Raw genomic sequence first — 72,089 nt, 5'->3', positions numbered from 1 at the left:
TGTTATGTTACGTCTATTTATTGTGCGCGCAGCGACTCCAGCCAAGGAGCGTCCCGGCGCAAAGACAAGGTAGCTCGTAACACAACGGGAAGTAAAAAGAGGCAAGTTCTCTACTTCTCTCTGCTTTGTTAATTTCTTTCTCTGTTCTCCTATGCGCTTCTTTACACCACAACTCTATGGCATCTTTCTGGGACTGTCTAGCTTTCTTTTTCCACAGTGCTTCCTCTACTCTCATAATGCATTCAGCATCCCATGTCCCTGAGACAGGCCATCTATATTTCTCTTCCAGATCCTTCGTGTAATCTACCCATAAGTCTAAAAACAGTATGGCATCTAGCCCGTGCTTCTGGTACATAAAATGGCCAGGGGTGTCCCTAGGCGGGACGGGAACTGACTCTTCCAGTATCCCTTTCCTGGTCCCTATCTGACGTAATTTCGAAAACAGTGGCATGGTGTAACTAACTTGAACGAAAACACAATAAACACAAGAATAGACTGAAAACAATCATTCATACTACGACATTTAAAACATTAAAAACAGATACATCCTAACTAGTACATAGAAAAAACACAATCCTGAAAAACAGTTTACTTTATGCACTGCAAAACAGTACAACTATACCGGTCTCGTAAAGAGACACGTCTTTACCGCATCCACCTAAATGGACACGTCTTTACCGGGTCTGTGTACCCAGACCCGTCTTTACCGGGCTCAAAATAAATGAACCCGTCTCTATGCGTTCCCATTAATGGTACTCACCGGGAAGCAAAACTGAAGGCCTCGGAAACTCGACACTGGACTGGACTGCTGCTACTGCTTCTGCTGCGCATGCGCCTCGGAACAGGTGGGCCTCGAGATACCTCGGACCTTGCTCTCTCAGCTTGGGCTCTGGTCGGGATGGTCCGCAATCCTCACCGCCTCGTGTGGATGCCTGGTCGCAGTCTCCGTCTCCTCCGTGGGCCTGAGTTAGGTTGCATAATTTTCAAGGCTCTTCACGGAAAAAGCCCCAGATTCATCAACCAACTTATCATCAAACATATCCCGACCCGCGAGCTTCGGTCCGCCCACCTATCCCTTCTCAAGGTGCCGACCTTTAAAAAGAAAAGACTTGGCGGATCCAGCTTTGCACACCTCGCCCCAAAGACTTGGAACTCTCTGCCCTTGTCCATCAGGAGCAGCTCTAAGCTGATTGAGTTCAGACGTGCATTAAAGACCTGGCTATTTCAACAAGCGTACTGCTAGAACTCCACATCATCCGAATCCTCTTCTCTGTTTCCTCAGCGCCATGAAACCCCTGGGTGTCCGTGCGCTTAACAAATTCCGCATAGAAATAGAAATAGAAATAGAGGGAGTAGGCAGAAAGTCCCGCTGTCGTGTACACTTGAAGTCCGTCACGGCTGTAGAAGGGGTCAGGGGGCTGGACCTACATCTCCAGCGCGTGGGGAAGGGGACTGGTCCCTATTCGGGCGCCAGATTAATGTGGTAAATAATTAATTACCCTGTCATAATTTTTATACATTAATAAGGATCATGCATATAATGAGAGGCAGAGTCCGTGGTGTCCGATTCAGAAGGGCTTTAATGCAATAGCTCGAGCTATCGGAGAATCGGGTTCCATCACCACTAAGGTTCAGGAAGGGTCGTCATCTAAAGCTTTATTCACATAACACATTATATATAGTTAAAACATACATTGCATTGGATAGAGAAGGCGGAGCGCTCCAGGCGGAGCAAGTGAAAGAGAGAGATAAGAGCACATGGGCGTGAAAATAGGCGTACACGTGGGTGTTCACATGATGAGTCATAGGTGGGTGGATGCATAGAGGGGGTCTGCATGGTCAGCAGGAACCTTTACCCTACTTGTGCGCGCAAAACTGGTCATGACGTGGAATTGACGTGTAATTGGGGAGAGCTGGGGGGAGCTGACTTTCGTGCTAGTAGGAGAGTCTGGGATGTCAGAACGACCTGCACCTTTGGCATATCTGATATCTTGTGTTTGGAGGATGTTTTATCTGACTTAAAGGTCGCTCGAGCAAAGGCTGCTCATCACTAAATACTAGTGTGTGCATATATTTCTTCGTGCATTGCGTGGGGGCCATAGGCCTTCTATGGAAACGGGTTCAGTAAATCACTTGAATGGAGACAGAAAGGCTAGGCCCTATCTTCTGCAGGCGGAATATGTTTACCCTTTTCTTTAGGCAGGAATGTGTTTCTGTGGAGCAGAGCAGATAACTGCAGGCAAAATACTGTCTTGGCAGGCCGAGCTGGGCACCTCTCGTCTGAGCAGGAAGTAAGTGAGAGGTCAGGGATACATAACTATTCTGCAGTTTTCAGAGTATCAATAGGCTTGGAGCCTGAATTCGGGTCCTGGCTCGGCTGAGCCACAAAAACGAGTTCATTTCGACTTTTTTACACGTGCACCATGTAATTGCATTGGCAACATAGGCCTTAGTGTAGAATTAACGTTTCTTTCATGAAGGGCTTGGTAACTGACATGCTAACATTGGACGGAAATGCAGAGGCATTATTATTACAGGCATGAGAAGGGAATTGCATGGTGACATGGATATACACAGGGTACATGTACATACATAGGGTGCATGTAGGGGACACACTGGCCACGTAAAATTTCTATTTCCTCAACCTACCTGGTGGACCTGGAGTCCCCCCGGAACCCTCTCCGTGTCCTCCATGCCAACCGACTTAAGCCACACTTTGTACGCTCTGAACTCAGCCTCCTGATGGCTACCGACAGTGGGGCTGAAGAGGACTCCGAGCCCCTCCCCGACCTCCTGAGGAACCTCGAAAAAGACGGCTCCGTGGAAGGAGTCCACCTCTCCGATGCCTTGTCCCCAGCGCAACGCCAAGACTGCCAAGACTTGCTACAACAATTTGCCGACCTATTCTCCCTCATCCCTGGGGTCACCCCCTGGTGCCTCAACGATGTCGACACCGGAGATAGCCCCCCTATCTGGCACAGGGCGTACAGGGTACCTGATCGAGTACGCGCCTGCATCCAGTCGGAGGTATCCAAGATGCTGGCTCTAGGAGTGATTGAGCCCTCCGACAGTCCCTGGGCCAGCCTAGTCGAGCTGGTCCCCAAGGCCGCCGCCCCTGGTGTCGCCCCAGAGCTCAGGTTTTGTGTAGACTACCGGGGTCTGAACGCCGTCACCAGGACAGACGCTCACCCCATTCCCCGAGCGAATGAACTGATCGACCGCATGGGGGCCGCCCGCTACCTGAGCATCTTTGATTTGACAGCGGGCTATTGGCAGATCGGGCTCACCCCCAGTGCCCAGGAGCGATCCGCCTTCTCCACCCCGGATGGCCACTACCACTTCAAAGTGATGCCTTTCGGAATGAAAAACGCACCCGCCACTTCCCAGAGGCTCGTAAACAAAGTCTTGGCGGGACTGGAGGAGTTCAGCGCCGCCTATCTGGACGATATTGCCGTGTACAGCCGCCAATGGGCACCCCACCTCCAACACCTCCAGGAGGTCCTGAACGCCCTCCGGCGGGCAGGGCTAACAATCAAGGCCAGCAAGTGCCAAATCGGCCAAGGGTCCGTGACCTACCTGGGGCACCAGGTGGGAAGTGGCCTGGTGGCCCCCCTCCAACTCAAGATCGCCGCCATTCAGGCTTGGGAGCCCCCGGTAACCCAAACAGAGGTCCGAGCCTTCCTGGGGCTCACCGGATACTACCGGCGCTTCGTAAAAGACTATGGCAGCATTGTGGGGCCTCTCACAGAACTCACGTCCAAAAAGAACCCCCAGAAAGTACACTGGACTCCGGAGTGTCAGGCTGCCTTTGAGAAACTCAAATCCGCCATGTGCACCGCCCCCGTGCTCCAAGCCCCCGATTACAGCCGGGAATTCTTAGTACAGACGGATGCCTCCGATCATGGCGTTGGGGCCGTCCTCTCCCAACTCAACACCGAGGGAGTTGACCAGCCAGTGGCCTTAATCAGCCGACGCCTGCTGGCCCGAGAACAGCGCTGGAGCACCATATAGCGAGAGGCCTTCACCGTGGTGTGGGCCCTCAAGAAGCTCAGGCCCTATCTCTTCGGTACCCACTTCCGGGTACAAACAGACCACCGACCTCTGCAATGGTTGATGCAGATGCGGGGAGAGAATCTGAAGCTGTTACGTTGGTCCATCTCCCTGCAAGGGATGGACTTCACTGTAGAGCATCGCCCAGGCCAAGACCACGCCAACGCAGACGGCCTGTCCCGCTTCTTCCGCCTCGGCGAGGAGATTACCCAAGAGGATGGGTGACTCTCCCTGCCTTCAGCTGGGGGGGACGCATGTTGGACAGGCCTTGTGGCATGCCCGACCCCTCCCCGCATGGCGGGTCACGGACCCCTGCTACCCCTGTTCCCCGGACAAGAACCACACCTGCAGCCCGCCGGGTCAACACCCAGCTTCCCCGACGGAACATTGGCTCATGATTATAACATTCTCGGCTGGCCCGGGTCCCTTCCCAAACCCCCGTTTCCGGCCCAGCCGCCATCTTGGACCCTCCACGACCAGGCCTCGTGGCCTCGGGTCGACCTCGGCCTCAGGCCCAGCCAAGCCCCGACATCGAGGCACCACCATCCACCCAGGGGGTAAAGAGACCACTTGGTGGGTCAATGGGAGCAGGAGTGTCGATGGCTCCCCTCCGCCAGGTTTCGATCGCCCTCAGCCTCCCTGGGCGCTGGCTCCACCCCCCTGCTGGGTGTCTGGACTCCCTCATCCCGGACCCCCCGACCTCCAAGTGCGAGGGTCCGGACATCAAAGGGCGCCAGACCTATAACTGGGGAAGCTCTAGAGCAGGAAAGCAGTTGTATCCTGGAGTCGAGAGACGAACTCATCCTTGGAGGCTTGCTGGCGCTGCCGCGGCTCCTCTTCGTGAACCCTCTTGAAGGCCTGCTGGCGCTGCCGCGGCTCATCCTCTTTGGGAACCATCTTGAAGGCCTGCTGGCGCTGCCGCGGCTCATCCTCTTCGTGAACTATCTTGAAGGCCTGCTGGCGCTGCCGCGGCTCATCCTCTTCGTGAACCATCTTGAAGGCCTGCTGGCGCTGCCGCGGGTCATCCTCTTCGTGAACCATCTTGAAGGCCTGCTGGCGCTGCCGCGGCCCCTCCTTGCGAACCCTCCAGCTCGAGGATTGTGAGCTCCACACCCGCTACCGATGTACCGGACCGGTACTGAGACTGTCCCGCTACCCCCTTCCTCAAAGAGACAAGAATTGACGGGATCCTCGTATCCTGGTCCTGCTGTATCATCAAGTTACCCTGCCTAAGAATACTGATAAAAGTGTACATAACCTATCTTGGTGTGGTGTCCATCTGTGGGGGGGGAAGTTGCTCGTACGATTACAGGAGAGGGCCCTCGCCAGGATGCCTCTCCCCCTTGCTCGGCCGACCCTCCGGGTCCCCGTCTAACACCAAGGTTTCAGATTGCCATGTGTGACATTTTAATAATTTTATTTTAATTGTGAGTGACATTTCAACGAATATGAGTGACACTTTTTCGCGAGCAAAAATCATGCAATGAAACATATAAATATCAGAAATTACACCTATTCCAGCAACAAGAAACTCTAAGAAGTAATTGAAGTAAAGTGCACTAACTTAGGGTGCAAAAAGCGACAGCGAACTGCTCTGCCAATCAATGCACCCATGCTGAGTGTTGGCCTGAGTAAAAGCATCCATGAAAACTAAAAATAAGCCAAACTTAAGCAAATGCTCGACTTATGATATGTGAATATAGAGAAGAGCCAGTGTGGAAATCAGCATTTTCAGGACAATGTCGGCAACTTAGCCGCCCATTATACCATCCCTAATACAAACAAAGTTATCCTCCAAACAAAGTGATAGTCAGCAAACTTTTCATAAACAACAAAGTGTTAAAACAATCCTTTTAAACATGCGGCAGAGTTAATCTAGAAACACGTGACTGCAAGCTGAGCCAAGAAATAAAAGAAACACGTCACTCTCTGCAGTTATACTCTGCTGATTCACTATGTTTACTACGTGAAAATGAGACCGAGCACAATGCAAAGAAAAAGTGATAATCACAACAATTGTAGAAAGCCCAAACTGCAGCGATTGCTGCCTAAATTAACAATAAATTATAACCTTAAATCTGATGATGCAGATCCCTCACAATCTCAATTCAAAATATAATGATGAAAAGACTTTGGTAGCGCGTCAGACACAAATGTTTAAATGCACCCTTTTGTTGAAAACAAAAGGAAAAAGAAAAATGAAACAATGCCCCATGCATAATTATTCACCGTTTGCTGTTGTATAAAGTTGACTCCTGCTTATGCACAGAATACAACTCGATTTTTCCAGGAGGCATCTGATGTTTCGTAATATGTAACTGCTAGTTCAGCTGCTCAGGGTGCTACATAACCAGGTTGGACAGAATAAGAATGAATGATGGTCAAAGGTCGAATACGCACATTTTTTCCCCAAATTCTTTTCTTACATGCTCGAAGGCACGAATTTCAGGAACGAGACCCCAGCATACCGCCGGCGGGCCAGAGACCGGCCGCCCGCCTCCGAGGAGGCCGACTGCCCTGCATGCAGTAATCACCATACATGCCAACCTTTCAGAAGAGCAAAGAGGGAGATTTTAAAAACAAAATCGGGAGAATGGGTCCTTGAATCGGGTTGCTGTCATGTATGGGCTTTGGAAGTGTGCTGCTGCAGGATTGGACATGTGAAACGCAAATGCACGTTTTTTTCTTACCTTCCAGAAGTATGGAGCGCAATGGCAGGCAGAGAGAGGGTGATGCAAGTGTTGTACACTGGCCTGGCAGGTTGCTGGCAGTGCATTCTCCCCCCCCTTCCCTCCCCAACGCTCCACCCCCCTGTGTGACAGCCCAGGCTGAAACAGGCTTTTCATGCGCACACACACAGCCGCCCAGACCAGACATGCCAACCCTCCCGATTCAGGCGTGAGACTACCGATTTCAAGGTTAGTCTCCCGCCTCCCGATTCCTGCAAGCAAAAACCCGAATCCTCGGGGGTTTTAGCTGACAGGGTTTGGTATTGTGTAAGGTGCTAATTCTTCCAGCAATATTCAGAGTGGCGCTGCAGGGGCTCTAGAAGGGGTGAAAAACCAACAAAGCGTCATTAACAAGGCAATGGTCTTTTAAAGACGTGTGAAGTACTGGGGCGGCTGTGTGTGCGCGGGGAAGCTGTTACAGCCCGGGCTGCCACACCGGAGGTGGAGGAGGAGTGCATGCACACTGCCAGCAACCTGCCAGGCCAGTGCACAACACTTGCATCACCTTCTCTCTGCCTGCCATTGCGCTCCGTGCATCTGAAAGGTAAAAAAAACACGTGCATTTACGTTTCAAATGTCCGATCCTGCAGCAGCCACTTCCAAAGCCCATACATGCCGTTACCACGATTCAATGTCCCATTCTCCCGATATTTTTTTTAATTCTCCCACTTTGCTCTTCTGAAATGTTGGCATGTATGCCAGACACCCTCTCCCTCCTCCCCCCTCCAGTACTTCACAGGTCTTTAAAAGACCATTCCCTTATTAATGAAGCTTTGTTAGGAAGGATGCTAATTGGGATGAATTGTTATCTGTCAAACTGCTTCACCCGAGTACCTTTTCCCTTTACTTTACAAGTGACTCTTCAACTTTCCTTTGTTCAACATAGAACTGACCTCTAATCTGGGATGTTAAGGACATGAGAAAGGACATAACAATACTTTATATCCAGTCACTTAACTTGTCTTTTAAACTTGCTCTCTCTGGTTTCAAAATGTAGAATATTGAACTGTTTTCATTAGAAACGGTAATCTCCTTTCATATAGCTCATACTACCAAGATGGCGTCGTTTGCCGGACTGCAGTTTTTCTTCCATCTCTGAGCAAAGAGCTAGTTAGGTATTGTAATATCCGAATAGGTGAACATTTTGAACGTTACTATACACTGCTTATGATTTAAATCAATAATCTTAATATATAGGATGATAATTTATTCAAATTGAGAATAGATCGCAAGTTTTTTTAAAACACTGATAAAACTACGTAGCGCTTACAATTGGCTATATGTAGAATAATATTAGGGATCACGCTATAGTTGGTGTCCTGAAATATTCTTTCGATATAAAAAGTTAAGGAAAAATACCGGTTTAGGTGAGTCCGTTCACAGTTTCTGATTAAGAATGAGTATATAAGTCCCAATCTAAGATGGCGCCGATGCTAGACGTCACTTGAAGCACGTGCTGGACGTAGGAACCTAGACTCGTGCTGACGGTAAGCTTGGAGGATATGCTATTTGGATATTATAGCACAGCCCCGGTTAATATGCACTAATAACTTGGCAACATGAGCAGTGTTGGTAACGGTCTTACTTTGTTCGCCTTTCTTAGGTCCGTATACAGGACAAAATTAACATCGAGCCGTAAATAGAACCGCTCACCCCCTCAAGGAAAAGTGATACGATCGCTCTTTAGCTTAAGGTCATTTCTGAAGAAAATTATTTTTAGGATGCGACTAAACTTGTTGTGAACATATTCATTTCTGCTTTTCAGAATTTAATATACTATACTGGTCGGGCACATTTACAGTTTAAACAAGCATTGGAAATGCAATAGGTCTCGCATTAGGAAAGTTTGAGCGATTGGTATTGTAAATGACCCTTTTTTTTATTTATGTGTTGGTTTTGAAAATAGCAAAAGTAATAGCTTTGTCAGTTACAATGTCAATAGTTTTAACTTTTGCAAATGTGACACCTATAGCATTTGTAATGCAATGTGTGTTGTCTTTACGTGACTTAGATGTATTGATATTGCAAATAACAATGGCTTTTAATTTTGTAAATAATTAATACTTAAATAAAATTTATTGTAATTTATAATGGCAATAGCTTAAACGTTTGTAAATTAATTTTGTGAAGATTATGTTTAGTGTATTTTATTGTGACGAAAATCCAAGAACATTGCATTTGCACCTGGTGGTGGATGTGGTGGTGGTGGGTGTGGTGGATGTGGTGGTGCATGTGGTGGATGTGGTGGTGGATGTCATGGTGGATGTGGAGGTGATGGTGGATGTGGTGGATGTGGTGGTGGTGGATGCGGTGGATGTGGTGGTGCATGTGGTGGATGTGGTGGTGGATGTCATGGTGGATGTGGAGGTGATGGTGGATGTGGTGTATGTGGTGGTGGATGCGGTGGTGGTGGTGGATGTGGTGGTGGATGTGGTGGATGTCATGGTGGATGTGGAGGTGATGGTGGATGTGGTGGTGGATGTGGTGGTGGATGTGGTGGTGGATGATGTGGTGGGTGTGGTGGATGTGGGGGTGGTGGATGTGGATGTGGGTGTGGTGGATGTGGGTGTGGTGGATGTGGCGGTGGATGTGGAGGTGATGGTGGATGTGGTGGTGGATGCGGTGGATGTGGTGGCGGTGGATGTGGTGGATACAGTGGTGGTGGATGCGGTGGTGGTGGTGGTGGATGGGGTGGTGGATGTGGCGGTGGATGTCATGGCTTTTAATTTTGTAAATAATGAATACTTAAATAAAATTTATTGTAATTTATAATGGCAATAGCTTAAACGTTTGTAAATTAATTTTGTGAAGATTATGTTCAGTGTATTTTATTGTGACGAAAATCCAAGAACATTGCATTTGCACCTGGTGGTGGATGTGGTGGTGGATGTGGTGGTGGATGCGGTGGTGGTGGATGTGGCGGTGGATGTCATGGTGGATGTGGAGGTGATGGTGGTGGTGGATGTGGTGGTGGATGTGGTGGTGGTGGATGCGGTGGATGTGGCGGTGGATGTCATGGTGGATGTGGAGGTGATGGTGGATGTGGTGGTGGATGTGGTGGTGGATGTGGTGGTGGATGCGGTGGTGGATGCGGTGGTGGTGGTGGATGCGGTGGATGTGGTGGTGCATGTGGTGGATGTGGTGGTGGATGTCATGGTGGATGTGGAGGTGATGGGGGATGTGGTGGTGGATGTCATGGTGGATGTGGAGGTGATGGTGGATGTGGTGGTGGATGCAGTGGTGGTTGTGGTGGATGTGGTGGTGGGTGTGGTGGATGTGGTGGTGGATGTGGTGGTGGTGGGTGTGGTGGTGGATGTCATGGTGGAGGTGGTGGTGGATGTGGTGGATGTGGTGGTGGATGTGGTGGTGGATGTGGTGGTGATGTTGGATGTGGTGGTGGATGCGGTGGTGGTTGCGGTGGATGTGGCTGATCGCGGTCCCACACGTTAGTGGGGTTGCTCCTGTGTCGCCATTTTCCTGCGCTGGAGCCGGCCAGCGGGAGGGAGCCTCTCAGATCTCCTTCGTTGCTGCAGTGTTCTTCATGAGTTTAGTCTTGGCTGTGGGGGACCTTCCGATGTCTTTAAATGTCCATGTTACCCCGATTGCTCGGTGTCTAGTCGCGGGATTCGGTATTTTCATTCCCAGTTTGGTGGAGCTTCTGTCTTGATTGTTATAGTTCCGTTTTTATTAAGATCATGAGACTGATCTTGGATAAAATCGCTCGTGATTATATAGCATAAGATAGATTGTTATCATATTAGCAGTTCGTTTTCCTATCATTGTATGCTAATAAGTGACTACTAGTATAAACTGTATAAGGAATATGTTATATACAGTTATTCATGATATAGGATTCTTACTTTGCCCCTGCCTTATATATATAAAACTTTGATTACATTTTCAGAGTCTTTTATTTTGCTCTCTAAATTTATGGCATATTAGCTATAGATTTAATCTAGGTATAGCCTTTAAATTAATTTTTAATAACCGAGAATAATCACCATTAATGGAGCTATAGCTGATTCATCTTATTCTTTCGTAGGAATTTTATATATGATCGGCCATCTGATGGTTGAATTTTACTCCATTTTGATAACAATCCGGTAATTTAGTCAACTTGGAAAGTTGAATCTCATATAGGTTTAAATCTGAGTAAGAGTCACTAGGGGGGCCAACCTTTAATTCACTCACCTCTTATACTTTTCACATTTTAAATTCAACTCAGTGGCACGTTGTACACTGCTGAGATTCACTTTTTCCTGGCACCCTATCTCTGGGCTCTAATTATAAAAAATTTCAGTTATTTCTTTTTCTATTTCGGGAAATTGGTGTATGTCTTTGGGTGCATTATCCTTTTCTCTATTAATTCACAGTTCTGTTATCTCTACTTATAGGTTCACCATGTAGGTTCTTCTTTTTCTAATTTTAAATTAGATTATGATTGCGAAATCTCCCCTTTCTTTCATGTGAATTAAGGATGCATTCTGCTTACTTTTAGCTCTGACGAAGTCATTGGCTGAGGAGCCAGACGAAACACGAGTTGGCAAAGTCTGTTGGTTATCTGTAATGTTGAAGAAACCCTTATGATTTGTACCCATGGATTGGATTTAATTAAGAAATTGGATTGGAAAAAATAAAAAGAAGATATGGATTCCACAACTTTTGGAAAAGATTGTTATTGATCTGGACATTTGATACTTATTACTGTTGCTCAGGTTGAGAATTTGTACTTGTAAATTAAGATAGAAACTTCTATTTATTATTACAACCTATGGTAGCGGTTGTATCTTTTCCTTTGAGCAGTAACTAATTGAAGATATACAAAAAAGCTAAACATTTCTAACTGTTTTGCGCATCTGTTCCCTACTACCAATTCTTTGTGGAGACTGTCGCTTCCAGTTGTCACCTTTCTGTAAATATTCCTTAGTCCTTCACATCAGTGTTTAGAAGATGCTCATCTGAAGTGTAGCTATAAATACTTTTTTACAGCAGCAACCAAGTGTGTGACCCTGCACTTGAACTGTCTGACTCTTAAAAACATTCACTCCTGTGACATCTGAAATCCCAGGTCTTTACAGGTATAAATGCTTGTTTGCGTGAAATGTATTCACTGCTGGAGCCTGGAGGCGGCGGTTCCGTCCGCGGCCACCAGAGGGCGCTCCTCGCCTGCTGATGAAACCTACTGAGCTACACATTGTATGAAAGGGAGAAGGGCTTCCATTCATTGCAGTTCTTGTTGTCTTTCGTTATGTGCTGCTGTGCTTGAGGGTGTCGAGTGTGTCGGTGAAGGTGGTGATCCAGTCATTGTTGTTCTTGATGTCTTCTGTTATGTTGCCGCCTTGCTTGAGGGGGTCCAGGGTGTCGGTGCAGGTGGTGATCCATTCATTGAAGTTCTTGTTGTCTTCCTTTAGGTTGCTGCTGTGCTTGAGGGGGTCCAGGGTGTCGGTGCAGGTGGTGATCCATTCATTGCAGTTCTTGATGTCTTCCATTAGGTTGCCGCTGTGCTTGAGTCAGGCTATGGTGTCGGTGCAAGTGGTGATCCATTCATTGAAGTTCTTGATGTCTAACGTTAGGTTGCTCCTATGCTTGAGGGGTCCAGGGTGTTGGTGCATGTGGTGATGCATTCACTGCAGTTCTTGATGTCTTCAGTTAGGTTCCTGCTGTGCTTGAGGGGTCCAGGGTGTCTCTGTAGGTGGTGATACATTCATTACAGTACTTGATGTCTTCCGTTAGGTTGCTGCTATGCGTAACGGGGTCCATGGTGTCGGTCCAAGTGGTAATCCATTTATTAAAGTTCTTGATGTCTTCTGTTAGGTTGCTGCTGTTATGCCTGGGGTGTCCATGATATTGGTGCAGGTGGGGATCAATCCATGTCAGTTCTTGATGTCTTACGTTATGTTGCTGCCTTGCTTGAGGAGGTCCAGGGTGTCGGTGCAGGTGGTGATCCATCCATTGCAGTTCTTGATGTCTTCCGTTAAGCTAATGTGCTTGGAGGTTCCAGGGTGTCGGTGCAGGTGGTGATCCATTCATTGCAGTTCTTGAAGTCTTCTGTTATGTTGCTGCTGTCGTGAGGGGGTTCAGGGTGTCGGTGCTGGTGGTGATTTATTCATTGCAGTTCTTGATGTCTTCCGTTAGGTTGCTGCTGTGCTTGTGGGGGTCCACGGTGTTGGTGCTGGTGGTGATCCATTTATTGCAGTTCTTGATGTCTTCCGTTAAGGTTGCTGCTGTGCTTGTGGGGGTCCACGGTGTTGGTGCTGGTGGTGATCCATTCATTGCAGTTCTTGAGGTCTTCCGTTAAGGTTGCTGCTGTGCTTGAGGGGGTCCAGGGGGTCAGTGCATGTGGTGATCCATTCATTTAAGTTCCTGATAACTTCTGTTAGGTTGCTGCTGATATACTTGAGGGGTCCTGGGTGTCGGTGGAAGTTGTGATCTATTCATTGCAGTTCTTGATGTCTTCCGATAGGTTGCTGCTGTGCTTGAGGGGGTCCAGGGTGTTGGTGCAGGTGGTGATCCAGTCATTGTTGTTCTTGATGTCTTACGTTAGGTTGCTGCTGTGCGTGAGGGGGTCCAGGGTGTTGGTGGTGATCCATTCATTGCAGTTCTTGATGTCTTCTGTTAGGTTCCTGTTGATATGCTTGGGGGAGTCCAGGGTGTTTGTGCCAGTGGTGATCCATTCATTGCAGTTCTTGATGTCTTCCGTTAGGTTGCTGCTGTGCTTGTGGGGGTCCACTGTGTTGATGCTGGTGGTGATCCATTCATTGCAGTTCTTGATGTCTTCCGTTAAGGTTGCTGCTGTGCTTGTGGGGGTCCACGGTGTTGGTGTTGGTGGTGATCCATTCATTGCAGTTCTTGATATCTTCCGTTAGGTTCCTGCTATGCGTGAGGCGGTGTCGGTGCAAGTGGTGATCCATTCATTTAAGTTCTTAATGTCTTACGTTAGGTTGCTGGTATGCTTGAGGGGGTCCAGAGAGTCGCTGCAGGTGGTGATCCATTCATTACAGTACTTGATGTCTTCAGTTAGGTTCCTGCTGTGCTTGAGGGGTCCAGGGTGTCTCTGTAGGTGGTGATACATTCATTACAGTACTTGATGTCTTCCGTTAGATTGCTGCTATGCATAACGGGGTCCATGGTGTCGGTGCAAGTGGTAATCCATTTATTGAATTTCTTGATGTCTTACGTTAGGTTGCTGCTGTGCTTGAGGGGGTCAGTGCAGGTGGTGATCCATTCATTTAAGTTCTTAACTTCTGTTAGGTTGCTGCTGATATACTTGAGGGGTCCTGGGTGTCAGTGGAAGTTGTGATCTATTCATTGCAGTTCTTCATGTCTTCCGATAGGTTGCTGCTCTGCTTGAGGGGGTCCACGGTGTTGGTGCTGGTGGTGATCCATTCATTGCAGTTCTTGATGTCTTCCGTTAGTTTGCTGCTGTGCTTGAGGGGTCCAGGGTGTTGGTGCAGGTGGTGATCCATTCATTGCAGTTCTTGATGTCTTCCGTTAAGGTTGCTGCTGTGCTTGAGGGGGTCCACGGTGTTGGTGCTGGTGGTGATCCATTCATTTCAATTCTTGATGTCTTCTGTTAGGTTGCTGTTGATATGCTTGAGGTGTCCTGGGTATCGGTGCAAGTTGTGATCTATTCATTGCAGTTCTTGATGTCTTCCGAATGGTTGCTGCTGTGGTTGAGGGGGTCCAGGGTGTCGGTGCAGGTGGTGATCCATTCATTGCAGTTCTTGATGTCTTACGTTAGGTTACTGATGTGCGTGAGGGGGTCCAGGGTGTCGGTGCAAGTGGTGATCCATTCATTGCAGTTCTTGATGTCTTCCGTTAGGTTGCTGCTATGCATGAGCGGGTCTAGGGTTTCGCTGCAGGTGGTGATCCATCGATCGCAGTACTTGATGTCTTCTGTTGGGTTCCTGTTGATATGCTTGGGGGGTCCATGGTGTTTGTGCCAGTGGTGATCTATTCATTGCAGTACTTGATGTCTTCCGTTAGGTTCCTGCTGTGCTTGAGGGGTCCAGGGTGTCTCTTTAGGTGGTGATACATTCATTACAGTACTTGATGTCTTCCGTTAGGTTGCTGCTATGCGTAACGGGGTCCATGGTGTCGGTGCAAGTGGTAATCCATTTATTGAAGTTCTTGATGTCTTCTGTTAGGTTGCTGCTGTCGTGAGGGGGTCCAGGGTGTCGGTGCAGGTGGTGATCCGTTCATTGCAGTTCTTGATGTCTTCGGTTAGGTTGCTGCTGATATGCTTGGGGGGATCCAGGGTGTTGGTGCAGGTGGTGATCCATTCATTGCAGTTCTTGATGTCTTCCGTTACGTTGCTGCTGTACGCGAGGGAGCCCAGGGGGTCGGTGCAGGTGGTGATCCATTCTTTGCTGTTCATGATGTCTTCCATTAGGTTGCTGCTGTGCTTGAGGGGGTCCAGTGTGTTGATCCAGGTGGTGATCCATTCATTGACGTTCTTGATATCTTCGGTTAGGTTGCTGCTGTCCGTGAGGGGGTACAGGGTGTCGGTGCAGGTGGTGATCCATTCATTGCAGTTCTTGATGTCTTCCATTAGGTTGCTGCTGGTATGCTTAAGGTGGCCAGGGTGTTTCTGCAGGTGCTGATCCATTCATTGAAGTTCTTGATGTCTTCCATTAGGTTTCTGTGCTTGAGGGTGTCCAGGGTGTTGGTGCGGGTGGTGATCCAGTCATTTTTGTTCTTGATGCCTTCGGTTAGGTTGATGCTGTGCTTGAGGGGATCCATGGAGTCAGTGCAGGTGGTGATCCATTCATTGAAGTTCTTGATGTCTTCCTTTAGGTTGCTGCTGTGCGTGAGGGGGTCCAGGTGTCGGTTTAGGTGGTGATCCATTCATTGGAGTACTTGATGTCTTCTGTTTGGTTGCTGGCATGCTTGAGGGGGTCCAGTGTGTCGATACAGGTAGTGATCCATTCATTGCCGTTCTTGATGCCTTCGGTTAGGTTGATGCTGTGCTTGAGGGGATCCATGGAGTCAGTGCAGGTGGTGATCCATTCATTGCAGTTCTTCATGTCTTCTGTTTGGTTGCTGCTGTGCATTAGGGTGTTGGTGCAGGTGGTGATCCATTCATTGCCGTTCTTGATGCCTTCTGTTAGGTTGCTGGTATGCTTGAGGGGGCCAGTGTGTTGCTGCAGGTGGTGATCCATTCATTGCAGTGCTTGATGTCTTCCGTTACGTTGCTGCTGATAATCTTGGGGGGGTCCAGGGTGTCGGTGCAAGTGGTGATCCATTCATTGCAGTTCTTGACGTCTTCCGTTAGGCTGCTGGTGTGCTTGAGGGGGTCCAGGGTGTCGGTGCAGGTGGTGATCCATTCATTGCAGTTCTTGACGTCTTCCGTTAGGTTGTTACTGTGCTTGAGGGGGTCCACGGTGTCAGTGCAGGTGGTGATCCATTAATTGCAGTTCTTCATGTCTACCATTTAGGTTACTGCTGTTCTTGAGGAGGTCCAGGATGTCGGTGCAGGTGGTGATCCATTCATTGCAGTTCTTGATGTCTTCTGTTAGGTTGCTGCTGTGCGTGAGGGGGTCCAGGATGTCCGTGCAGGTGGTGATCCAGTCATTGTTGTTCGTTTTTTTTTTTTATTTATTTTTTTTAAATATATTTTTATTGCAGAATTATAAACCACAGGATACAATTAATCAGCCAGTTCACTCGTGATATCCCCCCGTCCAATAGGAAATCCCAGTCGTACACAGCCATTCAGCCCGCATCCCGGAGGCCGGGCGGCATATTACTTCGTTCAATAGGAAAACATCACGGTGCACGTCCCATAGGGACCATGGTTGAAATATCGTTTTGCGTATCTGCTTTTACCCCCCCACCCACAACATCACTCCCGTCAGCCATCCCAGTGACAATCAGTGGTACCGCCCTTGTCGGGACCTGCCCTAGGCGCTATGGGTTATCACACCTGGCCGCTCTCCCCAGCCATTCCACACTCCACACAGTACCCACCGTCCTAGTAGATCCAAGGTGCCCTAACGAGCAACCATCTAATGGCTTCCGGCCCACCCCAAACTCCCGTTAACCAGCCCCCCCAAAGCCCCCCCTCCCCTGGCAACTGCTAAGGTGTGTGCCTCGTCCTGTCGAATTGGATGGATCCACTACAGTGCGTGGTACAATACTTCTGTGTTCGCCCCGCGGTGTCCATCGGCTTAGTTCTCACCATCCTCATCCTCTACCAAAGAATCACGCAAAGCCTGTACCACTAACTCCCATGCACGCGCCGCATCCAATGCCTTCTCATTCCCCATCTTGATAGCCTGCTTCATCCGGAGCACACTCTCGCAGTCAGACCAACGCAGCAGTTCATTCTTCCATCTACGCAGTGAGGGTCCCCCCCTGGACTTCCAATGCCACGATATTTCCCTCTGCGCCAATATCAGACCCAGGTCTATGAATTTGCTTGTCACCTTGGTGTGTTTAGTATGCGGGAACCAGAGCAGCAGGCACGCCGCCATATCGAATCCCACCTCCCTGTCAGTCACTTCATTCAGGAGTTCCCCTACCTCCGCCCAATAGGTCCCCAGGTGTGAGCACCCCCAAAACAAATGGTCCATGTCCGCTCCCAGAGACGAACACCGTGGGCATCGGGCATCCGGGACCTGAAAGTACCGCTGTAATCTCTCAGGAGTTAAGTAAGCCCTATGAAGCACATAGAAATGTACCTGCTGAAAGCGCGCATTTCTCGTGCCCTTCCACGTGCGCCGCAGGATGTGGCCCCATGCCGTATCCGGTATGGGTCGGCCTACGCTCACCTCCCATTTAGCCTTGAGCCCTTGGAGTGGTTCCAGTCCCTCATTCAGCATCCTATTATGGAGCCACGTCACAGCTTTGAACGTACCAGCCGCCATCACCACATATTGGCACGCCATAGTCGTTGTGGGTTCCATGAGCCCCCCTTTCCAGTGCTTCTGTATGGCAGCCACCACTGCCGCGTGTAGTAGGAAACCCCCATCAGGCAGCCCGAACTGGTCCCGGAGCACTTCGAACGGCGCCAAGGCCCCGTCTATATACAAGTCACCCACTACCTGCAGTCCCGCCTCTTCCCAATCCAGCAACGGGGACCAATCTCCCCCGTGCGGCAAAGCCGTCAGCATTCCGATCGGGATCTCCGGTGCATAAGGCCTCCGAAGGCTCCTCTGCCAGCACAGCCGGAGCGTCCGCTCTTCCATGGTGAGGGCCCGTAACTCGAGCCTCTGTTGCATGACGATGTAGGACAGCACGTGGCGTTGTATCCCCCGGTCCCGGTCCTCCTCTGGACCCCGAAACACCCGAGCTACGTTCTGTGTAAGGACCTGCAACTGCGCCGCAAGATAATACAGCTCGAGGTCGGGCACAGCCATGCCCCCTTCTAGCTTGGGGCGAAGTAGCGTGCTCAGGGCCACTCTACGGCGGCCATGCCCCCATAGGAAGCCAATTATCATTGACCGCAGGTCTCTAAATACCCCCTGGGGAATCCAGACAGGCAACGTTCGGAAATAATAGAGGAAGCGGGGGAGCGCCACCATTTTCAACAGTGCAATCCTACCCAGAACCGTCAGCGGGAGGGTCGACCAGAAAGACAAGCTGCCCCGCAGTGCCCGGACACAGCGACCAATGTTGCCCTCCAATAGGTCCGCAGTCGCGTGGTAGATGCGAACACCCAAATAGGTGATGCAAGAGGGCTCCCATACCACACCCAAGTCGCCGCCAGGGACTGGCGAGCCCGCCCGCAGCGGGAACACACAAGTCTTCGCCCAATTGACCTTAAGGCCCGACAGCCGGCCGAACTCAGACAACAGCTCCATCGCTCCGACCAACGCCCCCGAGGTGTCAGCCAGGTACAGGAGCAAGTCATCCGCATATAGCGATATATAGTGCCACTGCCCGCCGCTGACTATCCCCTCGTACCTGTCACCTGACCTCGCATGGACCGCCAAGGGTTCCATCGCCAGAGCAAACAATAGGGGGGAGAGAGAGCATCCCTGTCTTGTGCCCCTGCCCACCGGGTATGCCGCAGACACCAGGCCGCCCAAACGCACTCTCGCCGTCGCCGAGGTATATAAGACCCTCGTCCACCTTCGGAACCCCTCGCTCATGCCAAACCTCTCTAACACTCCATCCAGGAAAGACCATTCCAAACTATCAAAGGCCTTCTCGATGTCCACAGACAGGACCGCCGGATCTCCCTCCCCGTCCAAGATGGCGTCCATTATTCCCACCAGGCGGCGGATGTTCAGCGCCGTGCTCCTCGTGGGTATAAACCCGGCCTGGTCTTTGTGTACCAGGCCCGTCATATGTGGGGCCAGCCTGGTGGCTAGGATTCGGCTCAAGATCTTATAATCTACCGTCAGCATGGACAGCGGGCGATAAGACCTCACATCCGCGGCATCCCGGCCAGGCTTTAGGAGCGGTACAATCAAGGCCTCCCGCATGGACCCAGGCAATGCCCCCGCCTCGAAAGCTTCCGTATATACCACCAGCAGCCTGGGAGCCAAGCTGTCCACATACTGTTGGTAAAATTCAATCGGCAGTCCGTCCACCCCGGGCGTCTTGTTGCGGGCCATATGTTTGATGGCCACCCGTATTTCCGTGAGCGTGATCGGGCCACCCAGCCCCTTCGCGTCCTCCTCGTCCAGGACCGGAAGCTGCCTCTCCCCCAGGTATTCCGCGATGTCCTGAACCCCCACTCCCAGCTGACTCTGATATAACTCCTCATAATACCCCCTAAAACGTTCCAACACCGCAGCCTGGGAGTACACCATTTCTCCCTGCGCATTATTAATGCTGAGGATCGGGCAGCCCCTAAGTTCCGGGTTAGCTAGTCTGGCCAAGAGGGTACCCACCTTGTCCCTTTCTGCATGTGCCCTGAGGATATACTGCCTGTAGTCATAACACCTTAAACGTTCCGTCTCGGTGGCAACCACTTCCTTCGCTTCCAATAACTGGGCCTGTAAATCTGGCCTAGCCGGCCTGCGGCGCTCCAAGTCCCTCAAAGTTTCTTCCGCTTTCATTAGGTCGTTCAACACAGTCGTGCGAGCATTCGAGAACCTACCCAAGCACACCCCTCTCACCACCAGTCATTGTTGTTCTTAATGTCTTCCGTTTGTTTGCTGCTGTGCTTGAGGGGTCCAGGGTGTCGGTGCAGGTGGTGATCCATTCATTGCAGTTCTTGATGTCTTCCGTTAGGTTTATGCTGTGCTTGAGAGGGTCCAGGGTGTCGGTGCAGGTGGTGATCTATTCATTGCAGTTCTCGATGTCTTCTGTTAGGTTGCTGCTGTGGTTGAGGGGGTTCAGGGTGTCTGTGCACGTGGTCATCCATTCATTGACATTCTTGATGTCTTCTGTTAGGTTGCTGCTGTGCTTGAGGGGTCCATGGTGTCAGTGCAGCTGGTGATCCATTCATTGCAGTTCTTGATGTCTTACGTTAGGTTGCTGCTGTGCGTGAGGGGGTCCAGAGAGTCGCTGCAGGTGATGATCCATTGATTGCAGTACTTTATGTCTTCCGTTAGGTTGCTGCTGATATACTTGAGGGGTCCAGGGTGTCGGTGGAAGTTGTGATCTATTCATTGCAGTTCTTCATGTTTTCCGTTAGGTTTCTGCTGTGCTTGAGGGGTCCAGGGTGTCGGTGCAGGTGGTGATCTATTCATTGCAGTTCTTGATGTCTTCCGTTAGGTTGCTGCTGCGCTTGAGGGGGTCCAGGGTGTTGGTGCAGGTGGTGATCCATTCATTGCAGTTCTTGATGTCTTCCGTTAGGTTGCTGCTGTGCTTGAGTAGGTCCAGGGTGTTGGTGCGGGTGGTGATCCAGTCATTGTTGTTCTTGTTGTCTCTTCTGTTGGGTTGCTGCTGTGCTTGAGGGGGTTCAGGGTGTCAGTGCAGGTGGTGATCCATTCATTGCAGTTCTTCATATCTTCTGTTAGGTTGCTGCTGTGCTTGAGGGGGTTCAGGGTGTCAGTGTAGGTGGTGATCTATTCATTGCAGTTCTTGATGTCTTCCGTTAGGTTGTTCCTGTGCGTGAGGGGGTCCAGGTGTCGGTTTAGGTGGTGATTCATTCATTGGAGTACTAGATGTCTTCCATTAGGTTGCTGCTGTGCTTGAGGGGGTCCAGGGTGTTGGTGCGGGTGGTGATCCAGTCATTGTTGTTCTTGATGTCTCTTCTGTTTGGTTGCTGCTGTGCTTGAGAGGGTCCAGGGTGTCGGTGCAGGTGGTGATCCATTCATTGCAGTTCTTCATGTCTACCATTAGGTTACTGCTGTTCTTGAGGAGGTCCAGGAAGTCGCTGCAGGTGGTGATCCAGTCATTGTTGTTCTTAATGTCTTCCGTTTTTTTGCTGCTGTGCTTGAGGGGTCCATGGTGTCAGTGCAGCTGGTGATCCATACATTGCAGTTCTTGTTGTCTTTCGTTATGTGCTGCTGTGCTTGAGGGTGTCGGTGAAGGTGGTGATCCAGTCATTGTTGTTCTTGATGTCTTCTGTTAGGTTGCTGCTGTGTTTGAGGGGGTCCAGGGTGTTGGTGCAGGTGGTGATCCATTCATTGCAGTTCTTGATGTCTTCTGGTATTGTTGCTGCTGTGCTTGAGGGGGTCCAGGGTGTTGGTGCAGGTGGAGATCCATTCATTGCAGTTCTTCATGTCTTCCGTTAGGTTGCTGCTATGCGTGAGCGGGTCTAGGGTTTCGCTGCAGGTGATGATCCATTGATTGCAGTACTTGATGTCTTCCGTTAAGGTTGCTGCTGATATACTTGAGGGGTCCTGGGTGTCGGTGGAAGTTGTGATCTATTCATTGCAGTTCTTGATGTCTTACGTTAGGTTGCTGCTGTGCTTGAGGGGGGTCCACGGTGTTGGTGCTGGTGGTGATCCATTCATTTCAATTCTTGATGTCTTCTGTTAGGTTGCTGTTGATATGCTTGAGGGGTCCTGGGTATCGGTGCAAGTTGTGATCTATTCATTGCAGTTCTTGATGTCTTACGTTAGGTTGCTGCTGTGCGTGAGGAGGTCCAGGGTGTTGGTGGTGGTCCATTCATTGCAGTTCTTGATGTCTTCTGTTAGGTTCCTGTTGATATGCTTGGGGGGGTCCAGGGTGTTTGTGCCAGTGGTGATCTATTCATTGCAGTTCTTGATGTCTTCCGTTAGGTTGCTGCTATGCTTGAGGGGTCCAGGGTGTCGGTGCAAGTGGTAATCCATTTATTAAAGTTCTTGATGTCTTCTGTTAGGTTGCTGCTGTGCTTGAGGGGTCCAGGGTGTTGGTGCAAGTGGTAATCCATTTATTAAAGTTCTTGATGTCTTCTGTTAGGTTGCTGCTGTGCTTGAGGGGTCCAGGGTGTCGGTGCAGGTGGTGGTCCATTCATTGAAGTTCTTGATGTCTTCCGTTAGGTTGCCGCTGTTATGCCTGGGGTATCCATGATATTGGTGCAGGTGGGAATCAATCCATGTCAGTTCTTGATGTCTTACGTTATGTTGCTGCCTTGCTTGAGGAGGTCCAGGGTGTCGGTGCAGGTGGTGATCCATCCATTGCAGTTCTTGATGTCTTCCATTAGGCTAATGTGCTTGGAGGTTCCAGGGTGTCGGTGCAGGTGGTGATCCATTCATTGCAGTTCCTGATGTCTTCCGTTAGGTTGCTGGTATATTTGAGCAGGTCCAGGGTGTTGGTGCAGGTCCAGGGTGTTGGTGCAGGTGGTGATCTATTCCTTGCAGTTCTTGATGTCTTCCGTTAGGTTGCTGCTGTGCTATAGGGGGTCCAGGGTGTCGGTGCAGGTGGTGATCCATTCATTGCAGTTCTTGATGTCTTCTGTTAGGTTGTTGCTGTCGTGAGGGGGTCCAGGGTGTCGGTGCTGGTGGGTATTTATTCATTGCAGTTCTTGATGTCTTCCGATAGGTTGCTGCTCTGCTTGAGGGGGTCCACGGTGTTGGTGCTGGTGGTGATCCATTCATTGCAGTTCTTGATGTCTTCCGTTAAGGTTGCTGCTGTGCTTGTGGGGGTCCACGGTGTTGGTGCTGGTGGTGATCCATTCATTGCAGTTCTTGGTGTCTTCCGAATTGTTGCTGCTGTGGTTGAGGGGGTCCAGGGTGTCGGTGCAGGTGGTGATCCATTCATTGCAGTTCTTGATGTCTTTCGCTAGGTCGCTGCTGTGCGTGAGGGGGTCCAGGGTGTCGGTGCAGGTGGAGATCCATTCATTGCAGTTCTTGATGTCTTCCGTTGGTTGCTGCTATGCGTGAGCGGGTCTAGGGTTTCGCTGCAGGTGGTGATCCATTCATTGCAGTTCTTCATGTCTTTCAATAGGTTGCTGCTATGCATGAGCGGGTCTAGAGTTTCACTGCAAGTGGTGATCCATCGATCGCAGTACTTGATGTCTTCTGTTAGGTTGCTGCTATGCGTAACTGGGTCCATGGTGTCAGTGCAAGTGGTAATCCATTTATAGAAGTTCTTGATGTCTTCTGTTAGGTTGCTGCTGTCGTGAGGGGGTCCAGGGTGTCGGTGCAGGTGGTGATCCGTTCATTGCAGTTCTTGATGTCTTCTGTTGGGTTGCTGCTGATATGCTTGGGGGGATCCAGGGTGTTGGTGCAGGTGGTGATCCATTCATTGCAGTTCTTGATGTCTTCTGTTGGGTTGCTGCTGATATGCTTGGGGGGATCCAGGGTGTTGGTGCAGGTGGTGATCCATTCATTGCGGTTCTTGATGTCTTCCGTTAGGTTTCTGCTGATATCCTTGGGGGTTCCAGGGTGTTGGTGCAGGTGGTGATCCCTTCATTGTTGTTTTGATGTCTTCTGTTAGGTTTCTGCTGATATCCTTGGGGGTTCCAGGGTGTTGGTGCAGGTGGTGATCCATTTATTGACGTTCTTGATATCTTCTGTTATGTTGCTACTGTCCGTGAGGGGGTACAGGGGGTCGGTGCAGGTGGTGATCCATTCATTCATTTCAGCGCCAAGACACCCTAGGGTATATGCTGCGCTTTATAAATGCCAATAAATAAATAAATACATTGCAGTTCTTGATGTCTTCCATTAGGTTGCTGCTGTGCGTGAGGGGGTCCAGGTGTCGGTTTAGGTGGTGATTCATTCATTGGAGTACTAGATGTCTTCTGTTAGGTTGCTGCTGTGCTTGAAGGGGTCCAGGGTGTAGGTGCGGGTGGTGATCCAGTCATTGTTGTTCTTGATGTCTCTTCTGTTTGGTTGCTGCTGTGCATGAGGGGGTCTAGGGGGTCGGTGCAGGTGGTTATCCATTCATTGCCGGTCTTGATGCCTTCTGTTAGGTTGCTGGTATGCTTGAGGGTGTCAGTGTGTTGCTGCAGGTGGTGATCCATTCATTGCAGTTCTTCATGTCTACCATTTAGGTTACTGCTGTTCTTGAGGAGGTCCAGGGTGTCGGTGCAGGTGGTGATCCATTCATTGCAGTTCTTCATGTCTACCATTTAGGTTACTGCTGTTCTTGAGGAGGTCCAGGGTGTCGGTGCAGGTGGTGATCCATTCATTGCAGTTCTTCATGTCTACCATTTAGGTTACTGCTGTTCTTGAGGAGGTCCAGGATGTTGGTGCGGGTGGTGATCCATTCATTGAAGCTCCTAATGTCTTACGTTAGGTTGGTGGTATGCTGGAGGGGGTCCAGAGAGTCGCTGCAGGTGGTGATCCATTCATTGCAGTTCTTGAGGTCTTATGTTAGGTTGCTGCTGTGCGTGAGAGGGTCCAGGATGTCCGTGCAGGTGGTGATCCAGTCATTGTTGTTCTTAATGTCTTCCGTTTGTTTGCTGCTGTGCTTGAGGGGTCCATGGTGTCAGTGCAGCTGGTGATCCATACATTGCAGTTCTTGTTGTCTTTCGTTATGTGCCGCTGTGCTTGAGGGTGTCGGTGAAGGTGGTGATCCAGTCATTGTTGTTCTTGATAAATTCTGTTAGGTTGCTGCTGATATACTTGTGGGGTCCAGGGTGTCGGTGGAAGTTGTGATCTATTCATTGCAGTTCTTCATGTCTTACAATAGGTTGCTGCTGTGGTTGAGGGGGTCCAGGGTGTTGGTGCTGGTGGTGATCCATTCATTGCAGTTCTTGATGTCTTCCGTTAAGGTTGCTGCTGTGCTTGTGGGGGTCCACGGTGTTGGTGCTGGTGGTGATCCATTTATTGCAGTTCTTGATGTCTTCCGTTAAGGTTGCTGCTGTGCTTGTGGGGGTCCATGGTGTTGGTGCTGGTGGTGATCCATTCATTGCAGTTCTTAATGTCTTCCGTTAAGGTTGCTGCTGTGGTTGAGGGGGTCCAGGGTGTCGGTGCAGGTGGTGATCCATTCATTGCAGATCTTGATGTATTCCGTTAGGTTGCAGTGTGTGAGGGTGTCCAGAGTGTCGGTGGTGATCCATTCATTGCAGTTCTTGATGTCTTACGTTAGGTTGGTGCTGTGCTTGAGGGGGTCCAGGGTGTTGGTGGTGATCCATTCATTGCAGTTCTTTATGTCTTCTGTTAGGTTGCTGTTGATATGCTTAGGGGGGTCCAGGGTGTTTGTGCCAGTGGTGATCTATTCATTGCAGTTCTTGATGTCTTCTGTTAGGTTGCTGCTATGCTTGGGGGGTCCAGGGTGTCCGTGCATGTGGTGATCCATTCATTACAGTTCTTGATGTCTTCCGTTAGGTTGCTGCTATGCGTAACGGGGTCCATGGTGTCGGTGCAAGTGGTAATCCATTTATTGAAGTTCTTGATGTCTTCCGTTAGGTTGCTGCTGTGCTTGAGGGGGTCAAGGGTGTCGGTGCAGGTGGTGATCCATTGATTGCAGTACTTGATGTCGTCCGTTAAGGTTGCTACTGTGCTTGTGGGGGTCCACGGTGTTGGTGCTGGTGGTGATCCATTCATTGCAGTTCTTGATATCTTCTGTTAGGTTGCTGCTGTCCGTGAGGGGGTACAGGGTGTCGGTGCAGGTGGTGATCCATTCATTGCAGTTCTTGATGTCTTCCATTAGGTTTCTGTGCTTGAGGGTGTCCAGGGTGTCGGTGCAGGTGGTGATCCCTTCATTGCAGTTCTTGATGTCTTCCATTAGGTTGCTGCTGTGCTTGAGGGGGTCCAGGGTGTCGGTGCAGGTGGTGATCCATTCATTGTTGTTTTGATGTCTTCTGTTAGGTTTCTGCTGATATCCTTGGGGGTTCCAGGGTGTTGGTGCAGGTGGTGATCCATTTATTGACGTTCTTGATATCTTCTGTTAGGTTGCTGCTGTACGTGAGGGGGTACAGGGGGTCGGTACAGGTGGTGATCCATTGATTGACGTTCTTGATATCTTCGGTTAGGTTGCTGCTGTCCGTGAGGGGGTACAGGGTGTCGGTGCAGGTGGTGATCCATTCATTGCAGTTCTTGATGTCTTCCATTAGGTTGCTGCTGGTATTCTTGAGGTGGCCAGGGTGTTTCTGCAGGTGCTGATCCATTCATTGAAGTTCTTGATGTCTTCCATTAGGTTTCTGTGCTTGAGGGTGTCCAGGGTGTCGGTGCAGGTGGTGATCCCTTCATTGCAGTTCTTGATGTCTTCCATTAGGTTTCTGTGCTTGAGGTTGTCCAGGGTGTCGGTGCAGGTGGTGATCCCTTCATTGCAGTTCTTGATGTCTTCCATTAGGTTGCTGCTGTGCTTGAGGGGGTCCAGGGTGTCGGTGCAGGTGGTGATCCATTCATTGTTGTTTTGATGTCTTCTGTTAGGTTTCTGCTGATATCCTTGGGGGTTCCAGGGTGACGGTGCAGGTGGTGATCCATTAATTGCAGTTCTTGATGTCTTCCATTAGGTTGCTGCTATTATGCTTGAGGGGGTTTACGGTGTCGGTGCAGGTGGTGATCCAGTCATTGTTGTTCTTGATGTCTTTTCTGGTAGGTTGCTGCTGTGCTTGAGTGGGTCCAGGGTGTTGGTGCGGGTGGTGATCCAGTCATTGTTGTTCTTGATGGCTCTTCCGTTAGGTTGCTGCTGTGCTTGAGTGGGTCGAGGGTGTTGGTGCGGGTGTTGATCCATTCATTGCAGTTCTTGATGTCTCTTCTGTTAGGTTGCTGCTGTGCTTGAGGGGGTCCAGGGTGTTGGTGCGGGTGGTGATCTAGTCACTGCAGTTCTTGATGTCTTCTCTTAGGTTGCTGCTGTGCATGAGGGGGTCCAGGGGGTCGGTGCAGGTGGTGATCCATTAATTGCAGTTCTTCATGTCTACCATTAGGTTACTGCTGTTCTTGAGGGGGTCCAGGGTGTCGGTACATGTGGTGATCCGGTCATTGTTGTTCTTAATGTCTTCCGTTTGTTTGCTGCTGTGCTTGAGGGGTCCATGGTGTCAGTGCAGCTGGTGATCCATTCATTGCAGTTCTTGTTGTCTTTCGTTAAGGTTGCTGCTGTGCTTGAGGGGGTCCAGGGTGTTGGTGCAGGTGGTGATCCAGTCATTGTTGTTCTTGATGTCTTACGTTAGGTTGCTGCTGTGCGTGAGGGGGTCCAGGGTGTTGGTGCAGGTGGTGATCCATTCATTGCAGTTCTTGATGTCTTCTGTTAGGTTCCTGTTGATATGCTTGGGGGAGTCCAGGGGGTCGGTGCAGGTGGTGATCCATTCATTGTTGTTCTTGATGTCTACCATTAGGTTACTGCTGTTCTTGAGGAGGTCCAGGATGTCGGTGCAGGTGGTGATCCTTTCATTGCAGTTCTTGATGTCTTTCGTTAGGTTGCTGCTGTGCTTGAGGGGGTCCAGGGTGTCGGTGCAGGTGGTGATCCAGTCATTGTTGTTCTTGATGTCTACCATTAGGTTACTGCTGTTCTTGAGGAGGTCCAGGATGTCGGTGCAGGTGGTGATCCTTTCATTGCAGTTCTTGATGTCTTTCGTTAGGTTGCTGCTGTGCTTGAGGGGGTCCAGGGTGTCGGTACATGTGGTGATCCACTAATTGTTGTTCTTGATGTCTTCTGTTAGGTTGCTGCTGTGCTTGAGGGGGTCCAGGGTGTCGGTGTAGGTGGTGATCCAGTCACTGCAGTTCTTGATGTGTTCCGTTAGGTTGCTGCTGTGTTTGAGGGGGTCCAGGGTGTTCGTCCTGCTTATGATTTATTCATTGCAGTTCTTGATGTCTTCCGTTAGGTTGCTGCTGTGCTTGTGGGGGTCCACGATGTTGGTGCTGGTGGTGATCCATTCATTGCAGTTATTGATGTCTTCTGTTAGGTTCCTGTTGATCTGCTTGGGGGAGTCCAGGGTGTTTGTGCCTGTGGTGATCTATTCATTGCAGTTCTTGATGTCTTACGTTAGGTTGCTGTTGTGCGTGAGGGGGGTCCAGGCTGTTGGTGGTGATCTATTCATTGCAGTTCTTGATGACTTCTGTTAGGTTGCTGCTGGAATGCTTGAGGGGGTCTAGGGTGTTGGTGCAGGTGGTGATCCATTCATTGCAGTTCTTGATGTCTTCCGTTACATTGCTGCTGTACGTGAGGGAGTCCAGGGGGTCGATGCAGGTCGTGATCCATTCGTTGCTGTTCATGATGACTTCCGTTAGGTTGCTGTGTGTGAGGGGGTCCAGAGTGTCGGTGCAGGTGGTGATCCATTCATTGCAGTTCTTCATGTCTTCCGTTAGGTTGCTGCTATGCATGAGCGGGTCTAGGGTTTCGCTGCAAGTGGTGATCCATTGATTGCAGTACTTGATGTCTTCTGTTAGGTTCCTGTTGATATGCTTGGGGGGGGGGAGGGGGTCCAGGGTGTTTGTGCCGGTGGTGATCTATTCATTGCAGTTCTTGATGTCTACCATTAGGTTGCTGCTGATATGCTTGGAGGTTCCAGTGTGTTGGTGCGGGTGGTGATCCAGTCATTGTTGTTCTTGATGTCTCTTCTGTTAGGTTGCTGCTGTGCTTGAGTGCGTCCAGGGTGTTTGTGCGGGTGTTGATCCATTCATTGCAGTTCTTGATGTCTCTTCTGTTAGGTTGCTGCTGTGCTTGAGGGGGTCCAGGTTGTTGATGCAGGTGGTGATCCAGTCACAGCAGTTCTTGATGTCTCTTCCGTTAGGTTGCTGCTGGGCTTGAGGGGGTTCAGGGCGTCAGTGCAGGTGGTGATCCATTCATTGTAGTTTTTGATGTCTTCCATTAGGTTGCTGCTGGTATGCTTGAGGGATCCAGGGTGTCGGTGCAGGTGGTGATTCATTCATTGCAGTGCTTGATATCTTCCGTTACGTTGCTGCTGATATTCTTGGGGGATCCAGGGTGACGGTGCAAGTGGTAATCCATTTATTGCAGTTCTTGATGTCTTCCATTAGGTTGCTGCTGATATGCTTGGAGGTTCCAGGGTGTCGGTGCAGGTGGTGATCCATTCATTGAAGTTTTTGATGTCTTGTGTTAGGTTGCTGCTGATATGCTTGGGTGGTTCAGAGTGTTGGTGCTGGTGGTGATCTATACATTGTTTTTTTAAATTTATTTTAATATTTGTTTTTATTGTGATAAGTATACAGCGGACTCGGTCCGGAAGTCCTAAGTACGAATCAGGAAAACACAGCCATTCAGCCCACATCCCGGGGGTTGGGCGGCAACATGGTAATGGACTAAGAAGCTCCGCAGTCATGTCGACTGAACATGCAGGCCATATCAGCAGCAAGGTGAGTGTATCTCATCACATTTTAACATTTTTATCGGTAAAAAACTTTAATTTAGCATGATAACATTGAAACAGTCCCCCCCCCAAACTTGGCATCATTAGTGAAACATGTGTGTACAGTTCGTTCAGCCCGTTAGGGCCCACCCGGCCACAGGCATTATAAGTATAAACAAAATCTTTGTGCAACAAAGCAAATCACAATTACAACAGGGATAGTACGTGCGTTACCAGCAGGGCACTACTCCAGGACTATCCCCCCCATCCCCACTCCCGCCACCATCTCCCTCGGATTTCGACTCTTCCGGGGTAAACAGTTCAGCGCTGGTGGCGTCTGAGTCACTGCAGGACGACCCCACGGCACACATCATCCTCCATGCAAGCAGGTCCTCCTGCAGCTTCTCATTACTACGTGTGTGCTGCATGCGTGTGTTCGAGGCATATGGGCTGCAGATGGTACATTATGAATAGATCGCCATCTGTTGTTGGGCTCGAATGATTGCACTTGTTTTTCTCTTGGAGAGTCTTTTGTATCTTGGTGACTCCTCCTTTGGTTGTTAGTGCGCATGGGCATTGGCTCCATCCTTAGATTGTTTTTTTCCGCCATCGGGTTCGGATGAGGATCGAAGCGCTCCAGATCGACTTCGGAAAGAAGTGAACTTTCGGCGCGTATTCCCTTTCCAATTCGACGGTATTGTTATCGAACGCGATTTCATTTCCATTTCGATGCGTTTCGATTCCGACATCAAAGAAAAACTTTGATCTACGTCGACGAACAGGAGGCCTTTTCTCGACGTGGTCAAGCCCGGAGTCAATGGAAAGGACTCCATTTAAGAAATGTCCAACGTGTGGTGCTAAGTTCCCACACAAGGACCTACACGAGGTGTGCAACCTCTGCCTGTCGCCTGAACACGAATCCAGGGACTGCGAAGCCTGTGCAGCATTCTCTTCCAAGTCGACGATTAGAAACCGTCGAGCTCGAAGACACGAGGTTTCCAGAATGCAGTCGGAGGCGATCCCGGAGCTGATCGAAGACCAGAACCTCGAAGAATAAGAGGATCATGAAGAACAGTCGGGGTCGGAAGGGGACGAGTCGGAGGTCGAGGAATTCGACGTTCAACAAACCGTGAGTGACGACGTCCCCTTACCAAAAAACCGACCCCGTGCGGTAACGACCCCGCCTTCGAGCCCAGTCAAACCGCAGAAGAAAGTTTCCGGCGCCCCGCCTCCGGGCCCGGCAACGAAACTGAAACTGAAACCGAAACCCTCGATCTCCCACCATGTCGGATCCGAAAAACGGTCGACATCGACTTCGACACCGAAGCTTCATGCAAGGGAAAGCTCGGCATCGAAACATTCCATGTCTAAACCGAAACATGCTTCGACGTCAGACTCACTCCACACCGAAAAAATCGGACTCTAGCAAATCCTCGGTGCCGAAGACACCGAACATTGACAATCGGAAGCAAAAGCACCTTTCGGAACCAAAAGCTTCGGTACCGACACAGGAGCAACAAACGGATCCGAAACAAAAGATTTTGTTTATCGATCCACAAACTGGCAAAGTGGTGACAAAGAAGAGGAAGAATGAACAGCTAGAGGACAAAGCTCTTCCTTCTAAAAAGAGAACAATGGGGACAAATACAACTCCTCCTACTTCTCCTCAAGCTAGAGTCACACCCTCTTCTCCTATTCCTCACATTATGCCAACTACTCCTCCACCAAGACCATCACACCTCACACAGATGTAGACAGTGACACAGGGGAGGGAGAACCTCATGGGGATGATGATTCTATCCCACATGAGGAAGACCCATGGGAGAATTTTGACGCAGGGTCAGATGACAACGACCCACAGTTATATTCCTCAAAACCTTCACCACCTGATGATAACACAGGTTTTGTACAGCTCATTAATAGGGCAGCAAAATATCATAAGGTAGAACTACATGCAGAACCTCAAGTAGAGGATTTCCTATTAGAGACACTACCTACTGCACAAAGAACATCAGGTACTCTACCTATGCTTAAAGGTCTTCTCAGTCACACAGAGGACATATTTAAAGACCCAGTGAGGGCTAGGGTGTTTGAACCCAAGAATTGATAAAAAATATAAGGCAGCTCCAAAGGACCCAATATTTATCAAAGGGCAGGTACCTCTGGACTCGCTTGTAGTTTCTAACGCTCGCAAAAGAGCAAACTCATTATCTACAGGAGAAGCCCCTCCACCTGATAAGGAGTCAAAATTAATAGATGCATCGGGAAAAAGAGTAGCATCACAAGCGGCAAACAGCTGGCGCATAGCCAATACACAAGCGTTACTTGCACGCTATGATAGGGCGCATTATGATGAGTTAGAAAAGCTCATCACACATCTCCCTAAAGAACATCAGAAAAGAGCAGATCAGCTTATACAGGAAGGAAAGATAATAACTAACACTTCCATTAAATGCGCACTGGACGCAGCAGACACTGCAGCAAGATCCATCAACACCAGTATCATGATAAGAAGGCATGCATGGCTTAGAGTCTCAGGGTTCAAACAAGAAGTACAAACATCTTTATTGAACCAACCTTTTGATCAGAAGACACTTTCCGGCTCAGGCACAGATGAGACTTTAGAAAAGATGAAAAAGGACACAGAAACGGCTAAGTCAATGGGAGCATTACAACAGCCAACACAAAGGGGTTCCTTTCGTAGATCCACCTATAGAGGGGGCTCAAAAAGTACAGGAACAAGTCAACAATCTACCTCTTTTACACTAACATCACCCAGAGGTAATTCAAGAGGCAGTTACAGAGGTAACAACAACAAGTGTAGAGGTCGCGGAAATAATAACAACCGTAACTCCCCAACCCAAAAACAGTGACTTAATACAACTCCCCCCAGACCACATAACACCGGTCGGGGGACGTCTAGCACAGTTCCTACCTGTCTGGGAAAACATCACATCAGACAAGTGGGTGAGACAAATTATCCAACATGGTTATTGCCTAGAACTCACAGCTACCCCACCAAACATCTCCCCAAACAGCGTCCAATGAGTCAAGACCATCTGACTTTGTTAAAAGAAGTACTATCTCTGCTACAAAAGCATGCCATAGAGAAGGTTCCAAAACACCAACAAGGGACAGGAGTATACTCTCTATACTTCCTAATCCCCAAAAAAGACGGGTCTCTAAGACCAATCTTAGACCTCAGACCTCTCAATGCATACATAAATTCGGAACATTTCCACATGGTCACGCTCCAACAAGTACTTCCTTTACTGAAGAAAGGGGACTTTCTTTCTACACTGGATCTAAAAGACGCTTACTTTCACATCTCAATTCACAAAGCCCACAGGAAATACCTAAGGTTTGTAGTGGAAGGACAACATTATCAGTTAAGTCCTTCCGTTTGGGGTCACAACGGCACCAAGAGTGTTCACAAAATGCCTAGCAGTGGTTGCTTCCTGCGGACTCGGACGCTCCCTACGCTGCTCCCTGACTCACCTTGCTTCCCTGCTGGGTATCGTTACGCAGCTCCGCTGCTCGCTTTGGCTGCCACTACATTGCTGCCTGATTTATTTGCATCGCGCTAATTCCGCATACCTTTGCCGATTTACAATTACCGAATTGCATTCTTTTCATTAATCTGCGCCGCTCCGCTGCTTGCCCTGGCCGCTGCTGCCTGCCTGGCATCACATTTCCTATTGCCGCTCTGCGCTGCGTGTTACTGTGGTCACAATCGATTTGTGAAGGTAAAGTGCAGCTGATCGACCCTACGAGGCCACCGGCCATTTTGTTGTTGTTGTTGTTGGTCGCCCTGCCCTAGTCTCCACCCCGCTCCCGCCTTCCCAGCTGACCCGCCCTCGCCCCTCCCCCCTCACCACCATATATGACAGTAGTTCCCGCGCGCAGCGTCCACGCGCAGCGTCCGCGCCCAACCCGCGCCGAAGGTGCGCCAAAGGTAAGCCCGTCTACGCCCGTCCGCGACCGGACCGCGCCCAGCGCCAGACCCCCTGGCCCTCGCGCTGCCCAGCTCCCCCGCGTTACCTACGATGCCGCCACCCTTTTAGCCCTCAACCCCGGCCGCTCCCTCAACTGCGTCCAAGCCGCTCCTGGACACACCCATGGACCATTCTCTTGCTACTCCTGCAAATTCAGCGGCACCGACATCATCTCCGCTACGACCACACCACAGATTCCTGACCCCAACCACCTACAATGCATCCTTCTCAACACCCGCTCGATCCACAGACACGCCATTGACCTATGGAATCTACTAGACACCATCGCTCCAGACGTCGCCTTCCTAACGGAAACATGGATGAACGCTTCCTCCGCCCCAGACATCACCATCGCTATCCCTGATGACTATAAGATCACACGCAAGGACCGCACCGACCATACAGGAGGAGGAATCGCTATCGTCCATAAGAAATCCATCCGCATCTCTACCAGCTCTGACGCCAACCTCGCTAACTCAGAACACCTTCACTTCCAGATCCACATCGACCCCAAGACAACTCTCAGAGGCACCCTCCTCTACAGACCACCAGGACCCCGCGCAAAATTTAGTGAAGACATCACGGACTTCATCACCCCACACGCGCTCCCCTCAAAAGACTACATCCTTCTGGGAGACCTCAACTTTCACCTCAAAGATCAACGACCGCAACTCCGCCACCCTCTTAGACAACCTCGCCAACCTCGGACTTAAACAACTTGTCACTACCCCCACCCACATCGCAGGTCACACACTCGACCCCATCTTCACCTCCAGCAACCATGTCTCCTTCATCCACACTACGGATCTCCTCTGGACTGACCACAGCTGCGTTCACTTCACCTACAACAAGCCGAAACCCATCATCCACCTCCAACCAACCCTACAGAGAAACTGGAACAAAATCACCACGGATCAGATCTCCGCATCGCTCCTTCGAACCTCCCCAGCCCTCTCTTCTAACGTCAACGAAGCCGCCTCCAACCTCACCCTTTGGTTATCTAACACCGCCGACTCCTTAGCACCACTGAAAAAACGTCAACACAAACTTGGCAACAAGAAGGCCTCATGGTTCAACGATGATCTCAAGAAGTCCAAGAAACTATGCCGCTCCCTTGAAAAGGCCTGGAAAAAAGACCCATCCACCAGCAACAAGGACGCCTTCAAAAGCGCCACCCGCACTCACCACCAACTGAATCGAAAAGCCAAGAAAACAGCATTCAAGGATCGACTTGACAACAACGCCCACAACAGCAAGGAACTTTTCAACATCGTCAAGGAATTCTCCAACCCATCGGCCAACTCCAACGACATCACCCCCTCTCAAACCCTCTGCGACTCCCTAGCTTCTTTTTTCCACAACAAGATTGCTGACATCCACAACAGCTTTGACAACCAACCCGGAAGCCATCCCACCCTACCATCTGCTGACCATCCTCCCCCCGTAAACACCCTTAACGCCTGGAACCCAGTCTCCACTGAGGACACCATCCGCCTGATGAATTCCATCCACTCTGGATCCCCCACAGACCCATGCCCTCACCACATCTTCAACAAAGCTGACTCAGTCATAGCACCGCACCTCCGAGACGTCATCAACTGCTCCCTCAACTCCACCACCTTCCCTGAAGACTGGAAACACGCTGAACTCACCGCCCTTCTGAAAAAACCAACAGCAGACCCCACCGAACTCAAAAACTACCGCCCCATCTCGCTTCTTCCATTCCCGGCCAAAGTCATCGAGAAAGCCGTCAACAACCAGCTCGCCGCCTTCCTCGAAACCAACAAATCCCTCGACCCCCTCACAATCTGGCTTCCGAGCCAAACACATCACTGAGACCGCCCTCATCGCAGCAACAGACGACATTCGAACTCTACTGGACAATGGAGACACAGTCGCCCTCATCCTCCTTGACCTCTCTGCAGCATTCGACACAGTCTGCCACAGCACCCTTTTACAACGCCTCAATAACATCGGAATCCAAGGAAAAGCACTTGATTGGATCACCTCGTTCCTCACCGGAAGAACCCAAAGAGTCCGCCTCCCACCATTCAAGTCCGAGGCCTCTGAAGTCATCTGCGGCGTACCTCAAGGATCCTCACTCAGTCCCACCCTCTTCAACGTATACATGAGCCCCCTCGCGGCCATCGCCCGCCAACACAACCTCAACATCATCTCTTACGCGGATGACACTCAACTGATCCTTTCTCTCACCAAGGACCCCAGCACCGCCAAAACTAACTTACACGAAGGAATGAAAGAAGTCGCCGAATGGATGAAACAAAGCCGTCTGAAACTGAACTCAGACAAAACAGAAGTCCTCATCTTAGGTACATCCCCCTCTGCATGGGACGACTCCTGGTGGCCGGAAGCCCTCGGAAAAGCACCCATCCCGACAGACCACGCACGGAACCTTGGCGTCATCCTGGATTCTTCACTCTCAATGAACAGACAAGTCAGCGCCGTATCCTCTTCCTGCTTTAACATTCTTTGCATGCTCAGAAAAACATTTCGCTGGATCCCCTCCGAAACAAGGAAAACAGTCACCCACGCTCTAGTCACGAGCCGACTGGACTACGGAAACACCCTCTACGCAGGTACCACCGCTAAACTCCAGAAGAAACTACAACGAATCCAAAATGCCTCAGCCAGGTTGATATTAGACATCCCACGCAACAAACACATCTCTGGTCACCTTAAAGACCTCCACTGGCTTCCCGTCAATAAGAGGATCACTTTCCGACTGCTTACCCACGCACACAAATCACTCTACGACATCGGACCAGATTGCCTCAACTCTCGACTGTCCTTCTACACCCCCTCCCGCCAACTTCGCTCTTCCAGCCAAGCCTTCGCCACTGTACCTCGCATCAACAAGACCACCATGGGAGGCAGATCCTTTTCATACCTGGCTGCTAAAACATGGAACTCACTCCCCGCCTACCTTCGCCTCACCCAGAACCACCTAGCGTTCAGAAAGCAGCTTAAAACGTGGATATTTGACAAATAATCCTCCTCCCCTTCCTAAGCGCCTTGAAACCCTCTGGGTATGTAGTGCGCTATACAAATTTTATGACTTGACTAAGAAGACAACAAATACATGTCTTCCCTTACTTGGACGATTGGTTAATAAAGGCCAAGTCACAAGAAGAATGCCTTCACAACACACAGAAGACCATTCAATTACTGCACCACCTAGGGTTTACAGCGAACTACAAAAAATCCCACTTACAAACAAACAAGATTCAACAATACCTAGGGGCTACTATAGACCCAGAAAGAGCCAAAGCATACCCCAATCCAATCAGGATACAAACAATGGTCACGTTGATACAAAGATTTCAACCACAACACTCACTACCAGCACGAGTGTTTATGCAGCTGTTAGGCATGATGTCCTCCTGCATACTACTAATACCACATGCCAGACTACAGATGCGGCCACTACAGGAGTGTCTAGCGACACAGTGGAATCGGGCTCAAGGTCAGATTACAGATCTGGTGTTGGTAAACGACCGTACGCATCGCTCTCTGAAGTGGTGGAACACAACAAACATTTCCAAGGGACGGTCGTTCCTAGAGCCGATTCCACAACTGATAATGACAGCAGACGCATCGCTCTCCGGATGGGGAGCGCATATGGACAAATACACAGTGCAGGGGAAATGGAGTGTGCAGCAAAAGAAACTGCACATCAACTACTTGGAACTACTAGCAGTATTTCTAGCATTAAAAGCTTTCCAAATGCAAATAACCAACAAAGCAGTCCTGATCAGAACAGACAACATGACTGCAATGTATTATATTCAAAAACAGGTGGGGACACACTCTCTCCAACTATCCAAACTAGCACAGGACATTTGGAGATGGGACATTCCTCAAAAGATCTATCTGTTAGCAGAACACCTACCAGGAGTTCAAAATCAGATAGCAGACATCCTAAGCAGAGAGTCAGAACAAGTACACGAATGGGAGCTGCACGACCAGATACTGTAGCCATTCTTCCAAAGACGGGGGGCAACCAGAGATAGATCTGTTTGCCAATCATCAGAACGCAAAATGCCAAAACTTCTCATCCAGGTACCCACACCACCTGTCCCAGGGCAATGCACTATGGATAAACTGGTCCAACAAATTTGCTTACGCTTTTCCCCCTTTCCCACTAATTCCATTAGTGGTTCGGAAACTGCAACAGCACTCAATGACAATGATACTAGTAGCACCCACGTGGGCAAGACAGCCGTGGTTCACCACGCTACTGCAACTCTCACAGGTGCCACATCAAAAACTAAGATTATTACCCATGCACCTTACACAGAACCATGGAGAAATAATGCACCCAGATCCTAAACAATTAAACCTAGCGATCTGGCTCCTGAGGTCATAGAGTTTGGATATCTAGATTTACCTCCAGAATGTATGGAAATCATTAAACCAGCAAGACGTCCTACCACCAGAGCATGCTATGCAGCAAAATGGAAAAGGTTTGCTGTACACTGTAACAGTTATCACATCAACCCTCTGGACGCATCCACTAAACTGATTATTTGCTATTTACTACACTTGCAGCAATGTAACTTAGCATATACCTATATCAGAGTTCATCTCGCAGCTTTAGCGGCGTACCTACAAAACAGACAACATCTTTCCCTGTTTAAAGTACCAGCAATTAAAGCTTTCATGGAGGGACTCAAAAGAGTCCTTCCACCAAGACTACCACCTTCCCCAGTCTGGACTCTCAACATAGTACTCACCAGACTAATGGGACCACCCTTTGAACCTATGCATAGGTGTGAAATACCATTCCTCACATGGAAGGTGGCCTTCCTCATAGCTATCACGTCACTCAGAAGAGTAAGTGAGTTGCAAGCGCTTACAATTCAAGAACCATTTATGCAGTTACACCAAAACAAAGTGGTTCTTAGAACAAACCCAAAATTTTTGCCTAAAGTAATTTCAGCATTCCACATAAAACAGTCAGTGGAACTACCGGTCTTTTTTCCAAAACCACAGACTGTAGCGGAAAGGGCCCTACATACATTGGATGTCAGAAGGGCAATATTGTATTATATAGAAAGAACACAAACTTTCAGAAAGACAAAACCGCTATTTGTAGCGTTTTCTCCTACGCATAAGGGCAATCCCATCTCTAAAGCAGGCATTGCCAGATGGATTGTAAAATGTACCGTATACAAATATGCTACGTAAAAGCAAAGAGGACATTAACTGTTCCTCCTAGAGCTCACTCTACACGTAAACTAGGAGCATCTATGGCATTCTTGGGAAACATTCCACTAGATGACATATGCAAAGCAGCTACCTGGGTTACACCGCATACCTTCACAAAGCACTATTGTGTAGATGTGCACACAACAAGCTAGAGTGGGACAAGCTGTATTAAAGACTTTATTTCAGACTGTTGCAACAGACACGGGCGACCACCGCTAGGGAGGGAACTGCTGTATAGTCTATTCATAATGTACCATCTGCAGCCCATATGCCTCGAACGGAATATGCTACTTACCAGTATGCATCTGTTCTTGGCATAGAGGGCTGCAGAGTGGTACATGCCCTCCCAGCCTCCCCGGAAACCTGTGTCTGTTCCAACAATATCTTATTTAGATACACTTTCTAACTTAGGGCATTTCTATCTGTATTCTATCATACTACTCCATCTAACCCTACTATGGCAAAACAATCTAAGGATGGAGCCGATGCCCATGCGCACTAACAACCAAAGGAGGAGTCACCAAGATACAAAAGACTCTCCAAGAGAAAAACAAGTGCAATCATCCGAGCCCAACACCAGATGGCGATCTATTCATAATGTACCACTCTGCAGCCCTCTATGCCAAGAACAGATGCATACTGGTAAGTAGCATATTCCTTCCTCAGCTAAGGACCATTCCCTGACATCCCTAAGCCAGAATGACATCTCAGGGGCCCTCTGTCCCATCCAGGTGATAGCCACCCTTCGCCTTGCTAACACCAGGAGCAGCTGCAACATCTTATAGGATAAGTTTCTCTTTTTGGGCTTGGGGACCAAGGCCAGCAAACAATGAAGAGGGGTCAAGGCGATCCGAAGGCACATGACATTCCGAATGTGCTCCACTACCTCCTTCCAGAAGTGCCCGACCAGCGGGCACTCCCAGGCCAAATGCAGAAATCCTGCCCCCCTCCACCCCACACCTAGGGCAGTTGTCCCGTCTGTCTCCAGAGATACGCCGCAAGGAGACCGGGGTCATATAGGTGCGATGTACAAAATTTAAATGAATTAGTTTAAACCTCGCATTGCACGACACCTTACGGGTGAGAGATCCGATGCGTTCGCGCTGTCCGGGCTCCAGGGCAACACCTAGGTCCGCTTCCCAGGCCGCCCAGGATAATGAAACCAGTGGGTCGGAGTCCCGCCGCATGGCCGAATACAACAATGTGATCAGCCGTCGTCCCCTGCCACAAGAAAGAAGGATGTTGGACCTCGGAAGCGCCTCCGGGAACTGCAGCCAGGTCGCCCTCGCCATTTCTTGGAGTCCCCTGTAGTGGAGGTATTGCCCCTCACTCAGTCCGAAGGCCTCCGTAGCTCATTCAAGGAACACAAAGGAGTCGTCCGGGTAAAGGTCCACCAAGGTCTCGCAACCACCCTCTCGCCAGTTCCGGAAGGACATATGGTCCTCCATAAGTGCCACGGATGCTAGAATCCACACCGGCAACTCCCTGGGAAAGGGGGCCCGTCTCAAGATCCTCTCGAAAAACTGCTGCCAGATCCCCGCAGCGTGCCTCACTACATATGGCAAGGTCTCATCCGCTCTCCTTCCCCGCATCAGCGCCACCTGTAGCGTCCCTTCATCCGCTCTGCCCGCCAGGAGTCTCATTTCCCAATTATCCGTGCTCGCGAACCAGCTCGCAGCCGGTAGGAGCTGCGCCGTATAGTAATACAAATCAAATCTCTGAGCCTCTAGGCCCCCCTCCTCCCAGCTCCAGACAACGGTGTGTAGAGCGACTCTGCTGCGCCTTCCCGCCCAAAGTAACGAATTGAGTAACATGTTGAGCGTGCGAAACATTCGCGGGGAGCGGGCACAGAGAGTTCTGCAGGACGTAGAGCGTCCGTTGCAACATTACCATTTTAGCCACAGCCAACCGCCCCATGAGGGAGAGCGTGAGCGTGTTCCAGAAAGACACAGATTGTTAGAGGGATCGTAGCACCCGTCCGGCGTTACGGGACAGCAATTGCTCGTCCGACGAGGCCACCTGGATTCCCAAATACCGGAAGGCCTCCAGTTCCCATCTCAACCCCAGGTGCGGGAGGCCCACTCTCGGGTCCGTACCACAGCCCGCTAGGGGAAGATTAGGGACTTCCCCGAGATTCATTCGCAGACCCGAGGCTGCACCAAAGCGGTCCAGAAGTTGCAGCAAGATGGACAGTGACTCTCTCGGGGATGTTAAATAGAACAAAGCATCGTCTGCAAATAGTGAAATCACATTCACGGTATCCCCCACTTTGATCCCCCACTGTGCCAAGTCCGTACTAACAGACTGCCAAAGGCTCAATCGCTAAGGCAAAAAGTAGCGGCGAGAGGGGACACCCCTGCTGGGTGCCCCTGCCCAAAGGCCAATCCTCAGACCGCGCCGATCCAAGCCGAACTCTGGTCCAAGGCGCCCCATATAGGATCCGGATCCAGTCGCATAAGACGGGCCCCAATCCCACCGACCGGAGCACCTCCAGCAAGTACCCCCAGTTGACCGTGTCGAACGCTTTGGTCAGGTCAATGCACACTAGGACCTGAGGGTCCTCCCTATCTCGCACCTCATGGAGGATATGGTTCAAGCACCGTAGATTCATTGCAGTGTTGCGGCCTGGGATAAACCTGCACTGATCCTGATGCACCAAGTGCACCATGTGTGGTGCCAAGCGAGGGGCTAATAATTTGGTTAGGATTTTCACGTCCGTGTTAATCAGAGTAATGGGCCAGAACGCCGCGGGGACGCAGCTGTCCCCGCCGGGTTTCAAAAACATGCAAACTTCACCCTGATTCATGGTAGGCAGGAGAGCGCCACAATCCAGTGCCTCACAGTAAACCTGTAGGAGGAGGGGGGCCAGGACCTCCTAAAAAACCATCACTCCCAGGGGTTCTAGCCTTCGGCAGACCGGCCTGTGTTACCCTGACCTCACGAAGCGACAAAGCCACGTCCAACTCCTCTGTGGCCTCCCTCGAGGGCTTGGACAGGCAGTCCCCGAAGATCAGACTGATGGGAGGTCTCTGTCACCGAGGGGTCCGCAGCATATATCTGCAAATGAGACTGGAGGACCCCGAGAATACCCGCCACCGAGTGCACCATGGCCCCGCTGGATCTCTCATGGCAACTATGCGTGCCGGGGCGAACTCTCTCTTGAGAATCCAGGCCAATAATAGCCCAGACTTGTCCCCTTCTCGATGGAGGTGCTGTCGGTATTGGCCCAAAGTGTATTTATCCAGTCGGGTCAGTATGTCGTGGACGCACGCACGGGCCGTCCGCTCCGACTCCAGATCCGAGTCATCAGGATCCAACACAGTCTGACAATGCCGGAGGCGATCCTCCGCTTCCCGCAAGTCACGGAGCAACTGCTTCCTCACCCCATAGGCAAGGCCCATACATTTGCCGCGCACCACTGCTTTCAGGGCATCCCATTTAACCGAATAGGGCATGTCACCACCCTCCCAGTTCAAATCCAAATAGTTAGTCAGGGCCGTCGCCACATGGTCTCTCCCCACTTGATCCTGTAAGAGGTCCATCGGCATCCTCCAGGTCCGGGTACGGGAGGGCTGGGCGACCCACTGCGCAACACACGTCACTGGTGAGTGGTCTGACAGGGTCTGATGAGTGACCGTTAAAGAAAGAGACGCGTCGATATTAGTGGCGAGGACCCTATCCAACCTACTATGAGTGTTGTGCGTCGGGGTGTAACAGGTGTACAATTTCTGTAGGGGGTTTCCCTGTCGCCACACATCAGCAACCCCCAGGTTGTGCATCACTTCCCGGATTCTCGCAGTCATACGTGGTTTCATGCCAGTACGGGGAGGGTGTCTATCTAATTCCGGGTCCAATACACAATTGAAGTCTCCAAGCCAGAGGAGGGGGCGTCGAGGTCCGAAACAAGGACCTCCTGGAGACGGGAGAAGAAATCGGGGTCATCAACATTTGGTGCATATGAATTTAATATCGAGAAATCCCTCCCATCCAGCTTCACCCTCAGTAGCAGGTACCTGCCCTCAATGTCTGCCTCACAAAAGGGGATGATGAACGGAGCGTTTGAGCAAATCAAACACTCACCCCCAGTCAACTGATCTGGGTTTAATCCATCACCATTCTTTAGCTCACTCCACCACCCCAGTTCAGACGTCTGAGCATACCCGTCCCACTTGGGGTGACAAATGCAAAAACAACAGTTGATGGACAGAATGCAGAACAATGTCATACATTCACCCCAGTACACAGATCTGGGCCTAAATCCATCGTTTTTTTGCTCACCACACCACCCCAATTCAGACATGGCCATATGCAAATCAGCCTTGACCCTGTGCCTCATAGGAACAGTCCAGCCCAAACTGAAAAGCCATGTCTTCCTTGGACCGGAACCAAGCATCCTAGAACCGGTTTTTGGCTATCAGCCGTCTTCAGCCAGGATAGCTTGACTCCAGTGATGTGGAGAGCACGGGACTCACGTCTGAGTATACCTGTCTCACTCGGGGTGACAAATGCAAAAACAACAGTTGGTGGACAGAATGCAGAACAATGTCATACATTCACCCCAGTACACAGATCTGGCCCTAAATCCATTGTTTTTTTGCTCACCACACCACCCCAATTTGACTGGGGGTGAGTGCTTGTATTGTCAACGCTCCATCCATCATTTCCTTTGGTTTTCCTTTATTCGCCATAAGTGTGGCAGGGTATGCTCAGACGTGAGTCCCTTGCTCACTTTGCCACTGGATTCAAGCAAGCCCGGCTGAAGACGGCTGCAATGCTAGAAACCGGTCGTTGGGAAGCTTGTTTCCGGTCCAGGGAAGATATGGCTTGGCAGTTTGGGCTGGACTGTTCCCATGAGGCACAGGGTCAGACTGATTTGCATATGGCCATGTCTGAACTGGGGTGGCAGAGTGGGCTAAAGAATGGTGATGGATTAAACCCAGATCAGTTGACTGGGGGTGAGTGCTTGTATTGTCAACGCTCCGTCCATCATTTCCTTTGGTTTTGCTTTAAACACTAGGCAGCACACTTTAAAATGAATTCTCTTCCGAATAGAAAGCCAATGTAAGTTGTGTAATAAGGGAAGAGATGGGGTACGCCTGGGGTCGCTAGTCACCAGACGTGCCGCAATATTTTGCACTACCTGCAAGCTTTGTAAGTCATAGTCCTTGGCCGAAATCACTAGGGCATTACCGTAATCCAAGTGACTAATAACTAAAGCATGGATTAGTGTTTTCCGAATACTAATTGAGAGAAAATTAAAGATCTTATTAAGCAAGCTCAGCGCATAAAAGCAAGATTTTTTAATAGTTGCTATATGATCTTTCAGGTTATGGTCACTATTTACTAAGACCCCTAGATTTTTGACAACTGTCTTTGGTGTGGGAGCTGTACCTAGTTCTTCTGGCCACCAGCTAGGAGACCACCTAGCAGCAGCATGATTTCCGTTTTTCCTGCGTTTAACTGCAGGCAGTTGGTCTTTATCCAGGAGGTTATTGTTTTCATGCCTTCCAAGAACGTGTTCTGGATGTTGTGGGTATATTTATTGTATGTGAAGATCAATTGCGTGTCGTCCGCATAGAGAATTGGGAAAACCCCAATTTTCCTAAGAAGGGCTGCTAAGGGGGCCACATACACATTGAATAAGGACCGGCTAAGACAAGAGCCCTGTGGTACCCCTTTCGTGACATTGCTGATCTTAGGACAAAAATAGTGAACCTAGGCTCTTTTAAATCTATCTGTCAGGAAATCTTGTATCCAGTTCAAGGCAGTGTCCTAGACACCTATAGAATGTAATCTTTCCAATAATATTTGGTGAGAAATCGTATCGAATGCGGCGGATAGGTCAAGCAGCACAAGAATTACTGCCTGACTTGCATCCGCTAGCATTCAAATATCATCCGTCACTTTAACCAAAGCAAGTTCGATACTATGTCTGGGACGGAAACCAGACTGAGAATAGTCCAGACAGTTGTTGGCTTCCAGATAAGCTGAGAGATGGGTGTTAACATGCTTCTCTAGCAGTTTACCATATAAAGGCAACAAGGAAATCGGACGATAGTTAGTTATAAAGTCCGAGGGCAATTTGGTGTTTTTACAGATAGGCATAATTTGAGCAGCCTTCCATGCTTTGGGAAGTTTGCCTTCTTTGATAGAATGGTTAAAAATAGAACTAAGAGGTTCTTCCAATTCACCAGCTAATTCTTTGGTGAATTTGGCAGGTATTAAATCAGTTGGACAGCCGGATTTTGCAGATTTTAATAACCGTTCTGTATCCTGGGCTGTCAACAATGGAAATTCTTTGAAGGTTTCCTGACCGCGACGGTCCAAAGATTGGACAGTGCCAAAGGTGCAATTATTATTGTCAGATGAAGTTATGTTATTAGGGAAGATGGGAGCGCGCCCGGACCTGCCCAGTGTGATTACCTCTTGCATCATGGTCCATGAAGTTCTCCATGTCTCGCTCATGTCTCGCTCAGTACTCAGTTCATAAAGTTCATAGCCAGTGCTCCAATTATTATTTCAAATCTTATCCCTAGACACGTGTTTCTTGCTTCCGCAGTCATCAGTAGGGAAAAATATACATAGGTTTCTGAGCATGCTGCTGTCATCTCTCAGGACCAGTTCCACTCCCAGCATTCAGGCTCTGCTCCCGAGCTCGTCAGCTCAGGAGTTATGTTATTGTATATGTCCTCTATTTTTGAGAAAAAATGGTCTGCAATCTTATCACAGAGGACCTGGGTGGGTTCCTCCTCAGTGTTGAGGGCTTTGGGGGTTGACAAAGGTATTAACCCTTTCGATGCTGATGACGAGCTCAGCTCGTCATCACCCACGGGTGTCGTGTGCTGATGACGAGCTCAGCTAGTCATGGTGCCACTAAAATGGCATTTTCCAGCACAGGGGAGGGAAAACGCCCAGCAGTCATGTGGTTAAGAAACTGAAAAAGCATTTTAGGGGAGTTGCATGATAGTTCCAGTTGCATAGTAATATGGTGTTTATGTGCGGCTTTGATGTTTTTATGATATTTAACCAATTCCAATTGATATAGTTTTGCAGCGTGAATCTTTCTGGATTCACTATGCCGTGCATTATTCCGCGATCTGGTGGTTGGGTCCGGATTCGTAGTCTTTTTTCTCTTTTTTTTTTTTTTTTTTTTTTTTTTTTGTAGCCCAGGTGGGCGTCGACGTCCCACCATTTGGTGCACCTTCATGACGTCGGCACGCTTCCTGCGGAAGCTCCCACCCTTGGGCGCCATCTTCAGATTCTTTTTTCCGCCGTTGGGTCTGGATCGTCGCATGAAGCTCCGGAGAAGTTTCAGTAGAAAAGAAGGAAATACGCCGAGTTTTTGAGAAAAAAGGACCGAGGGAAGTCGGAGAAGAAGACCTCCTAGAGCCAGAATGAAGAAAGAGGAGAAAACCTCGTGATACTCGACGGCCAAGGAGAAAGCGCGCGCAGGGGGCCCCCTGAGCGAGCACATGGACAACACCCCATTCAAGTTCTGCCGTAATTGCCACCACAAGTACGCGCAGAAGGACCAGCATCCGGTCTGCAACCTCTGCCTGCCGATCGACCACTCCAGCGAGGATTGCAACGCCTGTTCAATCTTCACGCCGAAGACTTTGAGAGTTCGTGAGAGACAGAGGGTGGCCCACCACACGATGCAAGGGAAAGGGACCACGCCGACCCTTTACCAGCTGGGTGCCTCCTCCGACGAAGAGGAGAACATCGCCGAGGGACCAGATGACTTCACGGTCGTAGAGACCGATGTGAGACCTTTAAAAAAGGTAGGAGAGTCTACGACCCCGAAAACCCAGACAGGGCCGAGAAAGCCTGAGGGAGAACCCCGAAAAGCAGAGGCTAAGTCCTCGAAAGGAGCGCCGGCGACGAAAGTTTCGACGTCCGAAGCCGTATCCTCCGAAAGGCCCAGCGGATCCTTCGGAAAGGACTCCCAGATGGCAAAGACCAGCGAAAAGCAAAGGTCGTCGAGGCAGGCCGTCGAAGAGACCAGCCGAAAAGCTCGACGCCGAGCAAGCGGCAGGGATGGAGAAAAAGAGAAGAAGGCTCGAGGCCGAAATGGAGAGTATGCTCCAGAGGAAGAGAGTCTTCGAGGAAACAATGAAGAACTACTCAATTCCCTCGAAGACCTACTCGATTCCCTCGAAGACTGCTGCGACCGCCGAAGAGGTAGAGGTGCAGGAGGACTTCGAGGCCGAGGAGCCGCCGAAAACTCCAAACCCCACAGATGAGGGAGAAGAGGAGGACTTCTACCGCTCGGAAGGAGATTACCTCCGCGAGAGCTACTAGAGGAAGAATGGCAGGATCTCAAGGCCGGTAACCCCGAGAAACCTGTGGAGACATACCCTTCGAGGCCTTCGCCGCCAGACGACATCAGGGCTTACTATGAGGTCGTTAAGAAGGCTGCAGCAGTCTACAATGTGAAGTTGGAGGAGGAGCAGACAAAGGCTGACTTCCTGCTAGAAACTTTGCTCCCCTCGCAGACGAAAAGCAGCTTCCTGCCCATGCTGAAGAGCGTCACGGCCCAAGGGACTGAAGCCTTCAAGGAACCGGCCACATGCAGGTCAGTGACCCCGAGGACGGAGAAGAAATACAAGTTCTCCTCCGAGGACCCCCCTTATATCCAGGGCACCGTGGCAGCTGACTCTATAATCGCGGCAACGGCCAGAAGAAGGGCCAACGTGCCAACCACATCTGGGCCACCACCTGATAAGGAAAGCAGGAGGATGGACCTCACTGGAAGGAAAATTGAAAGAAATGCCGCTATGCATTGGAGGATGGCAAACTCCAATCCACTCCTGAATAGACACCAATATCAGCACTGGGATGAGATGAGCCAGTTGCTGAAACACATGCCTGAGGAGTACAGGCAGAGGGCAGCCCACCTCGTGGAGGGGGCAAAGGACATAGCAAACGCATGCCTGAAGACAGCCCTAGATGGGGCAGAAACATCTAGCAGGCTGATGGCCATAGGCATCACTGAGAGAAGGCAAGCCTGGCTCAGAATATCAGGCTTCAAGGCAGAAGTGCAAAATAACATCCTGAACACCCTTCAACGGGGAGACGCTGTTCGGGGCATCAGTAGATGACAAGCTGGCTCAGCTGAAGAAGGACAATGAGACAGCCAAATCAATGGGAGCCCTACAATTCAGGGGGATGCGGAGAGGCACCCCCACAAGGAGACCAAATGGTAGAGGGGGAAACCAGCAATCACTTTCACAACAGTCGCACCACCATGGTCAACAGTGACAACCAATGGCACCAGGGTCAACAGAGGCAGAATTGGAACTCCCAGAATAGGGGCCAGTCCTTTCGAGGGAGAGGAAACGGACGGGGCCAGAGACGGAGAGGTGGTGATTAACCCCCCCAAAAGTGACTCCATGAGGAAGGAGGCGCTCACCCACCCAAAGCCTCAAGGGGGAGAGCCCCAACAGCTAAGGGGAGGCTCACACGGACACGGCTCAAGAGAACACACAACACCAGTAGGGGGAAGGTTGAGATTTTTTCTACACGAGTGGAGAAAAATAACCACAGACAAGTGGATACTAAACATTATACAGCACGGATACTGCATAGAGTTGGAAAGATATCCACCAAGCAGAAAGCCAAAGAGAAGGGGTCACAAGGGCAAAGAACTGCAGTTGCTCCAAGAGGAAGCTCAAGAACTGCTCCTCAAAGAGGCCATAGAACAAGTCCCGCACAGAGAACGGAACAAGGGGGTGTACTCAAACTACTTCCTAGTACCAAAGGCGGACGAAAGCCTAAGATCTATCCTGGACCTACGGTTCCTGAACACCTACGTTAAAACTCAAAAGTTCAAGATGACTTCCCTGCAAGAGGTCATCCCACAAATAAGGCCCGGGGACTACTTGTCCACCATAGACCTAAAAGACGCATACCTGCACATCCCCATGAACAGGAAACACAAACACATGTTAAGATTCAAGGTGAACGAAGACCACTACCAGTTCACAACCCTGGCTTTCGGACTCAAGTCAGCGCCAAGGGTCTTTACCAAATGCCTCGCGGCGGTGGCCGCACACCTACGAAGGAAGGGTATACATGTGTACCCCTACCTGGACGACTGGCTCGTGAAAGCAAGTTCTTACACGAGGTGCAAAGCTCACGCAGAACAGGTCACAAGAACGCTCACGAACCTGGGCTTCTCCATCCACTGGAGAAAGTGCTCCATGGACCCAGAACAAGTGAAAATCTTCCTGGGAGCCCTGATCAACACGGTCGAATGCAGCGTGACACCCAGCGAGAAGAGAACACTCAGCCTGCTGAGGGAGAAACGTCACTACCAGAAGGGGCAAGTTCTGACAGTGAGGACGGTGAGCAAGATCTTGGGGATGATGGCGTCATGCATCCACCTGGTCCCCAATGTTCGGCTAAAGATGAGACCACTACAGGAGTGGCTGCAACAGCAATGGTCACAAGCAGAAGGAAGTTGGGAAGATCTAGTGGTTGTTACGCACAATGTGCAGGAGGAGATGAAATGGTGGATGAAGGAGAATATAACGATGGGGAAACCTCTAACGCCACCGGACCCAACTGTGACCATCACCACAGACGCATCCCAGAAAGGATGAGGTGCACACATGAACAGGCTCAGAGTGAGGGGTCTGTGGAACCCAGGAGATGCAGTCAAGCACATCAACTACCTGGAACTGAAAACGGTTTTGCTGGCCCTCAAGGCCTTCCAAAAGCACCTTTACAACAAAAGGGTGATGATACGGACAGACAACACCACAACGATGTTTTACATCAACAAGCAAGGGGGGACTCAGTCATTCCCCCTGTCGAGATTGGCTCAAGAAATATGGAGATGGGCGATCCCACTCAGGATAGACCTGCTTGCCATACACCTGCCAGGGAAGGACAATGTGGAAGCGGATTGGCTCAGCAGGCAAGCATCGGTGTCCCACTAATGGGAACTGAACAACCAGGAGACAGAGAATCTGTTCAGGAGGTGGGGCACACCAACAATAGACCTGTTTGCAACACGCCAGAATGCAAAATGCCAACACTTTGCATCGAGGGAACAGGAACCGATGTCCCATGGGAATGCCCTATGGATAAGCTGGTCAAAGAAATTTGCCTACGCTTTTCCACCGACGCCACTGATCCCCAGAGTCCTGAACAAGTGCAGGTCGAGCAACATGACTCTCATCCTGGTGGCTCCCCAATGGGCGAGGCAGACTTGGTACTCTCAGATTATGGAGATGTCGCAGGGCAGAGCACACAAGATTCCAAAAAGAGACCTTCTCTCCATGGAAGGGGGACAAGTTCTACACCCAGAACCAGAAAGTCTCAGCCTGTCAGCGTGGCTCCTGAGGACTTAGAGTTCGCACATCTAAAACTACCAGAGAGCACACTTCGGGTGCTGAGAGAAGCAAGGAGGCCCAGCACGCGGAAGTGCTATGGGGAGAAATGGAAGAGGTTCACGCAGTGGTGCCATAGGAAAAACCTGGAGAGAAAACTGACTAGAGAGTCTACAGTACTTAGATTCCTCACGCACCTGATCAAAGCTAAACTAAGCTCATCCTCGCTGAGGGTTCACCTGGCAGCGATTGTGGCATACACAAGAGGAGAAACAGGAAGAAGTTTCTTCACTTCCAGAGTAGTTAAAAGGTTCTTGGAAGGAGCGAAGAGAATAGCGCCACCCAAGAGGATGCCGCCGCCGGCATGGAACTTGAACGTGGTACTGACGGAACTCATGAAGCCACCGTTTGAACCCATCCATAAAGCGTCACTACAAATGCTGACAATGAAGACAGCCTTTCTAGTAGCAATAACTTTGCTACGCAGAGTGAGCGAGCTACAAGCTTTGACGCTGCAAGAACCGTACATACAAATACACAGTGACAGGGTCGTGATGAGGACAGACCCGCATTTCATGCCCAAGGTAGTATCTAAATTCCACATGAACCAAAGTATCCAGATACCTAGCTTCTTCCAGAAGCCCACGTCAAACGCGGAGAGGGCGCTCCACACTCTGGACGCAAGGCGGGCAGTAATGCACTATATAGAAAGGACGAAAGAACACAGGAAGACGAAACAATTCTTTGTGTCCTTCGCAAGGAGTCTCCTGGGTAGACCAGTGACTAAAAACACCATAGCAAGATGGATTGCCAAAACAATACAGCTCTGCCATATGCAAGCTGGTGAAGAGCTCACGGAGGGGCCACAAGCCCACTCAACCAGAAAGAAAGGGGCAACGATCGCCTTCCTGGCAAACACGCCCATCCAAGACATATGCCTGGCGGCAACATGGGCTTCAATGCACACTTTCACTAAACACTATTGCGTAGATGTGCAGATGAACAAGGAAGCACAAGTGGGCCAAAGAGTGCTTCAACATATCTTTAACAACCAACGCTCATCTTCCACCCAGCCGCCACATGAGTGACAAAACCGCTACGAAATCTATGCACAGCATAGTGAATCCAGAAAGATTCACGCTGCAAAACGAATAGTTTCTTACCTGTCGGTGTAGTTTTGCAGCTTGAAGATCTTTCTGGATTCACTAGCGAACCCACCCACCTCCGCCAGAAAGATGAGGCTGGAGAAGGTGGAAGGACATAGAGTAAGATAGGAACGTTTAACAAGACAAATATACGTTAAGAAGTTTACGTTGAAGGAAAGTTTAATACACATAGCCATGGATTCACCACAAAAAAGAGAAGAAAAAAGAATCCGAAGATGGCGCCCAAGGGTGGGAGCTTCCGCAGGAAGCGTGCCGACGTCACGAAGATGCACCAAATGGTGGGACGTCGACGCCCACCTGGGCTACAAAAAAAAAAAAAAAAGAGAAAAAAGACTGCGAATCCGGACCCGACCACCAGATTGCGGAATAATGCACAGCATAGTGAATCCAGAAAGATCTTCAAGCTGCAAAACTACACCGACAGATAAGAAACTATTCGTTCTTTATTTATAGAATCATGGGTGCGCCGCCAATTACTTTCAAGTTTTTTACAATTACTCTTCTCCATCCTAAGATCAGATGTATACCAGGTGGTCTGAATTCGGCTTGATACAGTGTTAGATGTTTTCTCTGGGATTAGCGCATCCAAAGTGGTTTCCACCATGTTCTTTCCCTTTCGAGGTCCTCCAGATGGATTTCATTGTAATGGAACGAATCAATAATCTGAAATATGTGTTAGTGGGGGTCTGCGTGTTAAGTAAGTGGGTCAAGGCCTACCCTACCAAAGAGAATGCAGCTGTGGCGACGGCGAAGGCATTCTTGAAAGAGTTCTTCCCATGCTACGGATTGCCCCACGGGATTTGGAGTGACAACGGAAGTCACTTCAATTCAAAGGTGATTGAATTGGTGTGAAAAGTTTACAGATCAAGCAGAAGTTCCATACAATGAACCACCCCCAGCCAGCAGGCTTGGTTGAGAAGTACAATGGTACACTCAAACTGGCAAAGATTCAAGAAAGCACAGGATTGTAATGGCCAGATGCACTTTCCTTAGCCCTGCTATCCACCAGAGCGACAGCACACTCTAGAAAAGGGTTGTCACCATATGAAGTGTTCTTTGGGCGCCCCGCTAATGTCTGGGGTGTCCCAAGACCCGAGCGTTTTTCTGAAATAGAGTACCCTTTCCTTGTAGACTATCTGTATGAGTTGTCTAAAGGTCTTCGTTCTCTAAACCAACAGATTCAAGCTGCCTTGCAGCCAGTACCAGAGGGGCCCGGGCATTGCATACAGCCCAGAGATTTTGTTCTGATCCAAAAATTTCAACGGGAGAAGAGTTTGGAGCCAAGATGGAAGGGGTCCTACATCGTCCTGCTGTCCACCCACACTGCAATCAAGGTTGAAGGCATAAAAAAATTGGATCCACGGATCCCATGTCAAACGGGTGCCCATCACGCTCCCGTATGACCAGTGGGTCAAGGACGGAATAGCTGATCAGGATGGCGAGGAGGTGCCACGCTTTGTGCCCTTTTCTAATGCCCGTCTAAGGTGGGCATAGACTGCCAAGGAAAGTGACGCAGCACTGGGAGTGGCAATTCCCCCAGAAAAAAGAGCCGTCTTGGATCATTCTGTTCCCAATACTCCCGACTCAGAGTCTCAAAGCTCGCCCGACCCTGTGTTTCTGCCCCTTTTTGCTGATGACACAGTGCCAGGTAGGGCAAGGTATAATTTGAGGCCCCAAAAGAGGGATAGTGCGCCTGTTGAACAGTTTAGGAGCTAGGGAAGGGCTTGAGTTTAGGTCACAGGTGCTGTGTCTAAAGTGCCTGTTTTAAATTAGAGTGAAGAGAATAGGTGCACTGCCCTGGACACTACACAGGATTAGTTCAGGATGCCCTCCAAGAAGGGGGGTACCCTGAGCTAGATGTGTAGCTCCAACGCTGGTGCTCAACTACGCCTACGCCAGATGAACAATAGGAGCCTATCAGTGATGTCTTACTGAGAGACACTGGAAAGAAGAGGATTTGTTTTGGTACTGTTGTTGCGATTGTGGCTCCAGCCTGAGAATATTCCCTATCCCTATAGGACTCCGAAATTTCTTTGAAGTTTCCCTGTTCGGTTTTCTTTTCGCCGGTTGTATTGCGACTCCAATTCTCAGAAGTGTGTTTTAGAAATGCATCCTTTTGGCCGTCCCATTCCCGATGAGGAGCAGCCCTTTGCAGCTACACGCCCCACTCCACATGGTCCCTTTTGGTCCTACTGGCCCCTCAAGACTAAAGTGATAATAACTTTGCTTTCTCTGATGTTTGTGTTTGGGATACTGTATTTCCTAGAAGAGAAATATCCTGTGCATGCTTGGATAAGTACTACACCGACCCCTTCTAAACACATTATTGGCACTTTAGCACCCCACAAAGAAGAGCACCGAAAGTCCTATAAAGATGTTTTTATTTAGACGTTGCATCAAATGCATGCAGTTTATAATACCACAAAATGTTGGGTGTGTGGATTGCTACCTTCAGCTACACATCAAAATGAGAAATTGCTGCCTATGTGTGAGACGTTGGCCTGTTATATGCTGTCCACTAGTGATAGTGGTGGTGGGTCGTGACGCTGCCTACATCTTTCACACTGGACCAAGCGCTCAGCGCACACGTGCAGCTGGCGGGCCGGTGGCGCGCCAAAGGCAAGCCCGTCTGCGCAGGTCCGCATCCCTCTGGGCCCAGGGGCCAGAACCCCTGCCCGAGGCACACTGTACAGCCTCTCTGACCTACACCAGCTAAATAATCCTTCCGTAGAACTGGACAACAATGTAGTTTCCCGCCTCAATGCTGAAGGACTATTAAGGTCCCCCTTCAGAAGGCCATTGATGTATCACGGAGGGTGGTTACCCCCCAAAATCATCCCAGAGCCTCACTTTTGCATCATTAAACACTCGCTCACTTCAAAAACACCACCTAGAGGTTTTCACTCTGCTACAAGACGAGATTATCGACTTCTTGGGTCTGTCGGAGACCTGGTTAGAAGATTCATCAACCCCTGACCTGCTAGCCGCTGTCCCGCCTAACTATGCTGCCCTTTATCACAACAGGCCAGGTAGCACACGAGGGGGAGGGGTTGCCATGTTGTACAAGAAATCCCTGAAAGCCGAGACCCTGTTAGCGGAGAGTATTGAAGGGGCGGAAGTGCTTAGGGTCAAATTCCACTCCTCCTCAGGGTGTGTCACTGCTATAGTCGTGTACCGTCCCCCGAAAACCCCACCCAAGTCCGCCAAATGGTTGGCGGAATTAGCACACTACCTGTGCTCCCGCTACCAATGCCTTTTGATACTGGGCGATTTTAACCTTCATTGGGAAGCATCCCCCAAAGAGAACCAAGCCAACCTCTTAGATGAGGCTCTGACAGCGCTGGGACTGAGCCAATCCGTCACTGGCCCCACCCATGCAAAAGGTCACACACTGGATCTAGTGTGGACCTCACTGCCCCTTACCAGCCCCCCAGTCATCCAACCTTGCTCATGGTCCGATCACTCAATCATCCTTGGCACCATTCAACCTCGTACACCAGGTCCTCAACCAGCTCCCAGCTGGAGAGTAATCAGAAGCTGGAATAAAACAGTGCAGACAACCTTGCCCCTGCCCTTAGAAAGTCCAGCTCGCCTGATCATTTACCTGGAGTTAGCAAGGCATCTGGAGATATTAATGCAAAAAATCGCGCCCTGTCGGAAAGACTAAACAGTGAAATCAATAGATTAGCACCCGCACGCAGGGAAAGGATTAAAGACAAGGGGAAGGGGGCCCCGTGGTTTAGCGCGAATTTACATAGTCTAAAACAACAGCTTCGCCAAGGGGAAAGAGCCTGGCGTAAAGCATATGACCCTACTACCCTCTCACGCTACCATGAGGTGTTCACAACATATAAAAAGTCAATACAGACCGAGAAAGCGGCCTTTTATGAAAATAAAATTGCGTCTGCTTCTAACACACAGAAAGAAACGTTCAAAGTCTTAAAGGAACTTCGACAGGTCAAAGAGCAGAAGCCTGCCTTTAACACAGAAGACTGTGACAAGTTCCAAACCTTTTTTATTTATTTATTTCAACTTTTAAAGCGCGTTATCACCCCTGGGTCTCTAAGCGCTTGTACAAGAAAAGAACCAACTTTACAATACAGGTAGCTGACTTAAAACACCCCCCATGCTTCTCGGAAGAGTATAGTTTTTAGCATTTGACGGAACTGCAGAAGATTGGGCTCCTTGCGAAGATTAGAAGGAAGGTTATTCCACGCTTCAGGAAGCAAAGTGGAGAAAGCATGTCCGCCCAATGTAGACCGGCGGAAACGTGGATTGACAAGGAGAGTAGCTTCAGAAGACCACAGCGTCCTGGCCGGGGCATAGCCGGACAATCTAGCTTTAATGTAGCTGGGTGCGTTACCATAGAGTGCCTTGTGGGAGATACACAGTCCTTTAAACATGGCTCTCTGTCTGACGGGGAGCCAGTGCAACTGACGCAGGAGAGGTGATACATGTGTCTTCCTAGGCTTCTTAAAGATCAGTCTCGCTGCGTCATTCATTACTGTCTGAAGCCTGGAGAGTTGTTGCTGGGGCAGCCCTATATACAGCGCATTACCACAGTCCAGTCGTCCCAGAATCATGGCAGACACAGCACTTCTTAAGGTGGAAGACGACAGCAGTTGAGAAATTTTGCGAAGCGGTCTCAGAAGACCAATGCACCTGCTTCTTCATAGACAGATTGCTGTCTATGTAGATACCCAAGCTTTTTACCTCGGTAGCTGGTGCTGGCGTCCTGCCCAACTCCCTATGCCAAAATCCTTCATTACAAGGGTTGCCAGAGATGGTTATAGGCAACACCTTGGTTTTGTCCAGATTAATCTTCAAGGAGTTGGCGGACATCCAGTTTACAGTATACCTCAAGATGTTATGCAGCCTGGCTTGTGCTCCTGGAGAATCCTCTATTTGAATGACGATCTGTGTATAGTCAGCATAATTAAATATCTGTCATTCCATCTGATTGAGAGCAGAAATCAGAGGCTGTAGATAGATGTTGAAAAGGAGCGGTGAGAGGGCCGAGCCTTGCGGCACTCCACAGGTAATGGCCGCTGATGTTGATACTAGGTCGGACAGCTGCTCTTTCTGCGATCTATCTTGCAGAAAGGAGGAAAGCCAACCTAGTGCGGTCCCCCCGATGGCCAGATCTCTCACGCGCGCCAACAGTTGACTATGACACACCGTGTCAAAGGCCGCGGAGAGATCTAGTAGCACCAGGGCCCCTGGGATCTTTTTATCAGCTCTGCACCTCAATTCGTCCAAAATGGACACCATCACCAGCTCCGTACTGTGATGTACCCGAAATCCAGCTTGATTCTGCTCTAATACATCATTGGTCTCCAGATGCTTTGGGAGGTATGTCAGAACATGCTGTTCCAAGACCTTTGCTAGGAAGGGTAATTGGGAGATGGGCCTGAAGTTTTTTTAAATGTTGGTGTCCGCCCCAGGCTTCTTTAACAGCGGAATCAAACGGGCCTCCTTAAGCATGGTCGGTACTTGTCCAATTTCTAAAGACTGGTTTAAGAGGTTGAGAACATCCTCTTCCAACCCTGGCATAGCTAGCTTAAAAACCCTCGGGGCAGGGATCCCCCTGGGAACCTGACTTCACCTTTCCTACCAGGCTTGCTAGCGTCTCCTTCGTAATCAAGGGGATGGTATTCAAGGGATAGTCAACTTTAGGACTGAGAGGTGTCACTTGTAGTGGGCAATCTAGCACCGGAGAGAGAGAAATTTCCGACAGGAGATCTGTGATTTTATTGGTGAAAAAATCTCTGCTCCCTGTTCTTCCTCAGTTCAGAAAGCACTTTAAACACTTCTTTCTGAGGATCTCGGGCTATTGCAATCCTATTCACAAAGAACTCGGATTTCCGTGCTAAGATGGCCTTTTTATGCACGGCGAGCTCTTGCAGATAGAAGCTCTGGGCCGTCGTATTATAATCCCTTCTCCAGGCTCTCTCAGCCTTCCGAATGGCCTGTTTCCTTAGCCGCAGTGCGTCATTGAACCAGGGTGCTCCTGCCCCCTTGTCCACCATTTTTACCCTTCTGACTGGAGCCACCACTTCGATGGTTGCTTTTAATTTGTCCACTACCTTCTGACAGGTGACCTCTATATTACCGTTACACATGATTGGTGAGGCAGAGTTTAGTAGCTTTCCCACCAGTTCTTCCTCATTTATAGAGCTCCATTTCCTCGCCATTTTCCACACTGCCCTGGGTTTCTCTACGCATTTTAGCACCACCTTCTGTCCTTTGATTAAGTAGTGGTCAGACCATGGACACGGTCTACTCACTACCGATCTGTCCCCTGGGTCAGTTGACCACACCAAATCCAACGTGTGGCCCTTATCGTGGGTGGGACCTACTACAAGTTGTCAGTCCTAGTGCTGTTAATACTTCATCTAAATGGCTGGCCTGCCCCTCCCTGGGAGATATCTCCCAATGGCAGTTAAAATCTCCCATGACCAACAGGTTCTCATAGCAGGACCTGAGGTCATAGACCAGCTCGGCAAAACCATCCATGAAATCTGGAGCAGCTCAAAGAGGACGATACACCAGTAAGATGACCAGACAGTCCGTGCCCACCTCGAATTTAACCCCTAAAACATCAGCTCCGCCCAAGCTTTCAGCGCAGACTTTTTCAGCCTTCCAACAGCTATTATAAAGGAGGGCAACCCCACCTCCTCTCTTGGCATTTGCTTGATTCTGACAGATAGCCATATAATAAGGAGAGGGAGGCCACCACATCTGGCATAGATGAGTCTTCTAACCAGGTCTCAGTGACCCCTAAAATGTCCATCTCCCCGTCTTGTAATAGTGTGAAAATTTCTAAGTTATGTTTCTGAAGCGACCTGGTATTTAGAAGGCCATACATCAAATTCCTGTCTGCTTTCCTGTTTTTCCTAACTTTCTGCTCAAACAATGATTTGAGCTGTCCTTCCTTCCGCAGCAGAGTTAGGCACTCCCTACTGAGCTGCGGGTTCCCCTGATGTAAAGTCATCAACTCGGATCTGCTGTACCTGACAAAAGGGCCAAGATTTGTGGCCCCTGGTCCCGGTAGGTCGCGGATGGGCGCAGATGGGCTCTCTGACATACGGCAGGTTTAAATAGGCGTCTTTAGTGATCGCCTGGCAACTCGAGAGTTGTCCCAAAATGGCGCGCGCCAGGCGTCCAAACAATCCCCAAGCCAAGATGGCCCCGGAAGAAGTTCTAGGTGGTACAGAGGACCCGCTAAGCAGCGGTGAAATAATGATTATTGTGCAAGTGAGTGGGCAATTCCTATATACAATTATGCAGCAGCTAAAATAGACAGCGTCCCTACAATAAAACAAAGTTCCACAAATAAGCGCGAATTCTCAGCACAAGCCACGTGAAGCGCGTGTTGGTCAGAGCCTTGATCAGCAAGTCAGTTATTTTGTACAGCATTTTGTACCTCCAAAGTGGAGGATCTCCTGACGACAATTGTGAACACTCCTAAGCTGACTTGCCCGCTAAACCCAGTACCCACCAGCCATTCCTTAGAGCCAGCACTTACGTTTTTTCCTCCGCTCACGCACGAAGCCCTGGGGCCACTCTTTGGACGGGTAAAGTCTGGTTCCCCAGCCGAACCTTGCCCACCCAGGATCTATAAGTTGGCCATCCCCGAGATCGAAGACGAGACTCTATCACTCCTGAACTTGTTGTTGGAAACAGGAGTGGTCCCGAGTGACTTCAAGGAGGCGCGTGTGATTCCCCTCTTGAAAAATCCCGGGCCGACATTAAAAACTTGAAGAATTTTTGGCCCATATCCCAGCTCCCTTACCTCGCCAAAGTCCTCGAACAGCATGTCCTTGTTTCACTCGCCCACCACCTAGAGGCTAACGATCTCCTGCAATCCAATCAGGCTGGCCGCATCACAGTACGGAGCTTGTGATGCTAGCTGTCCTAGATGATCTGAGATTGAGGGCCGACTCTAAGGACCCCTGCACCCATATTCTGTTAGACTTATCCGCGGCTTTCGATACCATGAATCATGAGCTGCTCTTGTCGCGGATGTCTGACCTCGGGGTGCAGGGCATGGCAAGGACATGGCTCACATCCTTCTTGAAAGACCGCTCTCAAAGGGTACAGTTGGGTGATGCAGTATCTAGGTTAGGCACCCTCCCCTGCGGAGTCCCTCAGGGATCCGCACTGTCCCCCCTTCTTTTTAATGCCTATCTTCATCCCCTGATAGCTGCACTCAATCAGTTGGAGTGTCAGATATACAACTATGCGGACGACACTCAAATCATCATTCGGAATGATAACTCCACATCAGCACATCAAAGTACAGAATATCCTGAAATTCACAAGAAACTGAATGTCGGCTAACTGCCTTAAGATCAACCCGGATAAGACAGAGGTACTAGCGGTCACCAATGACGCCAATCCCTGGAACAGCCTCTTTTGGCAACCCGAGCTGGGCAAATATCCAGAACCTGCCACGGTAGTCAAAAGCCTGGGAATAAAAATTGACAATCGTCTTACCCTGGCCCCCCAAGTATCCACAATGTGAGAAAAGAATGAAACATTTGATAATACAACTGGGGAAGAGACCAATATGTAAAGCACACAAATCAATTAAAAATATAACAAGTCAGATTTATTAATAAAATTACATTCTCAAAGGTTTATACAGAAACATATTCATTACAATGTTAAAAAATACACAAAATTATGTATAGCTGAAATATTCGTGACACAATATTACAAGAAATTACTTAAAACATAGGTGGCAAACAATACAATTTGTCGACGCGCGTTTCGGCGTTGTCAAAACGCCTTCATCAGGAGCCACATGCAATCTGTAAAACATGTTTATTTAAAAAAGACAGTTAGAAACACTTATCAATAAAAAAATCCCTTAACCAACAAACAATTGTTAAAAATAGCTCTTTGTGCTTACATATCACAGAGCCTGTAGAAGTGCTGGTACCACAAGGAACCACCCAAGGTAGTGACATAGGGGACCCAAAGGGGACGAATGCAGTGTGAGAACACAGCCGCGAATCGCCGTTACCTTCTATGGGGAAAGTTGCGGTTGGAAATTTAAAGATTAAGGGCACTTCCAAGAGGACTTTGAGCAAGCCCCTTTAGACTTAAGGGGTTCTAGGGCCAACACCCACAGGAGCACCGTAGTACTCGTGTTACCTCACCAAAGGACGCCAGGTGCATAGGTGTCTTTTGGTGTCGGGAATTGTTGTTGATTTCACTGGCGATCTGCTGCAAAGTGCTGCTGCCGTAGAAGAGGAGAGTGTCCAGTGTGATCCAAGCCTGGATCGAAGATGGGAAGAAATTGAAAGCAGAGGGGAGAGAGTCTGGGTCACTAGCCAGTGACCAGGGGCACGATAGACTAATGCCCACCGAAGTCGGGTGATTCAGGTGTGAAGAGGTGAAGCTTGACTGCAGCCACGAGGACCAGGAGGTGTCGACGAGAACCAGGAGCTGGATTTGAGATGTCCCGCAAAGGATGTCGAGTGCTGCAGTGTCGGAGCACCGGATTGGACCCAACAAACCTTGGCAACCGCAACCCACGCAGGAAGAGGAGAAATGCTTCGGTGCGGACCAGCAAGGTCCGAGGGACTCACCAAGTGGTGGAGAGTCAGGGCACATCTGGAGCAACCAGGGAAGCCCATGGAAAGTCAGTTTCCTTCACAGGGACCCACCAGTCAACAGATCAGAGATCGTGAAGGGGCCTCGAGTAGCCGCACTCAGAACTGGCTCACGGAACACTCGTGGAGTGTAGGCCAGCAATCTTTGGTGCAAATGGTGTTCGGGGCTTGGGCTACAAGTAAGCCAAAGCACAGCCTCAAGGAACGTTGAGAAGCTGATGCACTTGCAAATGTGCATGGTGTCTAGGAGTTCCGGTTCCACGTTACTCACGTGTGCTGCGGGTCTCAGCTTTGCTGGGGACTCTGGTCGGCCTCTGAGAAGTCTGGAAATCCACCTCCTGGGCTGCAAATACTTTGGAGTCCGGCGGGAGCTTTGTAAATGCAGACCGTCAAAAGCATGGTTGGTGCCTGCCAAGCAGGGGAGTAACTCCATTACTCCAAGGGAGATTCTTCAGTTATCTACTTGTGTAGATCATCCACGTTCTGGGATTTCTGTAGCAGAGTTTCATCCAGGTGTAATCTAAAGTCCTGTTGCCAGTCGTTCCTTACTTATACATAAGGAAGGGGTTGTACATACTCTGGGGACCCACCTATGGGAGGGTTTGGAAAGAGTGGTGGCTACACCCATTTCCTTTGTCCAGTTTCTGCCAGAGCAGGCGCTGGTAGCCCCTGCAATCGATTTGAACTGGACTATGCACAGGGTCACCAAATGTGCCCCCAGAGCAGATTTCAAAGCACTCTTGGAGTGCACCCACCGAGCCCCAATTCACTAAAGCCTGTCTGGGAGGTCGTTACACCTCCCTGTGACAGGAAACATATTGTCCAGGTCTCACCTGCTGGAGTTTTGTCCAGCAGCTGGATGCCAGACTCATGTCTGTGGCTGCAGCATCTATTTTGTGATGCCAGGGCTCGTTTAAACTGGTATCGGGTGTACTGATGTGTACATGTCTATCCCTCTAGAAGGGTGGGATCTGGTGGGGGTTATGATTCCAAAGTGTTTGACACTAAACATGGCAAGTTTCCGTGCAGCCATCCCAAAGTTAGCATTTACTGCAAGGTTATAATGCACTTAAGAGTATCACAGAACAACTCCGGAGAATAAATTCCGAAGGCTGCAGAGGGGCCCTGCTCATGCTTGGGCACCCTCTCACAAACCCCAGCACCCTGCCTTCAGAATTGATGAGGCCTGCCATAGGGGTGACTGATAGGTTTATATGTGCAGTGATTTAAGGTAGATATAGGTTGTTGTGTGGGTTCGGGCCACCTTATGAGTGTATGTTGTATTAGCATGGCTTTTCATTAGTTAAACGCCATCTTTTTCCTTTGCTTGCCTTTTGTGCACGATACTGCTGCTGGGTGTTTCTGCTAGTAAGCATTTTGGAAGGTTCTCTCATAGGAGCGGGTTTGTTTTGCATTTCCTCAGACATACAACGTATCCACAAGTCTGTACAGTGAGTGCTAATCCGTCAAGGACACTATAGCGTGCGAGCCTGTTTTTCTGCATGCCAGTGTAACTCGGTAGACACAATATTTTGCCAGCTGCGAAATGAGTGAGATGCTGCTCCGTTTATCATAGCCCACTGTACATGATATCACACACTTGGATGAGTCCAGAGAAGCAGAGAGACCTGATGTAATTTACTCGTACTGAACGGAGAGGTAAATAGGGTCCCCCAGCGCTCACGAGGCCTTCTATATTATAATATAACCCCTAGATAGGGAGGGTGTATAACTAGGCGCAAAATTTTACCTGTTTGCACTACTATTGTAATATGGTTCCTCCTTTTGTGTTTTATGGAATTGTAACCCTGCTAATCGCAATATTCTTAGTAATATGTTTGCTTGTGTTATCTAAGGTACTGCGCATGCGCACACAACATTAAATTAAAGAATGTAACCTTACTGTGTCTCTTATTCCTTTCGTTACGAACCATTTGCAAGCGTGTCCAACAGGGGTCTTCACATCCCACTATTCCCCGAGATAGACCTGAGTCGACTGTTCTGGATAGTCTAATCATTGGTTTCTTTGCTATAGGACAAAGTTCTAATGTGACGCTGATTGCTAGCTGGTAAGGGTTTTGTTAGGCACGGAGGTGAGTTTTTGGCGCACCATAATTCACTGATGTCCTAATGCTCTGTGCACAGTTCTGTATATGAGCAGAGATCCATGCAACAAGGTAGCCTATATCTAAGTAAGGGGTGCATGCACCACCGTACCCAGGCTGCAGTAGTAGTTCTGTGATGTCAATTTGGAAGGCTTCCCAGGGGTGGCACAATACATGCTGCAGCCCCTGGAAGACCTCTGGGGTACCTATGCCCTTAGTACCATATACTAGGGACTCACAAGGGTACCCCAGTAACCAAACTGGAGTGTACCTGTAGTATATGGAATCACTTTTAGGAGAGAAAGCAGATAGGCTGGGGACCTGAATAGAAGGTTCCCAGCCACACTAAGTCAAAAACCATCAAAACACCAGGAAAAACCTCCTTCCCCCTGTTTACGTAGCCCCTTCTGACTACCACCGAACACACTGCCTGCAGAAAAGGCATGCTCCAGTTTTCTGTGTTAAAAGGGTTATAAGCCCAGATGACATTGACCAAACAGATACTTCCTTGCAGCAGTTTACTGACATAATGAAGGGTATCATACCGTTTTGGGGTCCCATGATCAATTCCCGCAATATCTGATGCCTGATCAGAGTAGTTGAGAGAGTCATTAACACCACTGCAGGTATACTGACCAATATTGTTGACTTCCAGGCTACGAGACTTGTATCGCTTCAAAATCAGATGGTTTTACATTTTATCTTAGCTGACAGGGGTGGAGCCTACCGCGTCATCGACAGCATCTGCTGCGTGTATATACCTGTCAGTGCCCCGACTGTATACTCTGCAATACAGAAATTGCATAGACTGGCTTCAGAAATTAACAAAGACAAGGGTACCTAGTCCCTCTCTGGATGGCTCTGGGGTTTATTGGCATTATGGGGTTGGGAAATACTCCTTTTCCTGATAGCTATTGCAGGGTTTGTTTTCACATGCTGTCTATGCATAAATTGCCACCCAGCTTGCTGCACTTATTGCATAAGCAGATTCACTCCCACTGTCTCACTACCCAAAAGTAATAATAAGTGCACTCCCATGATGATGCAAGAAATACAGTCAATAATGTTAATCGACGAGAGAGTCTTCGAATATTGAGTACGATTTATGATGTTTGCATTTGCTTTCTTTTCACATTGACTATGGATAGATAAATATATCCTTTTCCCCTTACCATTGTTTTGACCCTACCGGAAAGCCAAATAAAGCTAATTAGCATATAATGCTAAAATCAGGGACTGTTAGTCTGAAAAATCCCTTAGCTGTGTTATCCTTGCACTGTGCTACATTAGATTAGCATTATATGGCTAAGTTAGTAGCCGCTGCCATGTTTGTATGCAACCCGCTGAGTTATCCCTGTAATGTGCAAGTCTCAGTTAGCAAGTGTGACTCCATTTTGTATTTCATAATCCTTATTAGACTGCCTAGGCTGCACCCGCCTTAGTCCCATGTATGCAGAATCGCCTGCCTCAGCAGAACACTATATTTCACTGTTATTTTCTTTTCTGCCCAAAGTTGTTTCTCGACTTGCTAATGAATCAGGTGTTCTCCCCTCCAATACCAAAATGAGCGTGTAGCTCTGCTCCCATGTTTAGAGACGCTGCGGCCCAGCACGGTAACCGTGAGTACCATAGCAGGTGGTTCTTAGTAACCCGGGTGGCCCTAAGGGCCACTTCCGAGGGACAAGAAGTCTTTGAACACCTTCCTGAACTCTCTGATAGTTACTCTGCCACTCTTAATGAATACGAGATCTGCATCAAAAAGTTGGACTTGCTCTACCTCCCCAAAGTGAGTACTGTCCTTGAACGATATCACTTCGGGAGAAGGATGCAAAGGCAGGATGAGTTGGTCTATCAGTACATAACTACCTTGCGCAAATTGGCTTCCACGTGCAATGTTGGTGCAGCTTTAGAGGAGCTCTTAAGAGATCAGTTCATGTTGGGATGAGTCCTCGATAAAACGAGAGAAAGAGGTGATGAAAAAAACAAAAGATCTTGTATGATAAAAGGAGGGCTGTGAAGAAAACAGTGGTCGATGTGGGAGACTGGGTCAAGATTAAGCCTCCAAGGAAAGGCGAAGGCAGATCTAAATTCAGTCTTCAATTTAAGGTTATCATGGTTTTCAAAAATGCAATAAAGATCAATGACCATAGAATTTGGAATCTAAGTCGAGTGGCGAAGTGCCAGGCTAGTGCTCGTTTTGATACAAGCACCTCAACTGATGGCCTGAGTCGGGCTCTGAGGTGGAAGAGCCTGTTGCACGAGAAAGAGGCTCTGGGCCACTTTACTTGAAATGTATTCCTATTCGTTTGCACAATTGTGTTTCTTAAAGTGAGCACTTTTCCCATTTGCCATGCACCCCAGTGTTCTCCTCGCTTATAAAATAGGTTTGTTGAGTTCTTCAAAGATTCTCTATTATGTTCTTTGTATCCGTTGCATTCATAGTTAAGTTTCCTTTTATTTTCTTTAAGTTTAGAATGTGTAAGGGGGAGAAGGTGTGACGTCCTGTGTCATGATACTCTGGAATCTGGGGATGGTTGCTAGGCGGTGGGCTGAAATAGAGACATTTGTTTGTTGGTCTTAGCTTGATGAAGGATGGGGTCTCTGTAGCTGTGATAAATAAACCTTTTTTGACCCACGTATGATCTACTGTGCTTTCTGAAGGGACACACTTCCTCAGACGTCCATGTTAAATCTAGCAGCGCACAACCCACTGAGCATTCCTGCTGGTTTTGTACTTGATTGATCAAAGAAGGACAAGGGGAACCCATAAAATCGCTCGGGACCATGGGTGGCAAGTAATTATCAAAACAACAAGTGGTCCTGAGCTTACTAGAATGTGGGAAACAAATGTATCTAGATCACAATGGAATTCTATATAATTCAAGATTCCTTGACCAGCCGGCCAGGGAATGTTTATTGGTTCAATAAGTATAGAATCTCAGAATACAACATATAACCCAAACCATAAGGGTTACATTAGGGCACAGTCCTGTGCCAAGCAAGAGGAAGAGAGGTGAAAGAGTGAAGGTAAGTGAAGAAAAATATCAGGCAAACAGAGTGAGCTTGCAGGTCACTGAATTAAATTTACATTGGCAGTGTATCCTGGAGTCATTCATACAAACAATAGTATCAGGGAGTTAACTGTATGAATTACTCTACGGTCGACGTTTCGATCCCCAGCTCAGTTACAACGGGATCATCATCAGGACAAGTAAAATAATTTTGCCTGAACAAAAGTCAATTACAACACCTGTTTTCGAGTAAAAGGGGGAAAAAACAGAAATATATGTACAGTCATTATTAGTATTGTCAGCGCTCACAGGGTAACTACAGACTTTGTACTCGGAATCGCAGTGTTCGGATGAGGCGTGAGTCTTCTGTGAAAGGCCTCTAATACTCATGCAATTTTTCATGGTAAGCTTCCTTAATTTTTGAAACGCCACACATACATTTGTGGTAGTGAGTACTCAGTTGGCTGTGACAAGTGAGACCGGTGGTTGGAAATAAGGGTAAGCCGTGAAAATTGTGAGGCTTGTGGTAGTGAAACACTTGTGGTGTCATTCGGTCAAAATGGGGCCAGTGCTATCGGGTCAGGGCGTGTGACAACTGTTGGCTAAGCGAACCTACCAAGTTGGTGGGTTGAAGTACGATTATTTTCAACGGGCAGGTCTGTTTTGTGTCATCAACGCCCTTCGTTCTGTAGAAAATAAAAGATATCAAAGGGCATCCTTTGCAGATGGGAAGTGGGGACATAAAGACAATTCTGGCCTATTTACCATCATATGGGAATCGTTCCTTTTGGATTGCAGTCAAATGGACTTTCTGTGCAGGCGCAGGGATTAATGCAGAGTCACGCCTGATCTGTAATAGATATTAAAGTGACTACATGTATTTTTACATTAGGAAGCACTTTTTCTTTGTGGCCAAGGTGGGAGAAGTTAAATTACCATTTGTCTTTCAGGTGAGTTTGCCACCGAAAAAACATGCGTCTTGTAAATGGTCAGCCAGGGACTGTGGTCCTTATAAATTACCTGGCTGTAAAGATACACAATGCAGTTAATTAAAGCAATCTACTGATATCAGAGGATTAGAGAAACGTTGGCAGGGCAGTATTACCATGGTTAAAAATGGAGGTCTCAGTGGTTTGCAGAAGGTCTGGTTAGTTGGCATACAGTTTATATAGCCAACCTCTGTGGAGAAAGAAATAAAGGTTTTTTAAAGATAGTAAGGGAATCAGGGGGCCACCAAAAGTAGAGCGCTAAATTACCGGCAGCTTCTGGGCAGGATCGCCTTCCTCCAATAGTTTAGATAAACGGCGAATAAAGTCGTGCGGCCAGACGGATCCCTGGTCCGCTCTAGGACAAAGTAACAAATGTTAAAAGATACCCGTGTAGGGTTTTAGCTTGCCGCTCTGCTTAGATGCAGCGGTTCCGCGATCTTAACGGGTTGGAGTGTTCAGTTCTCCTCGGGAGCTGCTCTCGATGGGGCGCTTCCGTGTGTGGAGAAACTTCCCACGTTATTGTTAGGGTAGGGAGTCACGTGATCCGGGCTGGCTGGGGCTCGCTAGATTTCATTGGTGGGCCGACGGACATGTGATAGGGGGGAGAACAAGAGCCAGATCGGCTTCATTGCTCAGGCGAGCGGACATTTTAGGCAGGGAAGACTATTCTATAGAATGCCACAATTGAATAGTTGCTTCAATTCGAGGGAGTGGAATTAGCAGAATTTATTTGTGGGGGTGTGATTTTTTTAGGTAATTGAAGTGCAAATAAGTGCTCATAATGTGACCAACATCATTTTGGTGAATAATTATAACGAAACTTTTAGACTTATACATGAGTATAACACAATATCATTAAAAACATTTTTCAGATTTTTGCCAAAAGTCCTTTCTGAATTGCGACTGTTCTGGGCCAAAGTTTATAATTGAGGACACTTTGTAGGTTTACAACAGGGTTGTCCAATCCTCACTTCTGTTGAGCCCTGTGTGGATGGTATCAAATTGAATAATTGTCTTTAGTTCTTCTCGATTGAGGAGTTGAGCCAGGTTGCCCCCTCTTTTTGGAAGTTTCACTGTTTTTAACACCGTCCACTTGATGTCATCTGCCGTATGTTTCAGTTCTGCATAGTGTTCAACGAGGGGTGCATTTGGAGTTCCACAGCGTATACGGCTTCTGTGCTGGCCGATGCGGGTCTTTATTTTCTGGGTGGTTTGGCCAACGTACATTTTTGGGCATGGGCACAGAATGGCATAAATGACATTGTGGCTATTGCAGTTGGTGAAGCTTTTCATTGTCAATGTCACATTATTATGGCTAAAATTTCGTGCCTCAATAGTGAATTCACACATTGTGCAGCATCCACACTTAACGTGCCCCAAGATAGGAGGAAGACCCCAGTTGGTTTCAATTGTGGCAGATGGAGTGGGAGCTGGTAATGCCGCTCTTACTAGATGGTCTTTCAGATTAAAACAGCCACTAAAAGGGCCTGGTACTGCCCCCGAGAAGCCCTTCTGACACCAAAACAAAGAGACAAAACTGAACGCATAGCATGTGTAACCACCTTTTCCCCTGTCTCCAATAAAATACGGCAGTCCATTCTCAAGCATTGGCCCACTCTAAATGCAGGCCCAATACATCTAGAGAGGCCACTATTTGCATTCAAAAAGAGTAAAAATCTGAAAGACCATCTAGTAAGAGCGGCATTACCAGCTCCCACTCCATCTACCACAATTGAAACCAACTGGGGTCTTCCTCCTATCTTGGGGCACGTTAAGTGTGGATGCTGCACAATGTGTGAATTCACTATTGAGGCACGAAATTTTAGCCATAATAATGTGACATTGACAATGAAAAGCTTCACCAACTGCAATAGCCACAATGTCATTTATGCCATTCTGTGCCCATGCCCAAAAATGTACGTTGGCCAAACCACCCAGAAAATAAAGACCCGCATCGGCCAGCACAGAAGCCGTATACGCTGTGGAACTCCAAATGCACCCCTCGTTGAACACTATGCAGAACTGAAACATACGGCAGATGACATCAAGTGGACGGTGTTAAAAACAGTGAAACTTCCAAAAAGAGGGGGAAACCTGGCTCAACTCCTCAATCGAGAGGAACTAAAGACAATTATTCAATTTGATACCATCCACACAGGGCTCAACAGAAGTGAGGATTGGACAACCCTGTTGTAAACCTACAAAGTGTCCTCAATTATAAACTTTGGCCCAGAACAGTCGCAATTCAGAAAGGACTTTTGGCAAAAATCTGAAAAATGTTTTTAATGATATTGTGTTATACTCATGTATAAGTCTAAAAGTTTCGTTATAATTATTCACCAAAATGATGTTGGTCACATTATGAGCACTTATTTGCACTTCAATTACCTAAAAAATCACACCCCCACAAATAAATTCTGCTAATTCCACTCCCTCGAATTGAAGCAACTATTCAATTGTGGCATTCTATAGAATAGTCTTCCGTGCCTAAAATGTCCGCTCGCCTGAGCAATGAAGCCGATCTGGCTCTTGTTCTCCCCCTTATCACATGTCCGTCGGCCCAATGAAATCTAGCGAGCCCCAGCCAGCCCGGATCACGTGACTCCCTACCCAACCAATAACGTGGGAAGTTTCTCCACACACGGAAGCGCCCCATCGAGAGCAGCTCCCGAGGAGAACTGAACACTCCAACCCGTTAAGATCGCGGAACCGCTGCATCTAAGCAGAGCGGCAAGCTAAAACCCTGCACGGGTATCTTTTAACATTTGTTACTTTGTCCTAGAGCGGACCAGGGATCCGTCAGGCCGCACGACTTTATTCGCCGTTTATCTAAACTATTGGAGGAAGGCGATCCTGCCCAGAAGCTGCCGGTAATTTAGCGCTCTACTTTTGGTGGCCCCCTGATTCCCTTACTATCTTTAAAAAACCTTTATTTCTTTCTCCACAGAGGTTGGCTATATAAACTGTATGCCAACTAACCAGACCTTCTGCAAACCACTGAGACCTCCATTTTTAACCATGGTAATACTGCCCTGCCAACGTTTCTCTAATCCTCTGAGATCAGTAGATTGCTTTAATTAACTGCATTGTGTATCTTTACAGCCAGGTAATTTATAAGGACCACAGACCCTGGCTGACCATTTACAAGACGGGTGTTTTTTCGGTGGCAAACTCACCTGAAAGACAAATGGTAATTTAACTTCCCCCACCTTGGCCACAAAGAAAAAGTGCTTCCTAATGTAAAAATACATGTAGTCACTTTAATATCTATTACAGATCAGGCGTGATTCTGCATTGATCCCTGCGCCTGCACAGAAAGTCCATTTGACGGCAATCCAAAAGGAACGATTCCCATATGATGGTAAATAGGCCAGAATTGTCTTTATGTCCCCACTTCCCATCTGCAAAGGATGCCCTTTGATATCTTTTATTTTCTACAGAACGAAGGGCGTTGATGACACAAAACAGACCTGCCCGTTGAAAATAATCGTACTTCAACCCACCAACTTGGTAGGTTCGCTTAGCCAACAGTTGTCACACGCCCTGACCCGATAGCACTGGCCCCATTTTGCCCGAATGACACCACAAGTGTTTCACTACCACAAGCCTCACAATTTTCACGGCTTACCCTTATTTCCAACCACCGGTCTCACTTGTCACAGCCAACTGAGTACTCACTACCACAAATGTATGTGTGGCGTTTCACAAATTAAGGAAGCTTTCCATGAAAAATTGCATGAGTATTAGAGGCCTTTCACAGAAGACTCACGCCTCATGGCAACACCGAACACTGCGATTCCGAGTACAAAGTCTGTAGTTACCCTGTGAGCGCTGACAATACTAATAATGACTGTACATATATTTCTGTTTTTTCCCCCTTTTATTCGAAAACAGGTGTTGTAATTGACTTTTGTTCAGGCAAAATTATTTTACTTGTCCTGATAGAATTTGGAATCTAAGTCGAGTGGCGAAGTGCCAGGCTAGTGCTCGTTTTGATACAAGCACCTCAACTGATGGCCTGAGTCGGGCTCTGAGGTGGAAGAGCCTGTTGCACGAGAAAGAGGCTCTGGGCCACTTTACTTGAAATGTATTCCTATTCGTTTGCACAATTGTGTTTCTTAAAGTGAGCACTTTTCCCATTTGCCATGCACCCCAGTGTTCTCCTCGCTTATAAAATAGGTTTGTTGAGTTCTTCAAAGATTCTCTATTATGTTCTTTGTATCCGTTGCATTCATAGTTAAGTTTCCTTTTATTTTCTTTAAGTTTAGAATGTGTAAGGGGGAGAAGGTGTGACGTCCTGTGTCATGATACTCTGGAATCTGGGGATGGTTGCTAGGCGGTGGGCTGAAATAGAGACATTTGTTTGTTGGTCTTAGCTTGATGAAGGATGGGGTCTCTGTAGCTGTGATAAATAAACCTTTTTTGACCCACGTATGATCTACTGTGCTTTCTGAAGGGACACACTTCCTCAGACGTCCATGTTAAATCTAGCAGCGCACAACCCACTGAGCATTCCTGCTGGTTTTGTACTTGATTGATCAAAGAAGGACAAGGGGAACCCATAAAATCGCTCGGGACCATGGGTGGCAAGTAATTATCAAAACAACAAGTGGTCCTGAGCTTACTAGAATGTGGGAAACAAATGTATCTAGATCACAATGGAATTCTATATAATTCAAGATTCCTTGACCAGCCGGCCAGGGAATGTTTATTGGTTCAATAAGTATAGAATCTCAGAATACAACATATAACCCAAACCATAAGGGTTACATTAGGGCACAGTCCTGTGCCAAGCGAGAGGAAGAGAGGTGAAAGAGTGAAGGTAAGTGAAGAAAAATATCAGGCAAACAGAGTGAGCTTACAGGTCACTGAATTAAATTTACATTGGCAGTGTATCCTGGAGTCATTCATACAAACAATAGTATCAGGGAGTTAACTGTATGAATTACTCTACGGTCGACGTTTCGATCCCCAGCTCAGTTACAACGGGATCATCATCAGGACAAGTAAAATAATTTTGCCTGAACAAAAGTCAATTACAACACCTGTTTTCGAGTAAAAGGGGGAAAAAACAGAAATATATGTACAGTCATTATTAGTATTGTCAGCGCTCACAGGGTAACTACAGACTTTGTACTCGGAATCGCAGTGTTCGGATGAGGCGTGAGTCTTCTGTGAAAGGCCTCTAATACTCATGCAATTTTTCATGGTAAGCTTCCTTAATTTTTGAAACGCCACACATACATTTGTGGTAGTGAGTACTCAGTTGGCTGTGACAAGTGAGACCGGTGGTTGGAAATAAGGGTAAGCCGTGAAAATTGTGAGGCTTGT

At 48.9% G+C, this 72,089-nt stretch overlaps 1 pseudogene; it reads left to right on the top strand.

Annotated features, from left to right (window-relative positions):
- The first annotated feature begins 29,275 nt into the window (after positions 1 to 29,275).
- LOC144805773 (uncharacterized) lies at positions 29,276 to 44,841 on the top strand (annotated as a pseudogene).
- Positions 44,842 to 72,089: the final 27,248 nt, after the last annotated feature.

This window comes from Lissotriton helveticus (assembly GCF_964261635.1).
Source record: "Lissotriton helveticus chromosome 1_1 unlocalized genomic scaffold, aLisHel1.1 SUPER_1_unloc_24, whole genome shotgun sequence".
Taxonomy (NCBI): domain Eukaryota; kingdom Metazoa; phylum Chordata; class Amphibia; order Caudata; family Salamandridae; genus Lissotriton; species Lissotriton helveticus.
This window is presented reverse-complemented; position numbering and strand designations above follow the sequence as displayed.